The following is a 72089-nucleotide window of genomic DNA, read 5'->3' on the forward strand; positions in this document are numbered from 1 at the left end:
TCAGTTCTCAACATCTTATGACACTACTCATCCCTCATGATTATCCTATGTTCCCATCTTGGAATCCAACTTTATTAGTCCATCTGAGGGATCTAGCTTTCCATACCAGAAGACTGGGGGATCTAGCTTTTCATACCAGCAGACTGGGGGATCTAGTTTTCTAGATCCCACACATGCACCCTTATCCTTCATGCATCTTGGGGGATATATTTTTTGAAATTCCATATAGGTACCCTCATCCTTCATGCAGGGGGATCTAGCCTTCCATACCCTCATCATCCCACACACATACCCTCACCATCCATGTATCTTGGGGGATCCCGCACCCCACATCCCTCATACATACCCTCACCATCCATGTATCTTGGGGGATCCCGCACCTTACATCCTTCACACATACCCATATCATCCATGCATCTTGGGGATTCCGCACCTCACCAATCACACACATACCCTCATCATTCATGCATACTGGGGGATCCCACACCTCACGTACCACACATATACCTGCGCGTGAGGAGGATCACAAGGAGAAGGATGAGAAATATCATGAGAAGTAGGATGATGACGGTCATGAAGAGCATGATGACCCTACTTTAGAGAATCGCACTGCAAATTTGAATGAATATCAGATGATTGATGGAGGATATTATATTTGGCACAACGGAAAATCATAAGTTTCTAATTTATAAATTTTTATTTAAGTAAACATGTTACCATTTTTAAAATTTAATACTTATTCAAATTGTTGTTGTTTAGTTTCGAGTCGAGTCAGATTCCTGTCAAATGTATAAATTATGTTATTCAGCTAATGTATAAAAAAGCTTGGAAGAGATTTGAAGAACTTTCTTCGGATAAAAAAGATGGTTGATTTAAAAAATTTATGGTATAATGGATTTATTTGAAGTTATTGTTATTTTAATTACTTTTTTATTATAATTATCTAAATTTTTATTTGAATGTCATACAACATTATAGGAAAAATGTATGTGGGAAGTAATGAACGAGCATATGATTAAAAAAAATTAGGGCAGAACAATAATCTGACTTTTTGACATGCTGAGGCGTGCTAGATATGGTTGGGAAGAACAAAATGTTCGTCCTAACTGGATAGACAAAGAAGTATTTGATGAACTTATTGTCTATTGGGATTCAACTCGTTTTAAGGAAAAATCTGAAAAAGCAAAGAAACGAGAGTATTTGAAAAGAGGGGTGGCCTTAATGTAGTTGAAAGTATTAGTATCGTCGAACATGCTCGACGCATGATAATTATAACTACTTTTTTTTTTAATTTAATTTAATTTAATTCTTGTATATAACTAAATTATTTAAACTAGATTTAATTTAATTTTTTTCCTTGTATGTGCAGGAGGACTAACAGACATTAGTCACATAATTTCTAGTTCAAAATCCTCAATATATTTTTATAGATTCAAATCCGATTGATTCACGTGTGGATCTTTGTATTTGGAGTTTAGTAAATGGCGGAAATAGACCTAATGAATATTTTTTTGGTGTTGAATTTTTGGCTAACAACTACAGAATATGTGATATAACTTTATTTAAAGAGTTGCAAATGGGCAAGGAACGTCACGTCAACCATAATTGACACCCAAAATAATGGAAACTGTGAGATAACTAGCGCTAACTGAGTTGAGACGCGATGCGGCATATAGCAAGGCGGCGATAAATGCTAGAATGGAGGCAATAAAGAAGAAACAATTTGAGATAGAAGAGCAAATATGACAATTGCTCTCACAAAGGAACTAAACAAATAGTTCAATGGGTGACCAAGGATCAGAAAATAATGAAGATGATGATATGGATGAAGATTTCATTGAAGGTGGTGATTGATTTTTTATTTATTGTTATTTTATTTTTAAATATATATTTTTGTAAAATATTTCTATTTATTTTTAATTTAGTTATTTTAATTGAAATTTTATAAAACAAAATTCATATTTCTAATTATCATTTGAAAATATTTATATTATTTATTAATTTTTATATTTTTATTAACGACTAAATATATATTTTTTAATGAAAAATAATCTACATAATAGAAATCATGTGGGAAATATATGACATGTTTTCATTTTTGTAGTGGGGTAAATCCGACGCAAATCTGACACATTTTTTTTTTTGGCGTGAAATTTATGTGAGAAATTTGTCAACCTATCATACGCTACTGCCTCATAGCTGAGTATTGTGACTTTCAAATGCTCTTGCAGCATAATTTTCTACATTATTAAATAATAGTTTTGACATAAAATGACTTGATTAATGACTTTTTTTAGGGATAGTTGTACACACAATCATATATAAATTGACACATAAATTGAATATTTACCTAAACTGTGAATACTGCTTTTTAAATGTAATTAAAAAATATTTCCTTTTATATGGATTAAGAAAGTTAATTAAATACAATTAATTTTCTTTATTTAATATAAAACATAAACTTTATTTACTAAATTAATTTTTTAATAGTTAATTGATCAACTATGTATAAAACCTTTTTGAAAATAAAAGATATATAATGAATACTAGCATTAAATAATTCAAAAGTTATTGATTTTTATTATATTTTATTTATCATAGTGATTAAAATTGTATTGAATTATTAATTATAGCTGTGTTCGGCTAACTTGTTTCTTAAGAATTACACAAATATAGAGTTTGTGTTAAAAAAACAATTAAAATATAAATTATAAGACTAACTTGTATCCTAAAAATACGCAAATAAATAGTTTAAGTTAAAAAAACAATATAAAAAATAAATTATAAAGCTAACTTATTCCTTAAGAAATATACAAATGAAAAATTTGTCTTAGAGCATAATAAAAAGAATAAAATTTAAAAAAATCAATGCAAAATTTTAAAATAATTTTTTAAAATTTTAACTTTAATTCGCTATAAGAGCACATATTAGCTTTATCTATTATAATTTTGTTAAATTATCCTTCACTAAGAGAAACAATATCAAATGAAATGATAAATAGTTAATATTTATTAAAAAAAATTATTTGAAAAGTAATTAAATTTATTTATTTTCTTAACAAAGGTTGTATACAAAAAGTCTTTCTTAACAAAGGTTGTATAAAAAAAGACTTTCTTAATAAAGGTAAAATAAGTCAAAAAATAATTGTTAAAAAGGAATAAAGTAATTTTTTTTTTGACTTTTTACAAAAAAAATACAGTTAATAAATATAAGTATTTTGGATACTATTATTTCTCATTTTCTTAAAACACCCTGAACCATTCATTATTTTATAAAATTATTATTTTTATAATAAATAATTAAAAATATCATAGACAAATTTATAGTGCATTTCAAAAATAATAAATAAATAAATAAATTCAACATAAAAATGAGAAACAATAAAAAACAAAATAAATATATATTTTTATCATATAAAGCTCAATATTTATATCTATTAATTGAAGTAATTAACAAATTCATTAAAAAATTATATATAAAATCTCCAATATTATGTATAAATAAATATATTTTTTATCGTATAAAGATCATGAATGATTTAGAAATCTAATAGTAGAAATATATCATACACACAAAAAAATAGTCAATTTAATACCCCTAAATCATTAATCGCTAATTAATTAACAAAACAATATAAAACCAAAATTAAATTATTTTTTTACTAATAACAGCAAACGTGACAAGTGCTTACTAAGTCGTCACCGACTTACCGTCAATTTTCTGTTTCGCAAGCTTTCTCTCTCTATATTTTATTTTATAATTATTTGATACAAATTTGCAAGGCCCAATATCTATAATTGGACCCAATGACAGTGGGCCTTAGGGAAAAGAGTTAGAAAAGAGCTTAAATGGTTGGAAGAATACTCTAGGAAATGAATTGATGACAACTCATGAAGTTAGCTAGGAATATTCTAGAGAATTGTAGCTCATAGTATTATTCTTAGCTGTAGCCACCTTGCCTTATCCTTTTATTTTGTTTTTTTCTAAATTAAAGGATCTGTTACCTGTAGCAAGATCCACTATTGTAGCAAATCAAGGCTCCTTAAATAGCCATCTTGAATGAAATGAAAAGGCAATGAATTACAACCTTACAAAATTATTCTTTTTTCCTCTGGAGTTTTGTTATACTCGAAATAACAACTTTATTTGATACCTAGGACCCTATCATTGGTACTACAAAAATTTCAAGCCCCCATTGATCCTGCATCAAAATTCAGTGTTCAGAATGGATTAGTCTACTATCAAGGTCGTCTTTTTATTCATGCAGAATGTGACCTTAGAGAAAAGCTACTCACTGAATTTCACTCTTCTCCAATTGGCGGCCATTCCGGCGGTAGAGCGACTCTAGCTAGGTTAACAACATCATTTTCATGGCCACTCATGGCTCAAGAAGTGAAAGAATGGATAAAAAATTGTCGAGTTTGTCAGCAGCACAAATACTCAACTCAGAAACCCTTTGGCTTGTTACAACCACTGCCCGTACCCAATCAAGTGTGGGAAGACATAACCATGGACTTCGTCACTCACCTACCTTCCTCTCATGGCAAAACAGTAATCTGGGTCGTTGTTGATAGATTCTCCAAGTATGCCCATTTCCTTCCACTGCCCCCAAAATTCACTGCTGCAAGCATAGCTCCAATTTTCATTGCTGAGATCTACAAGTTACATGGAATGCCAAAATCAATTGTGAGTGATAGAGATAAGGTGTTTACAAGTCGGTTCTGGAAAGAATTGTTCAAAATTAGTGGTACTACCTTATCATTCTCGAGCGCCTATCACCCTCAAACTGACGGATAAAGCGAAGTCACCAATCGCATCCTGGAAACGTTTCTACGTTGTTTTACGAGTGATTCCCCCCAAAAATGGGTGAATTTTCTACCACCAGCTGAATTTTGGTATAATTCATCATACCAATCCTCCATCAAATGCACGCCCTTTAAAGCTCTATATGGGCGCCCCCCATCGAACATTCATTCATATATTACAGGAACATCTCATGTTACAGGGGTGGATGAACTCGTTTCGCAGAGACAGAGCATGCTGAATATCATCAAAGAAAATCTTACCAAAGCACAGCTTCGCTTGCGTTCCCAAGCTGACTCGCATAGGCAGGAGCGCATATTTATGGAAGGAGAGTGGGTGTGGCTGAAGCTACAACCTTATCGCCAATCGTCACCCCGGGATCAGACTTCTCCCAAATTGGCTAAACGATTTTTTGGCCCATACCAAATCAAAAGAGTAATTGGTACAATTACTTATGAATTGATGTTGCCACCGGAATCTCGCGTACACCCCGTTTTCCATGTTTCCAAACTGAAGCCGTTTCATGGTTCCCCTCCTCTCAACACACCACCGCTGGATACTACTGTTACGGAAACGATGGTTCAATTACAACCATCTCAGGTTTTGGGACGTCGTACCATTCACTCTCTAATCGGTCATATTACTCAACTTCTGGCTCAGTGGGTCGGATTACCCGCTCTAGAGGCAACATGGGAAGATTACACCACTTTGGTCCAAAACTACCCAAACCTGAACCTTGAGGACAAGGTTCTCTCTGATGGGGTTGGCAATGATACAAATATGCAAGGCCCAATATCTACAATTGGACCCAATGATAGTGAGCCTCAGTCCACTAGGGGGAAAAGAGTTAGAAAAGAGCCCAAATGGTTGGAAGAATACTCTAGGAAATGAATTGATGACAACTCATGAAGTTAGCTAGGAATATTCTAGAGAATTGTAGCTCATAGTACTATTCTTAGCTGTAGCCACCTTGCCTTATCCTTTTATTTTATTTTTTTCTAAATTAAAGGATATGTGTACACCTGTAGCAAGATCCACTATTGTAGCAAATCAAGGCTCCTTAAATAGCCATCTTGAATGAAATGAAAAGGTAATGAATTACAACCTTACAAAATTATTCTTTTTCCCTCTGGAGTTTTGTTATACTCGAAATAACAACTTTATTTGATACCTAGGACCCTATCATTATTTTATTTCTACTAATAATTATTATAAATATAAATAAAAAGTGTATAAAAACTCTCAAATTCTGTTACAGATGGAGAGAAAACGTTCTTTTTCTACTATCAACAACAACAACTTCAAAAAGACGTTGCCTTGGCTCTAATAATTATTGATGGCACTTGGTTATATGGAAAATACAAGGGTACTTTGCTCATGGAGGTTGCACAAGACCACAACAACAATGTCTTTCCCATTGCCTTTGCTCTGGTTGAAGGTGAAACGGCTGGTGGATGGGGTTTCTTTCTTCGACATCTCAGAACGCATGTGGCTTCACAAGTCAATCTCTGTTTGGTTTCTGATAGACATGTTGCCATTGAGAGTGCCTACAACAACCATGACAACGGATGGCATGATCCTCCTTCTACCCATGTCTATTGCATCAGACACATTGCACAAAACTTCATGCGTGCTATAAAAGATAAGAATCTTCGCAAGAAGGTGGTGAATGCTGGGTATGCTCTAACTCAACCGTCATTTCAATATTATCGTGATGAAATTAGACTATCTAATAAAGATGCAGGGAGATGGCTAAATAACATATCAGTAAAGCAGTGGACAAGGGCATTTGACAGAGATTGTCGATGGGGCCACATGACAACAAACCTTGTGGAATGCATGAAGAGGGTATTCAAAGGAATTCGAAATCTGCCGATAACCGCCTTGGTAAGATCGACCTATTATAGGTTGACTTCTACGTTCGCAACCAGAGGTGAAAGATGGAGTACGGTGTTAATGTCTGGGCAAGTATTCAGTGAGTGTTGCATGAAGGTCATGAAAGAGGAGAGCATCAAAGCTAGCACACACGCTGTAACAGTATTTGACCGTCATAGGCAAAATTTCAGCGTCCAGGAAACAATGGATCACAACGAGGGGAGACCAAATTTAGCCTATGCTGTTAGACTAAACAGAAGTTGGTGTGATTGTGGAAAATTCCAGGCCTTCCACATTCCTTGCTCCCATGTCATTGCAGCATGCGCTTATACTCGTCAAGACACTTACAACCATTTATCTGATGTGTACAAGACCGTCACCGTCATGAATGTATATAATCAAAGCTTCTCGGTACTACCAATAGAGGAATACTGGCCTCCATATGAAGGTGATATAGTTTGGCACAACGACGAGATGCGTAGAAAGAAAAAAGGAAGGCCAAACAACACACGTATCAGGACAGAAATGGATTCCACAAATAAAATGATAAGATTATGTAGTATCTGTCGTCAACCAGGACACAACAAGAACAATTGTCCCAATCGAGGAGCATCATCTGGGTCTTAAGCTTTTTGTAACATTGTATTTCTGTAACCTTCAAACATTATATATCATTAAGTTTTTGTTACAACGAGGTTCACAACAAACATCAGTACAAAATAAGCTATATGAAAACAGAAATATTTCTAACTGATTATAACAATCAAATTGATGTCATCTCGGTCGAACATTATTTCCCTAGCATCCTTATCAGTCTTCATTCGCACCCAACCAAAGATATTGTCAAACGTAGTGATGTTCCAGAACAACATCAACATCTGAGGTTTGTCTCTCGCATAAATCACCTTTCCGTATCGGCGACGAACACCAAACATGATTGTCAAATGATTAATTAAGATGTGGAATAATGACTCACACAACACATCTATTTATAACATAAAAAATGCATTTTACACTGAGGCGCCAATCCAATTGGCACCTCCTCTCAAGCTATACACAGGGGCGCCAATCCAATTGGTTAGGGCACCTGCCCTAGCCAATCCAATTGACGCATGCATTCAATTTTTAAGAGGAGTCACCAATTGAATTGGCGCCTCCTCCTAAAAGTGGGGTAGTTTGAATTTTTTTTTGAAACCAGAGATATTTTGAAAATTTCCTTAAAAAGTGGATTATTTTTGTAAAAATTTCATAAATTATAAAGTTAACTTGTTGCTTAAGAAATATATACAAATAAATTTTTTATCTTAGAGCATAATTAAAAGAATAAATTTTAAAAAATCAATGCAAAATTTTAAAATAAATTTTTAAAATTTTAACTTTAATTTGCTATAAAAGCACATGTTAGCTTTATCTATTATAATTTTGTTAAATTATCCTTCACTAAGAGAAATAATGGGCCAGTTTGTTTTAGCTTTAAAAAAATGGATTTTTTCTTTGTATTTTTCACAAAATTATTTTACAAAAATGTTTTTCAAAATGTTACAAGTTTTTCTAAATTTATTTTTTACAAATTAAAAGATTGAATTGTTCATTGTATAACATAAATATACATTATTGAAGATCAAAACATAGTCAAAATCACAATTTTTAAAAAAAATTGTATCTCAAAAATGATTTTAAAAAAAAGCTATTTGAAATAGCTTCAAAATTAAGTGATTTTTTGAAATTTTGATATTCAAAAAAAGTTTCGATAAAATGATAAAATACCTAAAATAACATTTTAAGAATAACTATTCAAACAAAATTTTCATTTGAAACTTTTATGAAAAGTTTCTTTGTAAATATTTTTTACACTAAAATATATAACACTATAAAAATCATTTTTAAAAAATACCAAAACAAACGGGCCCAATATCAAATGAAATGATAGATAGTTAAAATATTTATTAAAAAGAATTATTTGAAAAGTAATTAAATTTATTTATTTTCTTAACAAAGGTTGTATAAAAATAGTCTTTCTTAACAAAGGTTGTATAAAAAAAGACTTTCTTAATAAAGGTAAAAAAAGTCAAAATAATAGTTAAAAAGGAATAGAGTAATATTTTTTTTGACTTTTTAAAAAAAAAAAAAATACAGTTAATAAATATAAGTATTTTGGATACTATTATTTCTCATTTTCTTAAAACACCCTGAACCATTCATTATTTTATTAAATATATTATTTTTATAATAAATAATTAAAAATATCATAGACAAACTTATAATTAATGTTGTAGTGAATTTCAAAAATAATAAATAAATAAATAAGTTCAACATAAAAATGAGAAACAATAAAAAACAAAATAAACATATATTTTTATCATATAAAGCTCAATATTTACATCTATTAATTGAAGTAATTAACAAATTCATAAAAAAATTATATATAAAATCTCCAATATTATTTATAAATAAATATATTTTTATCTTATAAAGATCAGGAATGATTTAGAAATCTAATAGTAGAAATATATCATACACAAAAAAAAATAGTCAATTTAATACCCCTAAATCATTAATCACTAATTAATTAACAAAACAATATAAAACCAATATTAAATTATTTTCTACAAATAACAGCAAACGTGGCAACTGCTTACTAAGTCGTCACCTACTTACCGTCAATTTTCGGTTTCCCAATCTTTCTCTCTCTATATTTTATTTTATAATTATTTTATTTCTACTAATAATTATTATAAATATAAATAAAAAGTGCATCAAAACTCTCAAATTCTGTTACAGATGGAGAGAAAACGTTCTTTTTCTACTATCAACAACAACAGCTTCAAAAAGACGTTACAAATAAGAAACAATCAAAACAAGAACAAGCCTTCTTTCACCAAAGAAGATTCTGCAATTCTCTTGAAAAGGTCTCTATCTCTCTTTCTCTTTTTGTGTGCGTTTTGGTGTTTCTGTTGTCGTTTTCTCTTACGAACGGTGGTTTTGTAGGTACGACGCAAGGACGGTGTTGATGCTGTTGCAGGAAGTGGCGAGTAATGCAGGATGGAAGATTAATTGGAAGGAGATGGTGAAGAAAACTTCCACCGGTATTTCGAGTGTGAAAGAGTATCGAATTCTGTGGCGGCATTTGGCGTATGGCCATTCCTTGATTGATGATGATTTTCAAGATCTGGTTTGTTTATATTCCTCTTCTAGCTGTTAATTGCTTTTCAATTTTCCAAATCCTTATTTTCTTTATTCGTTTCAGTGGAGATTCATACTCTATGTATAACGATTTTAGAATTTATTGTTATTATTAAGACTATTTTGTAACTGAAATTTTACAATAATTTTTTTTATAAGCAATTTGCACCAAACAGAATTGTAACTAAAATTGGTTGCAGGATGATGATAGTGATTTGGAGTGTGAGCGGAAATCATTCCCACCTATATCCAAGGAAAATGAATCGCAAGCTGCAGCATGTGTCCAGGTATATATATATATATATATATATATATATATATATATATATATATATATATATATATATATATATATATATATATATATAACTAAAATTGATCTATTAATACGAAGAGAATGATTATCTCAAAAGTTATATGATTTGTTTATTGAATAGGTAATGATTGAATCTGTTACAATGAGTGAATCAGCACCAAGTAGTTCAATAATTGAAGCTCCATTGCCTATAAAAGTTGCTTCATCTAATTTAGCAGAAGAGACAGAAATTAGTTTTCCAGTTATTGTGGATAGACAAACAAGGATAAATAGTAGTAATGCATTATCAAATGTAAGAAAAGGAGGATGGTCAAAGGAAGAGGACATGGAATTACAAGCTGCTGTTGAGAAATGGGGTGAAGGGAATTGGACAGAAATGGCTGCAAGAGATGATTTTCCTCTTAATAGAACTGCTGCACAGTTGTCTAAGGTCAGTTTTTATAACTCTAAACTATTTTTGTTCAAATGTAGTACTTTTCATTTTATATATTGCATCGGTTTAATTTATCTAAAATGTTGTTTACAGAGGTGGAGAATTTTAAGAAATAAATTTTGGCAGCAATAACTGAGAAACCATTGCAAGAAGCTGATAGCCGATAACAGTTTGAGATTGATGGATCGAACGGTCACTGATGCATCGACTGCGTGAATGTGTGCACCAGTTAGTGGAAATCTGCATTAGTCACATGATAAACCAGTCAAAAAGTTTAAAATCTCAACTATTTTTTTTTAGTATTTTCTCTTATTTCTATTATAAAAGAATATATTTATTTTTCAGATTTATATAATAAATTAGAGTACATTTTAATGTAATGTTAGTCAGATATACTTGTTTTTTAATAATTTTTTAATAGAAATTAGAGTACATCTTTAAGTAATGATATATTTTTGTATAAAACCATCTAGTTTAATTACCTACTCAAGTTTTAGATTTAAGTTGATAATTTTATTTTCTTAATGTGTCTTATGGATGTATGAGGAAATGCTTTGCTACTTAGAGCCCATTTGCTTAAGATTTTTTTTTTTTTATATTTTAGTTTTTATTTGTGTAATATTTTTCACAAATTATTTTATTAGAAAATGATAATTTTTTTTGTTGAAAATAAAATAATGTTTTGATTAGTTTATGGAAAACAAGTGAAAAATATATTATTTATAGTGTTGATAAGTTTTCAATCATATTAATTATTCTTATTAAAAAAACAAATAAATGATTGACTTCTCCGATATGAGTCAGAGAAAATCTCAAATGATTGGTTAAGTATTTGTATCTTCGATCCACTTATCTTTAGGAGACAGACTCCTTTTATATCCCCTCCTCCATGAATGACTATTTAAAGAAATGCTTATTTGAATTCCTCATCAACGGAAGTTGAAATAACGTCAGCCGTCTCCCATAATCACCAAATTCGATTATTAAAAATCGATTAATTATTAATTTGGTTTTAACCAAATCTATATTTTGGATATGTTGTTAATATGGTTTTAACAAAATCCATAATTTGGACATCCATATTCAAAATAAAAATCAAATTAGTCAATTATTTTTTTAAATTTCTTTTCTTTCTGAAAAATAAAAAAAATAGTTTTTTAATTTGAAAAAAAAATTAAAATTTTATTTTTTTCAATAAATAAAATCAACTGAAAAAAACATTTTTTTTTTTCAAAAAACAAAATAAAGGATTTTTGAAAAAAAAGTTTTTTTCTTAATTCCAAAAAAAAAAATGATTTTTTATTTTTGAAAATAAATATTTTTTTAAAAAATAAAAAAAATCATGCAAAAGATGATTTAAAAAAATATATCAAAACTAATTATTAAATTTGTTAGGGATATAACCGATTAATAACTGATTTATAACCATTTTCCAAAAATGAAAACCGGTTATCACAATTGGTTTTAATAACCAGTTATAATATATTGATTATTTATGGTTATGGAATGGTGATGAAAATTAACCGTCCATGAGCATCCCTAGTAGCACCCACGTAGGATCCGACTTTTGCCTTCAGAGATAGCACGAGATCGGCTCCGACATACTTATCGTGTGCCTAATTGAACCCTAATCGGATTCTGATTTGTGTAAGACTATGACTACTCAACCTTCTTGCCTCTTCGTACTCGATTCATAAATGTTTGGCCTCAAGAGATTTCTAGGATGTACATAAGCCTCCCGATCACGAGGTCTTATTGGATTGTAGTGTTCGGCCAAGACAATCTCAGAATTCCCTCTTCCTAGATCGACCTCTTACTCGAAGAATCACTAAAATGTTAGTCATCTTAATGTTGAAAAATATTTTCTCTTTCCTCATCACGATTGTATGTGTTAGAATATAGGTTGTTCTTTTGAAAATTAGCAAACTGAACCTCCTAACTTGTTTCTTCCAACGAACACCTTTCGTTCGCATGTTCTCCTCCACAGAAATCACACCTAAGTGCTTGTATCTAGCTCATGTTAGCTCTACCTAAGCTGCCTTCATCTAGCCTTTTATTCAACAATTCAATTTGAACTAAAAGAGCAGTATGAGTATCAAGAGGTAACATACCTTTAGGCGTGCCCACAGTTTCAAGCTTGACAGACCTTTCCCGTTTTGAATGGTATTTACTCATACACATCTTCTCAATGAGGTCTTTTACTTGTGGCTCAGTCATTTGACGGGTAGTACCTCCCACGGAAGCATCCAATAACATGTGAGTTTGACTCTTGAGACCTTTAATAAAAAATTTCATCTGCTCCATATTATTCATGTTGTGATTTGGGCATCTGCGCAGCAAAAGCTTATATGTTTCCCAAGCATCATAAAATGACTCAATTTCCTGCTGCTCAAAATTAACAATTTTTGCTCGGCGCTTGGTAAACTGAGTAGTAGTAAAAAATATTTCAAGGAATTTATCCTCCAATTTCTTCTAAGTCCGGATTGTTCCATTCGGAAGGCAAAGTAACCAATCTTTCGCCTTTCCAATCAATGAGAACCCAAACAACCTCAATTTTACCTAGTCTTTAATGACATCAGTTGGTTTGCATATTGAAGTTGTTTCATAGAAGCATGCAAGGCGCGCCCATGGGTCTCTAATTGCATTCTTGTCAAACAAATTTTCTCTTAAACCAGAAAGTACATAATTTTAAATATCAAAGTTAGCAGGACCTGCCAGTATAAACCCCCTAGAAATTTGTCCTTCATCACTTCGTTTACAGTAGTCCCCATAGTGAGGGGTTGTGCAATTGTCATGACTTCTTCTTTAGATTGACAAGAACTTGATAGTTTCTCTACTTCTGATCTTCTTCCGTCCATAGCTGCTTCTCTAACTACTTTTCTGAGAGCACGTGCGGTTCTCTCAATTTCTAGATCATATGGAATTAATGGTGATCTTGAACTTCACATACACAAAAAGAAAATACCTCAGTAGTACTATGATAAATAAGAAATTAAAACAAAAATTAAAAAGACTAAAAATAAAGATAAAAACAATTGCACAAACAACGCCTTGTTGAAAATTCAACCGTCCCCGACAACAACGCCAAAAACTTGATGACTTATCAACAAGTGTACCGATAATATCGATGTAATAAAAAAGATCGAATCCACGGGGACTTCCTCCAAGTAAAACAAAATGTGTGCAATTTTATAAAAACTAATAAAAGGGGGCAATTTTGATTTTCAGTGTGAAAAGTAAATAAACGAGAAAACAATGTCACGAATGCGGTCATGTTATGTTGTAGAATCCCCTATTCTTCTCTTGTTTATGTTTGATGCCCTGTATGAATTATCTAATCACTATAATCTCATGGAGAATTAACAAAACCGTTATAGCCGATCCCTCACAAAATAACTCACTAACCATTACTCGAAGCTTTCTATTCCTAGTCAGCCAACATAAGCATGGTTAGGTGACGTATAGAATGTTAATTCTCTATGCCACTAGTCGAGGTTTCCTATCCCTATTCAACTAGCGTAAGTACAACAATTACCCTAGGTCTAACACATAGACTAATGGTCAGTATTCCCTATGTGCCCAAAATAAAATTAAAAGAGTATCTCACAAAAAAAACATTACGAACAAGAAGCAATTGAATAAGATTATAGATTAATAGGTTCATACAGTGGTCAAATCAACATAGAATCCAACAATTGAGAAACATGTTCATAATAACACAATCTAACCTAGAAGCATTTAGCTACTCATAGTGTAATTAAAAATACCACAATTGATAGACAAAGATAACATAAGAAGTCCCTTGAAGATATGACCTCAAATGGTTTCAAATGCTCTTAAAATCACCACCTGTGCTCTCTAATTCTTGCTTCAATCTCTCAAAATTCTAGCCCTTGTGAAAGTGCATAAAATCCCCCTTTAAAGGCATCATAATAAACCAGAACACGTCAGAAAAAGACCCAGAAAAGTGACCGTTGCGCGCGTGATATCCTGCATCTCGTGCGATGCAACTTTTAATGCAATATCGCGTATGCGATGTTGCACGGTGGTGGGTGTAATTATTTTCGAAGCTTCACTCTTTTTTGCATACTTAGCTATTTTTCCTTCATTTTTTGGTCATTCTTCCTCATATTTGCTCAACTTTCACTTATTTTGCTCTGATTCTTCGACTAAATATATGCAATGACAGACTCTCATCACAACCCCAAACTTAAATTGTTGCTTGTCCTCAAGTAACTCACCTGCAACTGTATATTTCAACAGAAAACAATTCACACAATAACAATCGAACATCACCAAATTAAATATTTCTTTTACCTGACCATTGTTCTAGCTCCCAACTTCTCTCCGGCAAATTTGGAAAACATCCTCAACATTGACGAGTACTCAACCTATATCTCAGCTCACTATAACTCACTCAATGGATAGGGTGATCTCTCAATCAATATGCAAAATCAATTAAACTTAGCTTGATCATGTTCTAATAAAGTCAATCATAGAAATCACAACACATACATTAGATGACTTTTCATGTTGTAATTTGGCTTATATTAGGGTAGAATATTTTTAGAAAAGTAGGATTAAACCTTTGGAGTTGGGTTCTTAGTTCTCCTTCTACCATTATACCTCTTTGTTCCTTTTTGCTAGTACTAGAGAGTTTTTATCCTTCTTATAATATCATTCTTTTCTTTTCTCATTCATTTTTTTAAGAAGTGTCTTTTTCTACTTCTTTTTTCACAATAATTTTTTTTGGTTGAAATTTTGGATCATATTCTCTAGTACCCCAATCCCAAACTTAAAACTTTGCTCACTTCCAAGAGCAACCCCAAACTTAATCTTTTTCATATACTTTAAGACTATACTTCTACCTAAATCCAAAGAGAGGGTGGAAAGAAAACATCTTTTAAGTAATATGACTAAGAATTTTAGGCTACATCACCGAAAGAAAGACTTAGGCTTAAAGTGTTTATAAATGGATATACCTATTACTAAAGGGTGGTTTACAAAGGCTCAAAGTTATTAAACAAAAAATTACCTCAATGCGTGTTGGTCAAATCAGACAACTTCATGAAAAATAGATCAAACCAAATAAGATAGTAATGCATGGATACATTCACAAAGAAAGAAAAGTGAATAATGGAAATATTTGGCTCAAACCTTATTAAATGAGGTATCGGTAGGTTACATATAAGTTCGTTGATTATTTTCTCATCCTTCGCCTTCAAGTTGCTAGTTTCTATTGTAATTATCAAGTTTCTTTTGGATCATTTGTTCAATGCTAAAATGCTAAACTTGCAATCTGAAAAAAAACATAAACAACCACAAACTTGTTTATTAAAATATAATTGATATCTTCATGGAAAATTTATGCTTGAGTAGCTACTTCCTTTTGGTAAGGTTTTGAATAAAATAAAATAAATTATGCAAAATAAAAAATAATTAAAAATAATGGGTTGCCTCCCATCCAACACTTCTTTTCCGTCAATAACTTTACGTCTCATTCTCAAAACACGCCAGGCACAAGAGATACCCTCACGTCGGTGAAAAATCCTCTTGTTGTTCTCTTGTGAACTTTGATATCTTTCTATTTCAATTGATAGAATGTCTCAAGATCCTCCACATATGGTGTCCATTGATATGCATTAAATACTATCTTCTCCTTATTAAACTTTAAAATCAATTCACATATCTCCACATCTATTTTTGCCTTCCCGGTTGCCAAGAATAGGCACTCAAGAATCACTGACCCTTCTGAATCATTTTTCATGTCAATCACCACAAAGTTTGTGGGGAAGGTCAAACCATCGGCGTGAAATAGAATATATTGTAGAATACCACGCATACGAGTCACCGATGAATCGACCAATGTGAGTGTCATGTTGCTCGGTATGATCTCTCCTATTTCCAATTCCTTAAATCTTCTCAGTTGACATGACATTGATGCTCGATCCTAAGTTACATAAAGCATGTGGTATATTTAACCTAACAATGGTGCAAGTGATGTTGAACTTCCATGCATCCTTCATCTTTGGTGGAATCTCCGACGGTTTTACCGTATCCTCTTTCTCTGTCATGTTGACCTATTATTGAATCAACTTTTGCTTTCCACCTTTTAGAAATACCTGTATAAACTTACTTACTTGAAGTTGTCTCAACACTTTCTTAAGATTTTAAAACATTCCATCCTCATCCTCATTTACCAACTTCTTCTTAATAATGGGATATGGTAGTTTTATATAATCTGGTAAAGGTGGGTTTGGTTCATTCAAAATTCGCTCCTTTGTTCTCTTCCAAGGATAATTTTTATCAATGAGTTGATCAATGGTGACTCCCCTCTCCTCTTGGTCACCTTGATTTCCACTTTCTTACTTTTCAATCTCCCCTTCCTTTTCTTCAATTTTATCCTCTTTAACTTTTTCAGCTTCCTCCTTTCTAGTAACCACCCCAAAATCCGTTTCCACAACCTTGCATGTTTCATTCTTAGGATTATATACAGTGTTATTAGTGAATCCTCCACTTGATCTTGATAAAATAGCTATTTGTCTGGATAATTGACCAATCAAAGTCTCCAAATTCTTGATTGACTCATCATGGTTTCTGCTCAAAATCTCATGATTCCTAGTTACTTGCTCAAAGCTACTTTGAGTAACTTTAATGAAATTCTGCAAAGTCTATTCCAACTTTGATGGCTTCCTTTTACATGGAGCTTGTTGGCTTCGTTACATCCCTTGGTTGGCATTTGAATTTTGATTATTGCTCCAACGAAAATTGGGATGATCTTTCCAACCTGGATTGTATGTGTTGGAATACAAGTTGTTATTTTGAAAATTAGAAAACTGGACCTCTTCACTTGTTCCTTCCAATGAACACCTTCCTTTTGCATGTTCTCCTCCACAGAAATCACACCTAAGTTCTTGTACCTAGCTCACGTTAGCTCTACCTAAGCTTCCTTCAGCTAGCTTTTTATTCAACAATTCTATTTAAACTAAAAGAGCAATATGGGTATCAAGAGATAACATACTAATAGGCATTCCCGCAGTTTCAAGCTTGACCGACCTTTCAATTTTTGAACGGTATTCATTCATACACATCTTCTCAATGAGGTCTTTTACTTGTGGCTCAGTCATTTGACGGGTAGTACCTCCCGCGGAAGCATCCAATAACATGCGAGTTTGACACTTGAGACCTTTGATGAAGTTTTGCATCTGCTCCATATTATTCATATTGTGATTTGGGCGATTATGACTTAATTTCCTACTGCTCAAAATTAACAATTTTTGATCGGTGCTCGGTAAACTGAGTAGTAATAAAAAATCTTTCAAGGAATTTATTCTCCAATTCCTTCCAAGTCCAGATTGTTCCATTCGGAAGGAAAAGTAACCAATATTTCTCCCTTCCAAACAGTGAGAACCCAAACAACCTCAATTTAAACTGGTCATCAGTGACATCAATTGGTTTGCACATTGGAGTTGTTTCATAGAAGCGTGCAAGATGCACCCATTGGTCTCTAATCGCGTTCCCGTCGAACAAATTTTCTCTTAAACCTGAAAGTACATAATTTTTAATATCAAAGTTAGCAGGGTCTGCCGGTACAAATCCCCTAGAAACCTGTCATTCATCAGTTCATTTATAGTAGTCCCCCATAGTGAAGGGTTATGCGGTTTCCGTGACTTCTTCTTTAGAGTCAGAATAACTTGATAGTTCTTCTTCTTCTGACCTTCCTCCGTCTAGAGCTGCTTCTCTAACTGCTTTTCTGAGAGCACGTGCGGTTCTTTCAATTTATGGATCCAATGGAATTAATGGTGATCCTGAACTACACATACACAAATATTAAATACCTCAGTAACACTATGATAAACAAGAAATTAAAAAGACTAAAATTAAAAATAAAAACAATTGCAAAAGCGTCGCCTTGTTGAAAAACCAACAGTCACAAATAATGGTGTCAGAAACTGGATGACTTCTTGGCAAGTGTACCGACAATGTAGAAGTAATTAAAAAGATAAAATCCACAGGGACTTCCTCCAAGCATGAAAAAATGTGTTCAATTTTATAAAAACTAGTAAAAAAGGGGGGTTTTCGAGTTTTTGTGTGAAAAGTAAATAAACGAGAAAAAAATGTCATGAAAGCGGTCAGGTTGTGTTATAGAATCCCATGTTCCTCTCTTTGTTGATGTTTGATTCCCTGTATGAATTATCTAATCACTATAACCTCACGACGAATTACCAAAATCATTATAGCTAATCCCTTACGAAATAACTCACTAACCACTACTCGAAACTTTCTATTCCTAGTCCGCCAACATAAGTAAGGTTAGGCGATGTATTGAACATTAATTCTCTATGCCACTACTCAGGGTCTCCTATCCCTATTCAATAAGCGTAAGTACAATAATTGCCATATGCTTAACACATAGACTAATGGTCAGTATTCCCTATGTGCCCAAAATAAAATTAAAAGAGCATCACACATGAAAAGCATTATGAACAAGAAGCAATTGAATAAGATTATAGATCAATAGGTTCATACAATGGTCAATCAACATAGAAATAACAATTGAGAATCAGGTTCATGGTAACATAACCTAACCTAGAATAATTTAGCTACTCATAGTGTAATTAAAAATACCATAATTGATAGACAAAGATAACATAAGAAGTCGCTTGAAGAGGTGGCCTTCAATGGATTCAAATGCTAAAAAAAATTACCACTTGTGCTCTCTAATTTGTGCTTCAATCTCCCAAAACTGTAACCCTTGTGAAAGTGCATAAAATCCCTTTTTAAAGGCGTCAAAATGGACCAGAACGCGTCAGAAAAGACCCAGAAAAGTGACCATCGCGCGTGATACTCTGCATCGCACGTGCGATGCAGCTTTTAATGCCCTATCACATGCGCGATTTTGTGCGATTGTGGATGTAATTATTTCCGAAGCTTCAGTCTTTTTTGCTCCTTTTTTCACTCAAATTTTCATTAAGTCCACAATTTGCATACTTAGCTATTTTCCCTCCATTCTTTGGTCATTCTTCCTCATATTTTCTCGACTTTAACTTGTTTTTCTCCGATTCTTCGACTAAATATATGCAATGACAGACCGTTCTCAATAAGGTTATGACTACTTGACCTTATTGCCTCTTTGTACTCGATTTCACAAAATCTCGGCCTCAAGGGATTTCTGGATGTACATAAGCCCCTCGGTCACGATTTCTTATTGGATTGAAGTGTTAGGCCAAGACAATCTCAAAATTTCTTCTTCCCAAATCGACCTCATACTCAGCGAATCGCTGAAGTATCAATCATCTTAATAATGACAAATCGTTTCTCTTTCCTCACCATGATGGTTTTTATGGGAACTTTCACTTGTCATCATTTCCCTTTTTTTGGTGTGTATTCTTGACAGTTACAAACATTGTTTTTTAAAAGGACCTTGTTTGTTACCAAAACTTGTATTTGCGTACAAATTTCTTCTTCATCCTTCACTCGACTCATTTGCCTTCTCAAGTTTGGACTTCTATTAGGCCAGAGGTTTCATTTAACTTAGCTCGATCACAACCGGTTATGCCAGAGGCTTCAAGTATCTTGGACTTTGATTAGGCCAGAGGTTTCATTTAACTTATCTCGATCACAATCGATTAAGCCATAGGCTTAAAGTAGCTCGAACTTTGATTAGGCTAGAAGTTTAATTTAACTTAATTTGGTCACAACCGATCCTAAGTTTACCCAAACTTTTTCAATTTTGTCTGGTTTATTGCTCATTGCATATGCATATCCCCATGCCCTAATCATCCATCATAACACACTCATCCACATTAGCATTTTCAAAACAAGCACCATGGATTCTAAGGTTTTTGTATGACTGACATGAAGTCAAACCTATGCATTTTTGTGGTGTACTCAAGTTGAGAGGTTTATCTTTTGGACCAAGTTTCATGAAGCCCTATTCTTTTACTATTGATTTTGATTATTATGAATTGCATTTTGGGCATTGGATTATTTGCAAGAGGTTGGCTATTGTTGACCTAATTTATTTATGGGCCTATTCATTACACCAGTCCTTTAGATGCTTAAGCTTAATACAAGATAAGGCATTGAGATGCATACAAGGTTCAAGGTTCATGATCACTTTTCAAGGGCTAAGATTTTGGCAAAGATCAACACAAGGTAAAGTATTCAAGTGAAAATTGGAAGGAAAGAAAATTCAAATTTGAATTGAGAAAAGGAGGGAATTTTCACTTTGTCATTACTTAAAATGAAAGTCATCTTCACAGTCATTACACAATACATTCAAGGGTGAGATTACAAAGGATTACACAAGAGATGAAGATTACAAAGTTTTTGACATAGTTGACTTTTTTGGCCAAAATGTTGACTTTTAGTCAACAATTGACCATTAACCATTAACCTTGACCTCCTAAATCTATCCTACGGGCCTGCATCTCTTCACACTCTTCAAGCAATTTACTTCATCATGATATTTACCATTCTTCATGTCCAAGGCACCATGATCTTGATCATTCTTCAAATGCCACACAAACATGTCATGCTATAAAACCTGCAAAAGGGACAGACAACCATTTCAGTCCAGTACACATCAGTTCTTCAATATGCCATGCTATGTCAACCTAAACTATTCATACTGTTGGTGTAAGCCCTAAAGGCCAATACTTTTGGTACTTGTATCGAATTATTTATTAATAATTAAAAGGCTTTTTCTTTATTATGTTTGATTAATAAAGTCCCTAGAATAGCTAGTCCGTTTAATGTATCAAGTATGACTTAATCATGAGATCACATTAAACATAAGGACACTATTCTTAAAGTATCCGTAGTCGAGCTTTATTGTGAAGTGGGATAACATTAAAGCATTAAGACTATTATGTTTGTAGAATGATGATCACATCTCATGGATCATGGATAAAGAGTTATCAAGTCTTAAACATAGGTATGAATATTAAGAGTAATATTTATACCGGATTGACCCGCTATGAGAATACTATATAGAAAGTTATGCAAAGTGTCATAAGTTATTCTCATGGTGATAATGGTGTATACCACTCTTCGACCTGAAACCACTATGGATCATAGATGTAGAGTCGAGTGCTTTATTACTGATCCAACGTTGTCCGTAACTGGATAACCATAAAGACAGTTGATGGGTACTCCACGAAGCATGCTGAGGGACATGAGTGACCTAGATGGAATTTGCCCATCCTGCGTAACAGGATAAATGTCTATGGGCCCAATATTGAACTAGACAAGGATGACACGGTCTATACCTTGTGTTCAATATAGACATAAGGGCAAAGGGGTAATTATACACATAATTATTATCACAGAAGGACTTGTCAGATCACATGACATTTTCGTGACTTGGGTAGCAGTGATGTGTTGCTAGATACCGCTCACTGTTTATTATGTTAAATGCGTGATTTAATATAATTGCCAACGTCGCGAAAACCTACAAGGTCACACACAAAGGACGGATTGATGAGAGATAGAGTAACTAAGGAACATCGTAAGGTACGGTGCACTTAAGTGGAATATGAAATATGGTAAGGTACCAAATACTTAAGTGATTTTGGGCATATTATAAGATATGGGCCAAAATACACTTAAGTGGGCTTTTTAGCTTGAAGCCCACACAAGTGGTTCTATAAATAGAACCCCTTGGGTAGAAGCATTGTCACTCAACTCAAGTGAAGACTTGGAATTTCGTTTCCCTCTCTCTCACTCACTCAAAGCCTTCATTCGTACCAGCTAGCACTGAGATTGAAGGAACCCGTTCGTGTGGACTGAGTAGAGACGTTGTCATCGTTCAACGTTCGTGATCGCTCCGTGGATTTGTATCCAAGGTTTTGATCGTTACAAGAAATCTGCACCAAAGGTTTGAATCGCCATAAGAGGTAACGATTCTATCACTGATCATGCCCATTCGTAAGGATCACTAAATGGAGAAATTTTTAAATTCCGCTGCGCCTTGGATGGCAATTCTCCTTCACATACAACATGCATCATTACAGTCTAAGAACAAACATACATTCAATCTAAGAAATTAGCAGCCTTCATGTTTTCCTTTTAACAACTTAACAACCTTAACATCAATTCAAACACATAAACATAGAAATGCTAACCATTAACTCACTATCAATTTCAAATACATAACATAACCACTACTATCGACATGCATCAAAATAATGCCACAATTTAAACAACCATTAGCTTCCAATTCTAACAAGCACGCATTCAATCTAAGCTCATGCTACCATTCACTAACAGTTCAAGATTCATTAGATAACTAGTCAACTAACCTTGCTTCAGATCGAGTCCATAACATTCCATTTTCATAGCTGACCTATCCATCACCTAACAATTCCAACAGCAATGCGTTGCAACTCCGGTGAGAGGTTGTGTAGGTAATCGATTAACCAAAGTGGTTAACCAGTTACACCTGCAAGGTCACCATAATATCGGGGCAACTGTAAGAAAATTCCATAGTTAAACAATCAGTCCATAACATTCCATTTTCAACCAAATTCAAGTTAGCTTTCAATTATCTTCATCACAATGACAAATAAAAAAAAGTTGCAGTGTAGTGTATTTTTCAGTAGAAAGCTTTTTTTTCACAATAAACAAACTAATCACAACATTAGATCAATTAACTTCATTCATACTTCAAGTTCTTTCATTAACTATTTTCAGCTAACATTCACTAACCAAATTTACTCTAGACTAACCTATAACCTTTAACAAAGTTTTGACAGATCCTATACTACTCACTCTAGTTGTTTTTAACATAACATAAATTCAATCTAAGATTTAACTACCTGGACGTAAAGCAACTTAATAGATTTTAACAAACTCACACAACTAACTTAACTAAATTCTAACAGAGTTATTCACCCGTAACTACCTTACTCACTGAAAGTTTAACAATGATTTTCCCTAATGCCCCTGACCTGACTGCCCTATTATGTTACAAACTCAACCTCTATATAACTCATTATTGAGATCAACCACCTTCAATAATCACATTCCACAAAATCTGGAGAATTTTCATTCTCTCACTCAGAGAATTCTCTCTAAATTATCTCAACTCCCTACTCATCATCACCAACCATTCACTATCCTCACTACAGAATCACAATCCTTTTCTCACGCACACACAAGAACAAGACAACAACAATTATCAGTTTCAAGCCTACAAACTATAGACGAAGAAGAAGAAGGTAGCAAAATGGGAATAAGGGAAACGAGTACCTCTCTGAAGATTTCTCTATTTTTTTCTATGATTTCATCTTCTTCAGCGTAACAATCACTGGACCAAGCCGTCGCTCCAAAGGTAGGCTCATTATCTTCTTTCTCGTAATCGCCTTCAAATTTGTTATAAGTTGGTAGTATTAACAATAGGAACTCATAATCCTATGCTTGTGAAGCCAGGTTTCTCATAATCGTTGTTTAATTTTGGTTATAGATACCTAGGGTTCATAGCGATTTAGGTTTTGATTCAGACGAAAGGTGAGGGATTAGGACCAATTGAGATAGGATTATGAGAGGGGGAGTAGAAATAGAAATTTTGGTGAGTGTTTAAGGTCAATTGAAGCTCCGTCGCCGATAACGTGAAAATACATCGTATATTTGCCTTGATTTACATTCAAAAATCGTACCATTTTCATTTATATTCCGATTATTCCGCAAGTGTTCGAGTTATTTTTGTAGGTATTTCAATTCACATGCTTAAATGAGCAAAGTATAGAAAAGGAAGGAAAAGAAGAAGAAACAAAAGAGAAACAACAGAAGAACCATAAAGTATAAATTCTATGCAGGTGACAATCGTCACAAGCCTCGTCACGACCGTCACGCCCTGGTTGTGACGAACGTCACAGGCCCACCACGACCGACACAAGGCCAAAAGCAGCGTAATGAATTGTTCAACAGAAGTGATCCACACGCCCCATTTTTCGCTCCTCAACCCACTTTCCCGTGAATCTCTCACTGAACTAGGTCACCCTTATTTCTCTCAACTATGAAGACCAAATGGAGACTATAAAAGGATGGAAGTTGGAAACCTACGGACACGCTTGATTTTCCTCCCTGAAGCCAACTTTCAAGATCTTTCTCTGCATTTATTTTCCACAACTATTTTGTTTTCTATTTTTTTCTTCAACAACACTATTTTCTTTTACCGTAATTTGTTTACCGTTCCGTTCAGAGCTTTGATTTTTTCCCTTCCCTTTCCGTTTTTCATTTATCCAAAAGTAGTAGTTTCCTACACTAGGGAACTACTGCAATTTATTTAATTTAGTTTAAGCAATTGTTTCGAAGAAGCAGAATCCTACCAACCCGTGGAGGACTGCTCAAGTACTTCAAGATTCAGCATATTCGATTAATCAAAGTTCCAGGTTTTTATTCAATTATTATTATTATTGCTTTATTATTAAATAATCATGTTTGCCTTATTGTTAAGTTGTTTATGTTCGTGTGTGTTTGCATTAATTAATATGTCTGGCTAAACTACCGGTATCGGTATGTAAACAATTTAATTAGACGGGATTTAATAATAACCGGTGTAAACTTCTTTTCTCAAATAATCTTTTTGGCTATGGTTTTTAATTTAAATTTAATTAACTTTGTCACGAGAGTGAGAAGCTATTTAATACGGTTTTGCCACGAGAGTGGGAAATTAACTAAGGTTAGAACCGACAATCACGAGAGTGTGAGGGTCGAACTGTATAGTAAAAACTAGACATTGATTTTAAAAATAACGAGAGCACTTTAAAAGCAATTAGAACTTATTTATTTTCAAAAAGTATTTTTAACTTCAAATGGAACAGCGAGAGCGTACATTCTGACTTAAAAGTATAGTCCGAGTCAACAATCACGAGAGTGTGAGATAAAACCTTTTAAATGAGTATTTTCTACTAAAAGATATTTGGTAATTAAAATATACACCGATGACTTATCGAAACCCTGACGATTAATGCGTTGCATACTGATATCCCTCAATTAATATTCTCTTAAAAACTTAATTTCCTTTAGATTTAATTTTTGTTCAACCAAACCTCTAAAAATCATCTCCTTAGCTAAACATAGTAATATCGATAACATTAGTTTGACCATCGGTCCCGATGGGTTCGATATCTTTTAAAACTAAAACGACTGGACTGTGCACTTGCAGTCAAGTACCCAATAGACTATATTTTATATACAGTCACGAGACATATCAAGTTTTTGGCACCGTTGTCGGGGACCTGATTTAGTCAAATAGTGCGATTCTTTTGTTGTGCAGTATAGACTAAGGTAAAAACTAATCTCCTTTCCCTTATTTCCCGATTGTATACCAAGTACTCGCTCACAAGGCAAAAACTTAGCACAACCAATCAAAGAATTAGAGTGTTTCTTATATTTAAGACGCCGAATACTAGAGTACCAACGAAGGTACGATATTACCGGTATCTTCTTTCCTACTACTGAACCAGTTGAAAAACTAACCATGGTTGCAGTAGGACCACAAAATCGTCCTCTTAAGTTCTACACTACCCCGTCCCAACAAGAACCTCACAATAACAATGCTGCCCCTGCTATCGATCGAAACAATTTCGAGTTGAAACCCTCACTATTATTAGTTGTCCAACAACATCAATTTGCTGGAAATCTTATGGACGACCCTAATGAACATTTGACCAAGTTTTTGCAGAACGCAAACACTGTGAAGGCGAATGGTGTATCTCAGGATGCGATAAGACTACACCTTTTTCCTTTCTCTCTAAGAGACAGAGCTTGGGCTTGGTTGCAATCCTTGCCATCCAACTCAGCTACTACATGGGAAGAACTGAAGAACGTTTTCTTAGCCCGATATTTTCCGCCAAGCAAAACTGCTATGCTGAGAGCTCAAATCAACGGATTTTGACAAAAAGATGCATAATCTCTCTACGAAACGTGGGAGAGATACAAAGACATGATGATGATATGTCCTCATCACTGTCTCGAAGACTGGGTGATCATTCACACATTTTACAATGAGCTTCTGTATAACACAAGACTGACAGTAGACGCTGCCCCAGGCGGTGCACTTATGGACAAGCCATACAACGAAGCCTATCAACTCATTGAAAACATGGCCCAAAACCATTGCCAATGGGGAGGTGAAAGAAATCCAGTAGAAAAGTCCCAACCAAAAGGTGGAATGTATAAAAATTAGTAGCCTTGACCATGTCCATGCAAAGGTAGATGCCCTTGTTCCAAAGTTAGACAACTTGACCATACCACCCGCAGCCACCGTGGCTGCCGTAACTCCAAACGGCGAGTTATGTGGAATTCCTGGACACACTGCACCAGAATGTCAAATATTAGCAGGAGTCCCCACTGATCAAGTAAATTATGCACAAGGAAATCCTTATTCTAATACCTATAACCCAAGTTGGAAAAAGCATCCCAACTTTTCGTACAAGAACAACAACGCCTTGTATGCACCTGGCCAAGCACCCGCTGTTCCACCTGGATATCAAAAGCCAACTACTAATGCTCCTAACATGCCTAGGAAGTCCAACCTTGAACTAATGATGGAAAGCTTCATAGCTACCCAAGCTCAAACAAACAAAGACTTCTTGAACCAAAACATACATACTAGTGAGAAACTTAAACAATTAGAGAGCAAAGTAGATGCCTTAGCCACCCACAACAAAATGCTTGAAACACATATTTCACAAGTGGCTCAACAACAAGCAACTACTGCTGCTCCCGCTGGCACATTTCCCGGACAACCACAACCTAATCCAAAAGGACATGCAAATACCGTTATATTGAGAAGTGGAAAAGAACTAGACGAACCCGTGGATCCAAGACTCCAAAATCCTTCCATGTACCAAAAACCTGACAAAACAACAACTGAGAAGGTAAGTGAACCGAAGGAGAAGGAAGATAATACCCAAGAGGCCGAAGAGAAAGAAAAACCTTATGTGCCTCCACCACCTTATAAACCACCCATTCCATATCCTCAAAGACTCGCAAATTCTAAAACTGCATGGGCAATTTAGGAAATTTGTTGAACTTCTGAAGCAACTGAATATTACAATTCCCTTTATAGAAGCCATCACACAAATGCCCTCATATGCCAAATTTCTTAAAGAGATCCTATCCAATAAGAAAAAGATCAAGGATAATGAAACAGTTACACTTACTGCTGAGTGTAGCGCAATAATCCAAAACAACATGCCTCCCAAACTAAAAGACCCAGGTAGTTTCTCCATACCCTGTGTCATTGGAAAGTTCGTCATAGACAAAGCTCTATGCGACTTAGGAGCCAACATTAGTGTAATGCCCTTAACCATCTGTAAAAGGCTCAACATGGGAGAACTAAGACCAACCAAGATGTTTGTCCAACTAGCTGACCGCTCAATCAAATATCCTGTTGGTATACTAGAGAATGTCCCAGTACGTGTAAGACAATTCTACATTCCTACAACCTTCATAATCATGGACATCAAAGAAGATGCCACTACACCTATTATATTAGGAAGGCCATCCTTAGCTACCGTCGGAGCCATAATAGACGTGAAAAGAGGTGAGCTAACATTCGAAGTTGGAGAAGAAAAGGTTGAATTCATCTTGACACAATTCTTACAAGCGTCAGCTATAGACGATACATGTTATCTACTTGATGTCATAGACAAGTGTAATACCCCAAAATTTATCCTTCATTTTTCCTAAAAAAAAATAAAAAATAAAAAATAAAAAAAAAATTAATTAATTAATTAATTAATTAATTAATTAATTAATTAATTAAATAATTAAAATAAATAAATAAAATATAACAAATTATTTTGGACTTGGGTCTCCCTCATTTAAGCCCATTACCCACGAAAATCAGTCTATAAATACTGAGGTTTCAGTAGAGGAAAAAACACTTGGAGTTACACTGGGAGATTCACTTGAGAAAAAGGGAGAGAAGCAAAATGCTCTGAGGTTTCCTTGGAACAAAACACTGGACAAAACCTGAAGGGAAACCTACAAGCTACTCTGCAGCAACCTCCAGGCAACTCTGAAAGGTTCATTCTGACTCACAGACTTTCAGCTCAAGCAAACCCTGCCATTTGATTTTTCTTCTCCAATCAGGTTTGCCCTATATCCATCATCTTTATGCCTTTAATTTGAATGCTCTAAATATATGAGGTATTATGGGTGAATTTGATACCCTTTTGATGCATGTGTTTGACAAGAGGTTTAGGCCTCCTACCTTTGGTTGCTTTTTATGAGCTTTTAGTGAATTGAAAGGGCATGATTTATGTGATTACATTTTGATTTGAGGGCAACTCTTGGTTACCCTATTTTGCTTCACTAACCCTTTTGTTGAGTTTTTGTGAAGGCACCTAACTTTTGCAGGGATAACTTGCGTGGTTTCCCACTTTATTTGTGGGATACCCCCTGGAGGTTTCATTCCGATTACCTGTACTGACTCACTTTCTTTGATGGTGTTTAGCTTGGAAGGATCCCTGGGTTTCCCATTCCTTTAATTGCTGTAACTTCGGATCTTTATCCGTGTGGTAATTTTTTCCCTTTCTCATACTTTATCGCTTTCTTAGCTGGAAGACCTCGATAGGAGGCAATGTTTGAGCCCCTTGGTGGCATTTTACTTTGAGATACATGTTTTGTGTTTTGTATTCATATCCCTGCAGGTAGCGCGGTTCCTTCGTCAAGGACTGCCTTTTGCCCTTGAGCATCCCAAACCCATACCCTTTATTGATTGTTCTTCTCCATAACACACGTTTACTCTTTCTACTACAGGCGAGTAAGTCTCCAAAGGTCGAGCATCCGGTAGATTGCGTAGTGACGTCGTTCGTCCAAAACCCAATCCATAACCCCGTAGTTAGCCGAACTACGGCTTGCTCTGATTCTCATTCCAGATGAGATACGTAGGCATAAGACGCGATGTCTTAGCGAGCACACATCCCCCAACCCATAGGTCAGCCGAGCTACGAAGACTCTGATTCTCATATTCAGATGAGATACGTATGCAGTGGATGCGACATCCGCGCGAGTCATTTTCATTTAACCCTTTTTTTTGGATAAACAGCACAAGATAAACTCACACCCTTTAGACGAAAACTACAAAAGTGGATCTCGTAGAGTACTACAGATGCGTAGGGGTGCTAATACCTTCCCTTCGCATAACCGACTCCCGAACCCAAGATTTGGTTGCGAGACCCCGTCTTGTCCTTTCCTTTTTCAGGTTTACTTCGAGCGTTTCCTTTCCCTCCCTTGGGAAAAATAACGCACGGTGGCGACTCTTCTGTCATTTTCTTTCGCCGTTGTTTTTTCGCACACTGTATTTTTCAGGTTGCGACAGCTGGCGACTCTGCTGGGGACTTTAAGAAGTTGACCTCTTGCTGGTCCATCTTCCCTAAGCGAGTCCCTCCTAGCTTTTGTGGTTTTTTTGTGTATTAGGTGTTCATGCTTTTGTACAGTTATTTATTTACCTGCTTTACCTTATTGCATTGTGTACATATCATTGTTGTATCTGTTGGTTGGCTATGGCTGCTTGGTGATCTTTGTGAGATGAGTTCTATACCCGAACTCGAGTGCACTTAAGATAGGAGAATGGCATAGTCCTGTCAACTTGTGTGGAGTATTCCTTAGCGAGTTGACTTGCAAGCCCATTCACTTGGTGGAGGTCATGTTGAGATCAATAATGTCACATAAGTAAGTTGTGGTTAGACATTACTTGTTCCAATATAGACCTAAGAAGCCAAGGACCTTAGTTTACCTAACCCATCTTAGCCTATTCATAGGACGTAGTGCGAAAGTCGTTCAAGTGTAAGATTTGATACGATTGTTACGCGATACTACACTCATAAGAGTCTCTCTTGAGAATATTGTTGGAATACGAGTAGTCGTTCCTCTAATAATATCCGAAAGATGGGATTATGACTATGGGAACCTTTTGTAGAACATGTTTGGCAGGTTTAAACCTTAGTACACTCCTTTTGGGTGGTTCTTAACCTAAACTCCATGCTCGTGACTTGCGACAAACCCTTGATTCATGGTTGATCCGATCAGGTATCCTTAATATCAATGAAACTCGGGTGTTGATAAGGTGTAAACCATAATCCGCCGAAATGGGTGGGTGATATTAAGGATAACATGATCCATCCCATGACCTTTGTTTGGTGTGCTCTTAATTTCTCTCCAGACAGTGCAACCTGACAGATGTTCAAGCAGATACAGCAATCCTGATTGACATGCCACTGCATTGCATTCACATCATCACATCATTTGCATTCATATCATTTAACACATGTTTATCCATTTCTGTGGGGTTTATATCTTCCACTTGATTCTAGTCGGAATTTTCTTGGTTCTCATCAACGGCTTAGTCTTTTTTCTTACACTGTTTATCAAATGTGAGACTGGAATCAAGGGGGTAGAATACTTTTGGAATTGATAAACATGTCATTGCATTTGCATATTCATTAGCATGTCTTGCATAACAGGTACTGCCGCAGGGGTGACCATTCCAGCTGCAGCACCACTACAACAACAACAATCACAACGTCAACCAGCTCAGTATCAACAGCAGCAACAACCGGGTAACATACCCGCTTGTCAACAGAGGCAAAGGATGATGGACCGGCGTTTCGACACTCTTCCTATGTCGTACGCTCAGTTGCTTTCTAGTCTTCAACAGCTACAACTTGTGCAACTGCGCACTCTGGCTCCTCTTGTTGGTAGACTTCCGGTGGGTTACGACGCCAACGCTAGGTGTAGCTTCCACTCTGGGGCACCTGGCCATGACATTGAGAACTGCAAAGCTTTTAAGCACGTAGTTCAGGACCTCATAGATTCAAAGGCCATCGACCTTGCACCAGCTCCGAATGTCGTCAACAATCCCATGCCCCAGCATGGTGGTGCGAACGTTAATTTGGTAGAGGGAGAAGCCAAGTCCATTAAGGATGTGTTGAAGCTGAAGACTCCATTATCGGATGTCAAAGGATGCTTGCTGAAGGCCGATGTTTTCCTCGGTTGTGGGAAGGGTTGTTTGGATTGTGCTACTCAGAGTGGAGGTTGTTTGAAACTACAGCAGGGTATTCAGGCCTTGCTCGACAAAGGTATCCTCCAGGTTGAAGATTTGTCTGTCCAAAAGTCTGTGGAAGGGGTTGAGGAAGAAGTGTTTGAAGATGCTACTGATGAATTCGCAGATGTTGTTCCTGTTAATTTTGTGATTCCTAGTCAAGTCTCTGCAGTCAACGAAGAAGATGGGGATAGTGATTGTGACATTGACAACTGGGTGCGTCCGAGGATCCCGGGTGAAGTCATCAACAATTGGTCTTCTGAAGAGATTATCCAAGTCACTCTGTTTGAAGAGTAATTTTCTTTGTTTATTCATGCATATCCAAGTCTTACGTTCCGCCCAGGGCGTAATGACTCATTGTAGGGCCCGTCTATGTGACACTTGCATTTTTTATCATAAATAAAGGACGTATTTTTGCATTCAAATATTTCGTTCCCTGTCTTTCTATTTTTGCAGTTTTTCAAAATAAAAAAATGGCAATGTTTTGTTTAGTTTTCACTTCTTGTTCACACTCATAAGCACATACCATCACTCATGCAGATGCACGTCACCGGATCCTATTGATAACGGTTCTGCTATGGCTCGCTTCGACTTTGAAAATCCAATCTTTCAAGCTGAAAAAGAGGGTGATGAAGACTGTGAACTCCCTGAAGAGCTTACCAGGTTATTAAAACAAGAGGAAAGGGTTATTCAACCGCATCAAGAGTCTGTTGAAGTGATTAATCTCGGCACCGAGGACGCCAAGAGAAAAATCAAGATAGGGGCTGTTTTGAGAGATGATGTGAAGAAAGGGCTGATTGAATTGCTGCAAGAATACGTTGACATCTTCGCCTGGTCTTATCAGGACATGCCTGGGCTGGACACCGACATCGTGGTACACCGCTTGCCTCTCAAAGAAGGTTGTCCTCCGGTCAAGCAGAAGCTCAGAAGAACAAGACCAGAGATGGCTGTCAAGATAAAGGAAGAAGTGCAAAAGCAGTTGGATGCAGGGTTTCTAGCAGTCACCAATTATCCGCCATGGGTTGCGAACATCGTCCCAGTACCTAAGAAGGACGGAAAGGTACGGATGTGTGTCGACTACCGGGATCTGAACAGAGCTAGCCCTAAAGATGATTTCCCATTACCTCACATCGACGTTTTGGTGGATAATACAGCTCAGTTCTCGGTATTCTCCTTCATGGATGGCTTTTCTGGCTATAACCAAATCAAGATGGCACCAGAGGACATGGAAAAGACAACTTTCATAACCCCATGGGGCACCTTCTGCTACAAGGTGATGCCGTTTGGTCTGAAAAATGCCGGAGCAACATATCAACGAGCTATGGTAACTCCAGGAGGAATTAATCGATGACATCGACCTAGACTACTTTTGGGGTAGTTTAACTGGAGACCACCACCCTGACCCACACGAGATGCACTCCCAAATGATACATAACCCTGCTATCCGCTACTTCCACAAAATACTAGCCCACACCCTATTTGGAAAAGAAGCGAACAACACCTTAGTGTCAAGGGATAGATTTTTCATCTTACTCTGTGTCGACCAAGGTCGACATGTCAATGCTATAACATTTATGATGGAAAGATTCGTTTACCTTGCAAAGAATAATCGCGCTCCAATCATAATAGGTGGCCTAGTAACCATGATAGCTGATGCCATTGGACTTAGACGCCCACTTAACGAGCGTACACCTTTTGGACACATCCGACCCATGGATATTGACTTTAGCTTTGACCGAAGAATTATAGGAAACCTTGGGCCGGACACTTTTGACTACCTAATTAATAATGAAGTTGTCCAACTATTTACCTTACCAAACCATGAGAGAACAAGTGTTCATAACCAAAATAACTGGCTATATGATTTAGATGAACACCACATTGCTCCACCATCACCTCCTGAGACACCACCTATTTATGAGTATTTAGATGACCCTGTCTCTGTTGATGAATCTGACCCTAAAACCCCTCCAAACTACTATAATCTGGATGAACTAGAAATTCCATCCTATGCCAAAAATCTGACCATAATCCTTACCCGTTTGGATGGTTTCCATACTGACATTACTAATGTGAAAGATGAAATAAAAAGCATGCGCCTTGATGTCTTAGGCTTAATGGATGTCGCCGTTGAACAATTTGATCACTTGAACCAGGCTGTAGCTGCGTTGGGGCAGCACCGTGGCTAATTACATCGATCGTTGAATTTTCCTACTCACATTAAAGCAATGAGGACACTGCTATGTTTTAGTGTGGGAAGGGAGCACTTTATTGCTATTATTCTTTTAATGCTTAATGTCACATTTAACTTTAGTCTTTACATTTAATATAAATGACATTGTTATTTCTTTTGCTTCTATGATCAATTTAATTTACCTCCGTCAGTTTAATTTTGTTACTGTTGTTAATTCCATACTGCTTTTATTTTATTTTGTATTGCTGTTGCAATTATTTTATTACTGTATTTCTATACTGTTACTGTCTTTACCTTCTTCTAGTTATAATAATCTATATTTTTTCTATGGTATTGACAGTATAATTCACTCATAACATGCAAACAGTTAGAAATTAAGCATGCAGTAAATTTTTTATTCGTTTTATTTTAATTTTTATATTTTTTGGCGTTTTTGAAAAATTGTGACCGTAACAACCTTGTGACGCTCATCAAGGATCCAGAACGCGTGCTCTGTTTCCCTATTTAAACAGGCGCACTTCTCTTCTTCTTCCTCATCTAATTCTTCTATTTTCCTTAACATCCCACTCACACCACTTATTTTTCCATTAACCCTTCCATCACATCCTATTTTAAGTAAGAAACAAGTGAGTTCCCTATAACTCACGAAATCCATCTCTTCCACCAAAACCTAAATTTGCAATTCGCACACTCAATGGCCCGTCAAGAGAAACCTGCTCCTGACCTTTCAAATATCACATTCAGAGAGGGAGAAGCCGGCGAACGACAAAGAGACAACTACCTCAGGTTCTATCGAAGTTCAGTCCAACCTAAGAGGTACGTTGGTAATGACTGTCTGACAGAGTTGGGGCTATCAGATGGCTTGGAATGAATGCTGAACACCTCTGGTTTGACGCATCTCTACACCAACCCACAACCAATTTATGAGGCGCTGAACCTGGAATTCCTGAGTTCGTTCTCCTATATAACATATCCCGGTGCAACTCGGTTCCTCACCGGAGCCGCCATATTTAGAATGTTCGCTACCGAGTATTCCTTGAACCAAACTCAAATAGCACGAATACTTGGTTTTCGACATGGAGATGGAGCTCACTACTGTATCCATGACGGATGGTGGGAAATAGCATTTGGAGTGTGGCACAACCTTACCAACGTGAACGTCACAAGCTGGGATGCGCTCAACGCAATGTACATCCACAATTCGGCTATTAAGATATTTCCACTGAGTCTTAGGATACATGGTCTTCGGAAGAGTCAACAACCATAAGGTAAACTCTAAGGAACTTTTCTTCCTTCACTGTGTGTTAACTCCAGTGACGTTCAATACCACCTCGTTCTTGTTAGCCAACATCCATACTTCCTGTATGAGAGGCAACATGGCGTTCTGTTTTGGAGGAATCACAACCTCTATAGCATTAGGCCTGAATCTAGGGGATATGCTCTCCAACTTACCTGCCTTGCTAGCCGAGTTCCTAAACATCGACTATTGCCGTTCCTCACACCTCATCAAGATCAGAGACGACAGGAAGTACCTACCAGTGGTTCGGAACAAGATAGTTCGCTGCATCATTATGCCCAACAGGAACCGTACAGATCCGCATAATATGGAAAATTGGATTTTTGATCTGAATGCTCCTGAGCCCAATGAAGAAGATCCAAATGATAATGGAGCCGATGAAATTGAAGAAGAGATGGATCGACAGGTGCCACAGCCACCTCCTAAGCATGCTGCAGAGACATCTTCGAGATGTCAACAAAGAAATGAGCGTCGACCCGCCACCATGGAAGACATCTATGCTGAGATGTTGCAACATAACCGGAGGATGGAAGTGCGCCAGACGAAAATGATGTAAGCGATCCAGCAAATCCAGAGGGATCAACATGACTATGCAAACTGGCATGACCAAGGGATGGCGGAACTTTCCTAAGAGATGAGTGCCTTGGCACATCCTGTTGATGCCATCCAGGAGTACACTCAACATGTGAGGTTGGATCCTACCCAGCGTGGTAGAAGTGAACGTGCACGAGTAAGAGTTAGAGCACGCAGGGCCCAACGTCGTGGCGAAGAGTAGCCATCCTCCTGTTTCTTCCCTTTTCCCACTTTATTTTATCGCATTGAGGACAATGCTTTGTTTAAGTGTGGGAGAGAATCCTTGTCTTTCCTTTATTTGTTTCTATTTTTAGCCATAACAAAAATTTTGTCTTTCGTTTATTTGTTCGTATCTAATCGTTCATTTATTTCTATCTAATTTTCCATAACAATTTTTTTTTGTTTTTATGTTAAATGCATACCCTACAAGTATATAGGCTGTCTTACATAGGTTCTGTTAGGAAGCTGAGAAAAATCTAACAAGATTGATACCGTCCTGACACCTTAGATCTCTCACTTTTACGAGATCAGTTTGAATAGCCATTATACCGATACCTTAAGTCTCCGTTCTATATTAACCCCTAGTAGTTTATACTAGCAGTCAACACCGTCTTAAACATAAACCATGTGAAGAGCCGATGAATATAAGTGATTGATGCCTACAAATTAAGAAGACCCTTCATACTTTTTCTATCGAGAAATTGAAAATGCACCATACAAACGGTTGCAAGATATATAAAAGGAAAGAAAAAAACCTGTTGCCGGTTGGTTCAGAGGTACCTGGTACTGGACTCGGTAGGGCGAACTACGGTTCGATCCCCCATAACCTTCAAATGGGATATATAAAGGGTTACCACACTAGTGTACCAGACCCCGTGCTAAAAAAGGATCAAAGCCACTAACCGACTACTTCACTAAGTGCATGTAAAGGCAAAGGGCTTAATGTGATTGCGCTAGAATGAAACCGGGTGAAATAGGAACGAGAGGCATTAGGGTGAGCTATAATAGCATGTTTCGAACTGGTTTGTACAAAAGAGAGATCTATGTTAATGCTTATTGCTTGTGTCGTCACTGTATATTTAGTGTTTTACTTGAGTATCTGTTATTCTAACGGAATACCTAACAATCACGTACGAATTGGAAATTTGTCATGTATTCGCATTTAACTAGTGTTTCGAATTTCATACTGACTATTTGCTTGAGGACAAGCAAAAATTCAAGTATAAGGGAGTTTGATAACGCGAAAATACATCGTATATTTACCTTGATTTATATTCCGATTATTTCGCAAGTGTTCGAGTTATTTTTGCAGGTATTTCAATTCACATGCTTAAATGAGCAAAGTATAGAAAAGGAAGGAAAAGAAGAAGAAATAGAAGAGAAACAGCAGAAAAACCATAAAAACCAGAAAGTATAAATTCTGTGCAGGTGACGACCGTCACAAGCCTCGTCACGACCGTCACAGGCCCACCACGACCGTCACAAGGCCAAAAGTAGCATAGTGAACTGTTCAATAGAAGTGATCCACACGCCCCATTTTTCGCTCCTCAACCCACTTTCCCGTGAATCTCTCACTCAACCAAGTCACCCTTATTTCTCGCAATTATGAAGACTAAATGAAGACTATAAAAGGATGGAAGTTGGAAACCTACGGACACACTTGATTTTCCTCCCTGAATCCAACTTTCAAGATCTTTCTCTGCATTTATTTTCCACAGCAATTTTGTTTTATATTATTTTTTCTTCAGCAACACTGTTTTCTTTTACTGCAATTTGTTTACCGTTCCATTCAAAGCTTTGATTTTTTCCCTTCCCTTTCCGTTTTTCATTTAGCCAAAACTAGTAGTTTCCTACACTGGGGAACTACTGCAATTTATTTAACTTAGTTTAAGCAATTGTTTCGAAGAAGCAGAATCCTACCGACCTGTGGAGGACTGCTCAAGTACTTCAAGATTAAGCATATTCGATTAATCAAAGTTCTAGGTTTTTATTCAATTATTATTATTATTGCTTTATTATTAAATAATCATGTTTGCCTTATTGTTAAGTTGTTTATGTTCGTCTATGTTTGCATTAATTAATATGTCTGGCTAAACTACCCGTATCGGTATGTAAACAATTTAATTAGACGGGATTTAATAATAATCGGTGTAAACTTCTTTTCTCAAATAATATTTTTGACTGTGGTTTTTAATTTAAATTTAATCAACTTTGTCACGAGAGTGAGAAGCTATTTAATACGGTTTTGCCACGAGAGTGGGAAATTAACTAAGGTTAGAACCGACAATTGCGAGAAGGTGAGGATCGAACTGGATAGTAAAAACTAGGCATTGATTTTAAAAACAGCGAGAGCACTTTAAAAGCAATTAGAACTTATTTATTTTTAAAAAGTATTTTTAACTTCAAATGGGACAGCGAGAGCGTACATTCTGACTTAAAAGTATAGTCCGAGTCAACAATCACGAGAGTGTGAGATAAAGCCTTTTAAATGAGTATTTTCTACTAAAAGATATTTGGTAATTAAAATATACACCGGTGACTTATCGAAACCCTGACGATTAATGCGTTGCATACTGATATCTGATCACACTGAAATTTACCGTATTTTCGACTCCGATTTCACGTGCATTCTAGTTGTTTTATTATCATTTTGTTGTGTTATTGCTATGTTTTTCTTTGTTTTCAGGTTTTTATTTTAATCGGAGCCCCGATCGAGAAAAGGAGCGAAAAAGAGTCAAAAACCCTAAAATTCAGCATTCTGTTCTTATGGACTACCCAATGGTGGGCGCCACAGACCAAGCCATAACGTGTCCAAGCTCAACTTCCCTCAACTCCCACGTTCTCCACTACATCCACTAAGGCGCCTCACTCTGGCCTTATGGCGGGCGCCATGGCCTTGTGGCGGGCGCCACAAGAGGAAAACAGTTTCCCTCCATTTTCAAGTTGAAGGGCATCCAAGTCATTTCCATCTTTTTACTTGCTTATAAATAGAAACTCGAATTCACTTTTACAATCATCCAAACTTAGAGCAGAGGCAAACTCAGAGCAACTTTGTTTCACTTAGGCATATATTCAGTTTTATAAAGTGGTAATCGCTTCGCATTGGAGTGTTACCACAATTGTGTAATCAAGTCTGTGATAGAGTCTGTAATCGAGTTTGGAGCACTTTGGAAGGAAGTTAATCCTGCCGCCATTTTCATTTCCGCATTGCAGTTTATTCAACCCTCCGATTGGAGCAGGTTTTTATTACTTGCCTTTACTTTATTTATTTCCCGCACTTGCTTTACTTTATTTATTTCCCGCACTCGCTTTACTTTATTTATTTCCCGCACTCGCTTTACTTTATTTATTTCCCGCACTCGCTTTACTTTATTTATTTCCTCGCACTCGCTTTAAATTATTTATTTCCTCGCACTCGCTTTAAATTATTTATTTCCTCGCACTCGTACTACTTTTATTTACTTTAATGCACTTTTACTTTACCATGTCTAGCTAAATTTATAAGGTTAGAATGTAAGGATCGTAATTGAACCAGTAATCCGTACAATTGTTCGTAGAAACACTTAAGGGCTATTTTAACTTTCAACTTAAGTTTTCCCGCACTTCAATTCCGTTGGGTAAGATCGAAAGCCGTCCAACGTCTTTTTAAACTTAATTGTTTTTAACTATTTCAAAAACAGCGAAAGCGCTTTGTCTAGTTCATTAGGAGTTTTTAACATAAAGAAGAAAAGAGATTTTAAAACTATTTTCGGATGCGTTTATAAGTTTAGAGTCTGGTTCGTGCGAACCTCTTTTGGTTAAGAAATCCAAGTTATAATACTTTTCAACTTAGTCAAGATACTATATTTCTTAAAAATAGGTTTACTACTCTAACGCAATGCGCGCCTTTTTATAAGTGACAATAAGAGGGTTTGATTAGGGAGTACAACTCGGTTCTGAATACGCGAAAGCGACAGTTCCTGTTAAATTAGTTCTTTTCAAAGTAGGAAACATTGCCCATAAGTAGCTCTATTAGCAAGTACTTGGATTATTAATTGATTACGTGAATTACATTCGACCCTGTCTTTGTTAATTAATCTTTATTTCGACACTTTAATTTTCATTGCACACTCCAAAAACACTTATTTTGATTGCCTTTGATAAACACCATAACGACAGATAACGATAGATTGACACTTGGTATCTGTGGATTCGATAATCTTTTATATTACTCTGACACGTTCGTATACTTGCGAAAAGTACGCATCAAGTTTTTGGCGCCGTTGCCGGGGACCAATTTCGTCAAATTTCATTTTCCTGTTGTTATGTCGTTTAGACTTGGGCTATTTCCCGCCGGTCAATGCGAAGAACTCGCAGCACCGGAAGTTTAAGCTTAGTATACCCTCTGGCGGAACCTGAACGTTACGCTCACGCACGTTTATTCTTTCATAGAATTAAGAGAGCTATGGCCGAAGATTACGCTCACGCACGTTTATTCTTTCATAGAATTAAGAGAGCTATGGCCGAAGATCAAAACCAAAGACCTCTTAAGGATTTCGCTCAACCATCTAATGAAGAACCTAGTTCTAGTATAGTAAACCCAACCATCCCAGCTAATAATGTTGAACTTAAACCATCTCTGTTACAACTAGTGCAACAGAGACAATTCGCGGGTCTCGCTACTGAGAACCCAAACCAACATTTAAAAATATTTCTTCAATTAGCAGACACTTTTAAAACTAATGGAGCTTCTCCTGAGGCAATACGCTTAAGACTATTTCCTTTTTCCCTCAGAGATAAAGCCTTATCATGGTTAGATTCCCTTCCACCCAATTCCATTACGACTTGGGATAACCTTAGAAGAGTTTTTCTTGCTAGATATTTTCCCCCGAGTAAAACCACCATTCTTCGAAACCACATAACTAGATTTACCCAAAACCAAGGAGAATCGCTGTTCGAAGCTTGGGAGAGATATAAAGAGTTGTTACGAGCATGCCCACATCATGGCTTAGAAAATTGGTTAATCATCCAAACCTTCTATAATGGACTTCATTACAACACAAAGATGACCATCGATGCTGCCGCAGGCGGTGCTCTGATGAACAAATCTTATCCTGAAGCTAGTGCCCTCATCGAAGATATGGCTCAAAACCATCAATCATGGGGAGTCGAACGAGCGACAATTGAGAATAAGGAAGCCCAAGGAGGAGTGCATGAACTAAGCTCTATAGACATGATGCAAGCTAAAATGGACGCATTAGCCCTCAAAGTCGAGCATATGTGTATAAACTCGAATACTGTAGCCGCAGTTTCGTCAGATTGTGAGATATATGGAACCAAAGGACACCAATCTGCAGAATGCAGTCTATTAAACGAAACCCACTATGAGCAAGTGAACTACACCCAAGGGAACCCATACTCGAATACCTATAACCCTGGATGGAGGAATCACCCCAACTTCTCCTATAAAAACAATAACCCTATTCAAAATAATGCACCTCCGAGACCTAGTTATCAAGCCCCTAGATCAAATCAACCTATGCAACCTATACCACCAAAGCCGAGCCTTGAGAAAATTATGGAAAATTTTATCACCGCTCAAACCCAACAAAACAAGGAGTTCATGAACCAAAACATTCATGTTAACGAATTGATTACTCAGTTAGGAACCAAGGTTGACCAAATAGTTACTCATACTAAGATGCTTGAAACCCAAATCTCTCAGGTAGCTTTAAACCAAGCCCCTCAGACTACACCCGGAGGACAATTCCCTGGACAACCTCAACAAAATCCGAGAGGACAAGCCAATGCCATTACCCTACGAACTGGCAACGCTTATGATGAACCACCAAACCCTAGATTGAGTGAACCTGAAACTTCTAAGGAATGTACCAAACTCACGGACGAAGTAAAGGGACCAGAGGAATCTGAAAACCAGGAAGGTCGAGAAAAAGAAGAAGAACCTAAAGATAAAACTTACGTACCACCCCCGTCATATAAACCACCTATACCATATCCGCAAAGACTCAAACAAACCCAGATCAATAAACAATATCAAAAATTTATTAAAGTTATAGAAAAACTTCATGTAGAAATCCCTTTCACAGAAGCCATCACCCAAATAACTTCTTATGCAAAGTTTCTCAAAGACATCCTTACCAACAAACGTAGACTTGACGATCCGAAGCCTCTGGAATGTAATGCTATTTCCGAGGACAAATTAGCAAATAAAGATAAAGATCCTGGAAATTTCTCCATTCCTTGCCTTTTGGGTAATCATGTCATCGAAAAAGCTTTTCTAGACTTAGGAGCTAGTGTGATCCTAATGCCTTTAGCGGTTTGTGAGAGGTTAAACTTAGGAGAATTACAACCCACTAAGATGTCACTTCAGTTAGCCGATAGATCTGTTAAATATCCGATAGGTATTTTAGAAGATGTTCCTGTTAGGATAAGTCAGTTATTTATCCCTACTGATTTTGTTGTCATGGACATTAAAGAGGACAATGATATACCAATCCTTCTAGGTAGACCATTCTTATCGACTGCAGGAGCCATAATAGATGTCAAGAAAGGAAAGTTGACATTTGAGGTAGGTGACGAGAAAATAGAATTTATACTTTCAAAATTTCTTATGGCACCTGTGATGGGAGACTCGTGTTATGCCTTAGATATCATTGATGAATGCGTTAGAGAATTAGAACAAAAAGAAATTATAAAAACAATTAAGTTACCATCAACTCTCATAAGGGAAGATGATGACTTTAAGAAACCCTACATCTATGATAACCTTTACGAATGTTTATCCCTTACCCTAGATCCTATGCCATGCCCTAAGAAACCAACCTTAGAACTTAAGGAACTACCTAAGAACCTGAGATATGAGTTCCTCGATGAAAAGATGAACCGTCCAGTTATAGTTAGTGCTACCTTGAGCCAAGAGGAAACAAACCAACTTTTAGACGTTTTACGAAGATATCCCTCAGCCTTAGGATACAATATCTCTGACCTGAAAGGTATAAGCCCATCTGTATGCATGCATCGGATTTCGCTCGAAGAAGATTCAAAACCCTCAAGGGAGCATCAGAGAAGAATAAACCCTATAATGAGTGATGTTGTTAAAAAGGAAGTTCTTAAGTTACTTGAGACAGGTATCATCTATCAGATCTCGGACAGTAAGTGGGTGAGCCCTGTGCATGTAGTACCTAAAAAGGGAGGCATCACAGTCGTGCAAAACGATAAAGGCGAACATGTAGCAAAACATTTAGAAGGAGGATGGCGGATGTGTATATATTATAGAAAATTAAATAAATCAACTAGGAGGGATCATTTCCCTTTACCATTTATAGACCAGATGTTGGAGCGTCTAGCCAGACACTCTTACTTCTGCTATCTAGATGGATACTCTGGATTCTTCCAAATACCTATCCACCCCGAAGATCAAGAAAAAACTACCTTTACATGCCCTTATGGAACTTTTGCCTACAGACGGATGCCGTTCGGCCTCTGTAATGCCCCAGCTACTTTCCAACGCTGCATGATGTCAATCTTTGCAGATTACCTAGATGGTATCATGGAAGTGTTTATGGATGATTTCTCGGTCTGCGGATTTGATTTCCACAATTGTCCTGCTAACCTTGAGAAAATCCTGGAGAGATGCGTGGAGGTGAACCTCGTGCTAAATTGGGAAAAATGTCATTTCATGGTAACCGAAGGAATAGTTTTAGGACATATAGTTTCCGAAAAAGGTATAGAGGTAGATAAAGCTAAAATAGAAGTTATAGAAAACCTAAAACCCCCAAAAACCATCAGAGAAGTCCGAAGCTTTCTTGGACACGCTGGATTCTACCGGCGTTTTATTAAGGACTTCTCCAAAATAACTAAAACTTTAACCGGACTTTTAATGAAAGATGCTGAATTCATTTTTGATGAAAAATGTAATGATGCATTTAATCTTTTAAAGCAAGCGTTAGTATCTGCACCCATTATGAGACCGCCTGATTGGTCGGAGCCTTTCGAGATAATGTGCGATGCTAGTGATTATGCAGTTGGAGCCGTTCTAGGACAAAGGAAAGATAAAAAATTACATGCCATTTATTATGCCAGTAGAACCCTAGATGCTGCCCAACTTAATTATACAACAACTGGAAACGAATTACTCGCTGTAGTTTTCGCTATAGACAAATTTAGATCTTATCTAGTAGGAGCAAAAATTATAGTTTACACTGATCATGCTGCCATTCGTTACCTATTAAGTAAAAAAGATGCCAAGCCCAGGTTACTCCTATGGATTCTATTACTACAAGAGTTTGATTTGGATATAAGAGATAAAAAAGGCACTGAAAATGTAGTAGTCGATCACCTTTCTAGGCTAGAACATCTAAAACCAGAACTAGTACCCATAAATGATGATTTTGCCTATGATAGACTGATCGCTAGAGTAGAAACCATCGAAGATAATAACCTAGATCCTTTTGAGCACTCCCAAAATTCCTTAGCAATAAGTAACGTACCCTGGTATGCAGATTTCGTTAATTACCTAGCTGCTGATATAGTACCCCCTGATCTTGACTACCACCGCAAAAAGAAATTCTTCCACGATGTGAGAAACTTCTATTGGGACGAACCGCTCATTTTCAAAAGGGGTAAAGATGACATTTTTCGCCGTTGCGTTCCAGAAGAAGAGGTAAATAATATTATCAAGCATTGTCATTCTGCACCCTATGGTGGACATGCGAGCACCTCTAAGACATACACCAAGATTCTTCAAGCTGGCCTATTCTGGCCTACCATGTGGCGTGATGTCTATGCTTGCATTGTCAAATGTGACAGATGCCAACGCACTGGAAACATTTCAATACATGATGAAATGCCCTTAAGAAACATTCAGGAAGTAGAACTCTTTGACGTATGGGGTATAGATTTCATGGGACCTTTTCCACCATCCTTAGGAAACAGGTATATCTTAGTAGCTGTAGACTATGTGTCTAAGTGGATTGAAGCTATAACTGCACCCACAAACGACACTAGGGTAGTAATCAAACTATTTAAAAACTATATATTCCCTAGATTTGGAACACCACGTTTAGTCATAAGCGATGGAGGATCACACTTTATATCGAGAATATTTGACAAACTTTTAAGAAAATATGGAGTTAGGCATAGAGTAGCAACACCGTACCACCCTCAGACTAGTGGCCAAGTAGAAGTATCTAATAGGGAGATAAAACAAATCCTAGAGAAAACTGTTTCTATTTCTAGGAGAGACTGGTCTCAGAAGCTTCAAGAAGCATTATGGGCCTATAGAACCGCTTTCAAAACCCCTATAGGAACTACTCCTTATCAACTAGTTTATGGAAAATCATGTCACTTACCATTCGAGTTAGAGCATAAGGCCTATTGGGCCATTAAAACTTTGAATTTAGACTACCTAGCCGCTGGAGAAAAGCGTACCCTAGACATTCATAAATTAGAAGAGCTTAGGCAATCTGCCTACGAGAATGCAAAAATATATAAAGAGAGGACAAAAGCCTATCACGACAAAAGAATAGTAAAGAAAAACTTCAATATAGGCGATCCTGTTCTCCTTTTTAACTCTAGGTTACGACTCTTCCCTGGAAAGCTACGTTCAAGTTGGACTGGTCCTTTCGAAGTATCCAAGATTCTGAGATCCGGAGCCGTAGAAATCAAGAACGATACCTGTAGTCCATTCATTGTAAATGGACAAAGACTGAAGCTCTACGAAGGAGGAGACATTCCAGCATACTACTCGAGCCACACCCTGATTGATCCACCAATCCCTACTACTACAGGTGTATAAATTCTAATCGTCAAGCTAATGACGTTAAACAAGCTCTGCGTGGGAGGCAACCCATGGTTTTTATTTCATTTTACTTTTGCGCATTTATTTAATTTTAATTTTTTTATTTTATTTTATTTTATCATATTTTGCATTAAGACTAAGATTTGAATGGTTTGTATTTTCAGGATCACTTTCTTAACTTTTACCAGGATGCAGGATTTTGATGACATGCATGTGGCCTATAGAGATAATGCTCAGAGGGAGCGTTACATCGCTTTGTATCAGCGCCCTATGGCACCCACACGTTATCCTGACCAGCATTGTATGGAGGCACTGGGTATCGAGCCTAGTATCCGATTCCTTAGCCACCAGCTTCACTGGGATGAGTTTGCTGATGATTTGAGTAACACATATAGGAACTTGACTTTGGAGTTCCTGAGTTCATTCGACTATGACCCATACTCTGGACCAGATGGGTATGCTGCTTTCAGGCTTTTCGGGGTTGAGTACTCCTTCAGCCAGAAAGAGTTCGGCGACTTATTGGGTTTCCAGACTACTCCTGATGCTATCCCGGAGACACCTATGGGATATTTTCTGGGTAAAGAGGTTGAGAAGTTTTGGAGTGACATATCAGGTGGCGGAAGCCAGGATCCATCTATGCAGCTGTCTCATGTCATACATAACCCCGCCTTCAGATACTTTCAGATGATATTAGCATATTCCTTTTTGGGAAGGCCGGATGCAGAGACACTACTGAGTGAAGAGGAGATCTTCCTACTATTTTGTGCATCCCAGTCTCGCCCAATAACATGTGGGAATTTCTTGTTATACAGTCTCAGCGGTATCTCTAGATCTACCGAAGGAGTCATCCATGTTGGCGGAATCATCACACAGATTGCTGTCGCTTTGGGTCTGTCTCGCAAGCTGTTGCATCTTCGGACCTACTGTGGGTACACGACCATGGACATCGACTTCTGTTTGACCAGAGGATTGATGAGGAGAGCCTCTTTCCACCCATGTCAGTTCCGATTGCTAGTCGACAACGAGGCCATCCATTACTTCACACTGCCAGACCCTATGATGACCAGTGTGCATGATCCAGCGAATTGGAGTTATGCTCTAGAGGGCCAGGGAAAGACCGTTGAGGAGCCGAGATCGCCACCCATTGCTGAATACACACCTACACCACCATCTCCCAGAATCACTATTTTCTCTAATAATATTTCATTGCAGACATCCGACATCCGCACTCAGATTGCTGAGTGTCGTAGAGAGATCGCAGCGCTTAGACAAGAGGTGGCTGACCTTACTTTACAGATGGGAGTGTCTGATCTCACCCATGCTACTGAAGCCGACTGTCTATATTAGGAGATCACAGAACTCAAGCAAGAAGTAGCCATGCTCTGTGGTTCCTCTCAGGAAGATGACATCCCCACTACATGATCTCACCATTTAATCTTATTTTATCTCTTTTTTTTTACATTTCTCTTATTTATATAACTCACCTTATATTATCCCATTTGGAATATTATATAAACTACATTTATACATTAGTATTTCTATTTTTTATCTATATATGTTTTATATTTATTTTAGTTGCATTTTGATTTTTCAGTTATTTATTTATTTTATATTTAATTTCTGTTTTTGTTTTTGTTTCAGTTTCACTTTTTTATTTTTGTTTTTACTTTTATAAAAATTATGCAAGTCAAAGATACTAGGAGAATCACAAGACAAATGCTATCCAGACCCCTCAAAACCAAAAGACAAGAGAAGCCCAAACCAAAGGACCAAAATTTGGCCCAGCCAGATTTTTCCTTGTGGCGCCCGCCATAGACCCTGTGGCGCCCGCCATAGTGTCTATAAATGGTCGGGGCAGAACCCCTTTCTTCACCATTTTTGCAACTTACAACCTCCCAAACCCATTTTTTAACCTTGGAAAAACATCCTTGAACCCACAAAAGGCTCATACTTTTCTAACCACCATACCACACAAATCATTATTCCACTTTCCATTTTCGATTTCATCCGTCGGATTTTATAAAAATCCAACCTTTTTCACAAACCACTTCATCTTCTTCATCACTTTTCAAGAGCATTCAAATGGAGTTTAACGGATTCATTCTTCGAGGAGGGAAACCGGGGGATCGACAAAGAAAAATTATTGAACGGTTGCAAAATCGGGAAATCCTCCCGACAAGGTATGTTGACGAAGACTGTCTCTACACTTTAGGTATCTATCATAGCATATTTCATTTATTAGATAATTTAGGTTTGCATAATTTATTTTCCAATAAAGAACCTACCTATGAGCGGTTGACAATTGAATTTTTGAGTTCCTTAATTTATATTGTCAACCCTAACACTGCTAGCACAGTTGGTACTGTCAAATTTAGAATGTTTGCTGTTGAATACCAATTCAGTACCGACGAACTAGCCAGCTTGTTAGGGATCCCTCATGGGGAAGGTGCTATTTGTGAGGCCCCTTTGGATTCCGAATGGTCTGTTGAGGTATTTTCCTTCTGGGAGCGTTTATCAAACACTTCCATAAACTCTTTTGAAGGAGTTCTTGCCTCAACTATCCATAACCCGGCCATCAGAGTTTTTAGATATCTGTTGGCATGCACTATTTTTGGCCGGGAGAATCCAAATAAGGTTAATGCTAGAGAGCTTCTATTTTTACAAGGAAGCCTCACAAATAGACGTATTAATTCGGTCCCGTTCATGCTTGCTCATATGATTTTAACTGTGAATAAAGCGGGACCGATTTCTTTCGGTGGATTGATTACATCTATTGCTCGGGCGCTTAACCTGAACGATGAGATGGCTACCCTAGAACCCCTACCTCCTCGCACAATTAACCTAAAATTTCTAAGAGACATGAAATTGTGTCGCTCGAGGAGAGAAGGAGGCTATATGCTTATGGTTCATGGTGTAGCCATTCCATCTGTTGTTTTACCGTGCGCTAGACGTACAAATGTACGAGATGAAAGGAATTGGACCTACGATTTAGACGCTCCACCTATTTTAGGTCCTCTTCCTCCTAACTTTCCTGATGAGGCGGAACATGACACTGATGATGAATATGATCGGAGAGAGAGATCTCCCATACCACATGTGTCCCCCATCATCCTTCACCACCACACACCACACCATCTTCTTCTTCTGCAGGTACCACTCATGGCTTCTATATTACATAGGAGATGTGGCGTGACCACATGGCTAGAGAGCAAAGGCGTGACGACCTACTCTCTACCATCCAACAACAAATGGCGGATAACATGAGCTTCATGCAAGAGTCGCAGCGGAGGACAGACAGGTCCTACGACACTGTTCTACAGTCCCTGCAAACGATCACAAATTCACAAGCCCGTCAACAACACTACCACCAGAGACACATGGCATTCATTGAAGCCACTCAAGGTTCCATTATGGGTAACCTTCGAGAGGTGAGGACCGCTCAGGATGCCCTGCAGGCGAGGATGGATCAGAGAGACCGTCGTCGTACCCGATCCCGTCGTCCATCTCAGGATGGCGAGGGCACTAGTGGTCAGCAATAGGTTGTCAGGTAACTCTTCCCTTATCTTATTTCGAAACATTGGGGACAATGTTCGATTTAAGTGTGGGAGGAGACTCTATCGTCTTTTCTTTATTGTCTTTTCTCGTTTTCCCTTTATCGTTTTTCTTTGCTATTTTTAGATAGTTTATTTCCTTTTAGTTGTTTATTTTGCTTTTTAGTATAATGCATGAGTTTGACGAGTCACCAAATATAGTATATCTTTAGTACAATCCTACCTCCCCATACCTTTAGCCCCACAGAAAAAAAAATTGCAAAAGAAAATAGTGTTATTCAGAAAGTTTTCAGGTTTTAAAGACATGTTTTGAGTAAGGATGCGGTGACTTGGGAGAACTTTGCGAAACATCAGTATCTGTTTTAGCACCATAGACTTCGTAAATATAGGAACCATTCCCGAAACCCCATATACCATGGCCTTAATCATCATTTCCGTATAAGTCCTTAGTAGTTTATCTCAGCAATCAGCTCCGGCCTACGCATCCTCTACGTAGGGGACCGATGCAAATAAGTGAATGATCCAGAAAAACAAAAAAATAAAAGAAAGCAAAAAGGCAACTCTGGTATAGGTGACCCTCACAAAGTCATTTAAACCAAAGAATTGTAAAAAATTGCTACAAAAACAAAAAGAAAAAGAAAAAGAAAAAGAAAAAAACTTAACCACTGTTAGTTGGTTCAGAGGTATCTGGCACTGAACTCGGTAGGACGGATTACGATCCGATCCCCCACAACTACAGTTGGGTCCAAAAAAAGGGTTTACACATATTTATGTGCCAGAAACCCCATTCTCAGATCATAATCACTAACAGGCCACTCTACTATGAAGCATGTACGGATAACGGGCTTAATTTGATTGCGCCTGAATGAAAAGGACACAAAAAGAGATGAAGAGGCAGGCCTAGGTATTGTGGGATAATATGGGTTGGTTAATATAGGAATGAAGTTTATGTCCGTATTTGCGGATTAGTGTCATCATGATACCCTTAGTTCACTCAGTTAGTACCTATCACTGCATCCCGACTTGAACTTAGAATTTTCTACCTGAAGCACTCGTTTACACATATTTTCTTTTATGAGCTTTTCAATGTTTTGCTTGAGGACAAGCAAAGGTTTAAGTGTGGGAGAGTTTTATCACACTGAAATTTACCGTATTTTCGACTCCGATTTCACGTGCATTCTAGTTGTTTTATTATCATTTTGTTGTGTTACTGCTATGTTTTTCTTTGTTTTCAGGTTTTTACTTTAATCGGAGCCCCGATCGAGAAAAGGAGCGAAAAAGAGTCAAAAACCCTAAAATTCAGCATTCTGTTCTTATGGACTACCCAATGGTGGGCGCCACAGACCAAGCCATAGCGTGTCCAAGCTTAACTTCCCTCAACTCCCACGTTCTCCACTACATCCACTAAGGCGCCTCACTCTGGCCTTATGGCGGGCGCCATGGCCTTGTGGCGGGCGCCACAAGAGGAAAACAGTTTCCCTCCATTTTCAAGTTGAAGGGCATCCAAGTCATTTCCATCTTTTTACTTGCTTATAAATAGAAACTCGAATTCACTTTTACAATCATCCAAACTTAGAGCAGAGGCAAACTCAGAGCAACTTTGTTTCACTTAGGCATATATTCAGTTTTATAAAGTGGTAATCGCTTCGCATTGGAGTGTTACCACAATTGTGTAATCAAGTCTGTGATAGAGTCTGTAATCGAGTTTGGAGCACTTTGGAAGGAAGTTAATCCTGCCGCCATTTTCATTTCCGCATTGCAGTTTATTCAACCCTCCGATTGGAGCAGGTTTTTATTACTTGCTTTTACTTTATTTATTTCCCGCACTCGCTTCACTTTATTTATTTCCCGCACTCGCTTTACTTTATTTATTTCCCGCACTCGCTTTACTTTATTTATTTCCCGCACTCGCTTTACTTTATTTATTTCCCGCACTCGCTTTACTTTATTTATTTCCTCGCACTCGCTTTAAATTATTTATTTTCTCGCACTCGGTTTAAATTATTTATTTCCTCGCACTCGCTTTAAATTATTTATTTCCTCGCACTCGCACTACTTTTATTTACTTTAATGCACTTTTACTTTACCATGTCTAGCTAAATTTATAAGGTTAGAATGTAAGGATCGTAATTGAACCAGTAATCCGTACAATTGTTCGTAGAAACACTTAAGGGCTATTTTAACTTTCAACTTAAGTTTTCCCGCACTTCAATTCCGTTGGGTAAGATCGAAAGCCGTCCAACGTCTTTTTAAACTTAATTGTTTTTAACTATTTCAAAAACAGCGAAAGCGCTTTGTCTAGTTCATTAGGAGTTTTTAACATAAAGAAGAAAAGAGATTTTAAAACTATTTTCGGACGCGTTTATAAGTTTAGAGTCTGGTTCATGCGAACCTCTTTTGGTTAAGAAATCCAAGTTATAATACTTTTCAACTTAGTCAAGATACTATATTTCTTAAAAATAGGTTTACTACTCTAACTCAATGCGTGCCTTTTTATAAGTGACAATAAGAGGGTTTGATTAGGGAGTACAACTCGGTTCTGAATACGCGAAAGCGACAGTTCCTGTTAAATTAGTTCTTTTCAAAGTAGGAAACATTGCCCATAAGTAGCTCTATTAGCAAGTACTTGGATTATTAATTGATTATGTGAATTACATTCGACCCTGTCTTTGTTAATTAATCTTTATTTCGACACTTTACTTTTCATTGCACACTCCAAAAACACCTATTTTGATTGCCTTTGATAAACACCATAACGACAGATAACGATAGATTGACACTTGGTCTCTGTGGATTCGATAATCTTTTATATTACTCTGACGCGTTCGTATACTTGCAAGTACGCATCAATATCCCTCCATTAATATTCTCTTAAAAACTTAATTTCCTTTAGATTTAATTTTTGTTCAACCAAACCTCTAAAAATCATTTCCTTAGCTAAACATAGTAACATCGATAGCATTAGTTTGACCATCGGTCCCTGTGGGTTCGATATCTTTTAAAACTAAAATGACTGGATTGTGCACTTGCAGTCAAGTACTCGATAGACTATGTTTTATATACAGTCACGAGACGTATCAGTTACCACCGAAGGAGATTTCCAACGCGACAGAGGAAGTGAAAACTTTTGTGACTGAGTGAAACATTTGAGTTGAATGTGAGGCTTGCTAAACTTCGTTCTCTCATCTTTTGGTTGTGCGTAATGGTCTTAAAAGCCCTTGGCCCATTCAACTTGCATACTACACCCATGTTTTACATTGCACACCTTCCATTGGGCTTGTGAGAGAAGGATCTTGGGCTTGCCTCAATAAGCCCAACATTTTTTTCTTGCATACCCCCCAAAAACAATACACCCCCCTATGAACAACCAACAATCTTTAGGCTTGGCTTAACAAAACACGTCATTCTTATTTGATCAACTAATCCTTTGACATATGTCTAATCCCTTTCCCAATCAAGTGATCAAAATCCCCCTGATCACTTAATAACATTAGTATGCAGATTAGACCTCAACTCAAGTCATGTACTTTACATTCAAGTCAACTCAAGATTGCACAATCAAGACCCTGAAGACCTTAGACATCAAGATTGGATCACTGTTCGAGCATAACAAAAAGATTCATCTTCAACACTTGTCAGTTACAATTCAAATTGTGTGCCACGAGCCTTAAGTAGTAGAGAAGGGATGGGAGGGAACATTCCTATCCTTATTTCAAATATCTTTGGATACGATACGAATGACCCAGTTGTTCAAAGTATTCACCTCTTCTCATAGAATTTAGTGTGATTCAAGTCGAATAATTGTCAAGTCTTCTTCTTCCCCATATTCAACGTCTCCCCATAGACACTGCAACAATTAACATCAACAATACTCTTCTCTTTGGACCAAACACAATCTTCTTTGGCATCCATACATTCTTTAGGTTGATCACCTCATGGTTAATCACCCAACTCTAAATTAATACCCCTCATGCATGTCTATCTTGTTAGTCCCATGCTTAGACAAATCATTTTTGCTTTCCTTGTTAGTCCCATGCTTAGACAAATTATTTTTGATTACCTTGTTAGTCCCATGCTTCGGAAAGCCTCCTTCATGCAAGTTTTCCATGTTAGGCCCATGCTTTGGCAAAGCTATCTCCTTCTTTGCTTAGATTGTTAGTCTTATGATTTGGAAAACCTATCTCCTTCATTTCTTGCCTTATTAGTCTCATGCTTTGGCAAACCTCTTTCCTTTCATGGCTGTCTCGTTAGTCCCATGCTTAGACATACCTCTTCGCGCATACTTGCCTTGTTAGTCACATGCTTAAGCAAGCAACACTATTTCATTACAACCAACACTTTCAATTCTAGCAACCCTCTCTCTGTTAATCCAGTCAAGCAACTCTTTCTTTTCTTTTAGCACTTAAATCTGTTTCAATACAACTCTTCTTTTCATAAAAGAATTGTTATAATCCATTTCTTAGCAGTCAAACTAAAAGCTCGGAGTATCCGAACTAGGATCAAAATCAACTAACGTCTACACACTTCTAGGATACGATTATAACACTGTTCCCTAAAAACAACCAACAAATTTGTATTTTCTACAATGAACTACGAAGCTCTGATTTCCTTATTGTACTATGAGGATACGTAGGCACGAGGGTTTGAATCCTTGACGAGCACACTAATTTAAAACCTTTTTTTTCCCTTTTCGCAAGTAATCTTTAGATAATAACACCTATTTGAGCAAAGAACAATCAAAATGGTTCCTGTTGAGTAAAACAGATATAAGGGGCACTAATACCTTCCCCTTGCATAACCGACTCCCTTACCCTTTTTCTTTTCACTTGGATTTTATCAATATTTTCTCTATCCTTCATGAATAAATAAAGTTCGATGGAGACTCTGTTGTATCTTAGAGCGTGCGATACGCTTAGATATTTTCATGACACGACACCGATTATGCCAAAGGCTTTAATTAGCTTGGACTTTGATTAGGTTATAGGTTTCATTTAACTTAGCTCATTCACAACCGATCATGCCATATGCTTCAAGTAGCTTGGACTTTGATTAGGCCAGAGGTTTCATTTAACTTAGCTCGTTCGTAGCCGATTACATGGAAAGTTCTCGGCATTTGAATGATTACTAACCGACTCTGAGCTTAACCCCGAATTTTATCCTAGGACCATTTTGCCTTCTTTATAAATTTATAATACAATCGTTTAACTATGGGTGCCTCATTAAAAACCCTTGCATTTGCAAGGGAAAATGGTGCATCCCCACAATTTTATTCATGATGTCTATCACATAATTTAACTAAAATAAAACTTAAGGTTGGTTATATTCCAAGGCCGAGGTATTTGAAAATCCTCTAAACTTTCTAACTTATAAGCTCCATTATTTAACTTCTCACGGATACGAGAAGGTCCTTCCCACTTCGGAGTTAGGTCTCCCTTTTTCTTAGGATCAATGACCCTCTTCAACACCATATTTCCTTTGGGAAATCCTTTTTGCCTTACTTATTTATTAAATCCCATGGAAACTCTTTGTTTGGTCGTAAAATCCTTTATGTGGGCCGTTTCCCTAGCTTCACCCAATAGATATGCAGAATTATCCAGACCGTCTGAGTTGGCATATTCATTAAAAGCAATACACCTCCAAGTCAAAACATTGATTTCTACTAGTACCTTTGCTTCAGCTCCATAAACCATCCCCTCAGCTTCATCTGACATCTTTTTTCATCCCGGACAGAATAATCTTACTTATTGTCTCTGCTTCTTCTTCTGACAACTCGTTATGGGTCAAATATCGAACAATAGGTATCATCCAACCCCTGATTTTATTCAATGACATAACTTCCCCAACCTCTGTGCTTGGTGCTTCAGTGGTCTCTTGAACTACCATATTCTCCACATATACCTCCATGTTTTGCCCTATCAGTAAAGCGAATGCCATACCCATTTGCCTTTGGTATGTAGCTCATACATTTTTAGATCTAAAAGGTATCACCTTATAATACCAATTATTCATGTTCATCATGAATGTCACCTCAGGAGCATCCAACAGATCCAATTGTAGCTGCTTATAACCAAAGTAAACATCCATGAGGCTAAGATAACAGACATCGAAAGCCTCGTCTATGAGTTAATCAATATGAGGAAGCGAATAAGGCTCTTTGGGATATGCTTTACTCGAGTAAGTGAAATTTACACCCATTCACCACTTCCCTAATTTCTTTTTGATCGTGATTATATTAGTCTGCCAAGTCGGGTACTTAATCTCCTGAATGAAACCCTCCTTCAAAAGCTTTTCGACTTCATCCTCTATAGCTCTTCCCCGAGATATTGGCTTGATGGTTAGGTCCAGCGTCTGGTGATGGTAAATTGTGTTTGGATCGATACTAGGCATGTTAATCGATTTCCATGCGAACATACCTACATTCCCTTTCAATATTCTTATGATCTCCGCTTCCTCCTCCAAAGACAAATTAGAAATAACCCGAGTTATCTGGGATAGTCGGGCACTAATCTGCACCTTTTCACATCTTCGAGAGGTGTCAGACTATATTTCACCGGGTCTTCTCTTGGCTCAATACCCACTAGATTCACCTTTAAATGATCACCTTTTATTGGCTCATCAGCTTGAATTTTATTTTTGAGTTTCAGTCCGTCTTTATAACATTTCCTTGCTAATTCTTGATCACCTTTTATTACTCCTACGTGGCCATCTTCGAGAGGATACTTCAACGTAAGGTACAAAGTGGATAATGTCGCATCCAAAGAATTGAATGATGGTCTTCCAATAACAATGTTATAAGGAGATGCAACATTGACAATCAAGTACCTAACCTTGACGCTTTTCGCGTAATCTCCACTACCAAAAGTTGTTATCATGGGAAAATGTCCTAGAACTTGCACCTGCTCTTTGGAGAAACCGACCAAGGTACCTTTAAAAGGTAGCATCTCGGTGATATCCAAATTCATACCCTTAAATGCATCCCAGTATAAATTTTTTGTTGAACTTCCCAGATCTACCAAGACTCGCTTCACACTCCAGTCGTGAATTTGTACTTTGATTACTATTGGGTCGTTCTCGTGAGCAAATATTCCTTCGACATCCTTTCTGGAGAAGTTTATTTCGGTCGGGTTTTCATGTTCTTTTGAAATAGGCTTCTGTCTGACATGCATCACTGCCTGGGCGTACCTTTTCCTAGACTATCTGGTTTCTCCTCCTCCTGTGAATCCTCCAGCAATGGTATTCAAAGTATGACGGGTCATCTGGGCTTCACAGACCTCATTCGTGCTTTTTCCCTTCTTTTTCCTATCCGACCTCCGACATCTTTCACATAATACAACAAACGACCTCTCTGATGACAATTTTCTGTATGATGGACGTGAAGTCTGTGGTTTGCACACCATGAACTCTCGTCTTTTCCCATCACTTCATGGACTCCTTTTGGACATCCCAGGATGGGGAGTAATTTGAGATGATAAAAATTTTCTGTATGATGGACGTGAAGTCTGTGGTTTGCGGTGGCGACTCTATCTTTGTATGCTTTGCTTTTGATTTAGTCAATAAATCTAAAAGTGACGAATACACCACTACACATACCTACATTCCCTTTCAATATTCTTATGATCTCCGCTTCCTCCTCCAAAGACAAATTAGAAATAACCCGAGTTATCTGGGATAGTCGGGCACTAATCTGCACCTTTTCACATCTTCGAGAGGTGTCAGACTATATTTCACCGGGTCTTCTCTTGGCTCAAGACCCACTAGATTCACCTTTAAGTGATCACCTTTTATTGGCTCATCAGCTTGAATTTTCTTTTTGAGTTTCAGTCTGTCTTTATAACATTTCCTTGCTAATTCTTGATCACCTTTTATTACTCCTACGTGGCCATCTTCGAGAGGATACTTCAACGTAAGGTACAAAGTGGATAATGTCGCATCCAAAGAATTGAATGATGGTCTTCCAATAACAATGTTATAAGGAGATGCAACATTGACAATCAAGTACCTAACCTTGACGCTTTTCGCGTAATCTCCACTACCAAAAGTTGTTATCATGGGAAAATGTCCTAGAACTTGCACCTGCTCTTTGGAGAAACCGACCAAGGTACCTTTAAAAGGTAGCAGCTCGGTGATATCCAAATTCATACCCTTAAATGCATCCCAGTATAAAATTTTTGTTGAACTTCCCAGATCTACCAAGACTCGCTTCACACTCTAGTCGTGAATTTGTACTTTGATTACTATTGGGTCGTTCTCGTGAGCCAATATTCCTTCGACATCCTTTCTGGAGAAGTTTATTTCGGTCGGGTTTTCATGTTCTTTTGAAATAGGCTTCTGTCTGACATGCATCACTGCTTGGGCGTACCTTTTCCTAGACTATCTGGTTTCTCCTCCTCCTGTGAATCCTCCAGCAATGGTATTCAAAGTATGATGGGTCATCTGGGCTTCACGGACCTCATTCGTGCTTTTTCCCTTCTTTTTCCTATCCGACCTCCGACATCTTTCACATAATACAACAAACGACCTCTCTGAATTAAGATCTTAATTTCTTTTTTAAGCTGATGACAATTTTCTGTATGATGGACGTGAAGTCTGTGGTTTGCACACCATGAACTCTCGTCTTTTCCCATCACTTCATGGACTCCTTTTGGACATCCCAGGATGGGGAGTAATTTGAGATGATAAAAATTTTTCAAAATATTGTCACGTCTGACATTTATAGCCTATATCCGACATCTTTATTAAAGAGGCGTCTGGACAGTATCATCGTGGTCCGATCTCTAGGTCCGGGATTAGGTTACTCCTTCATTTTCCTGGATCCTTCCTCCTTGGCTCGTATGTTTTCCTTGGCGTCTTGAGACCTCTTTTCCATATTTCTATCCTCTCCTTTGATGTAACATTTTGCTCTAGTAATAACTCCATCCATGCTAGCTGTCGACTTCTGTGCCAAGGATTCAATGAACTGTCCGGCTTTAAGACCGTGTTGAAATTCCCCCACCAACATATCCTGGTTTGGGTGATACACATTAATGGTCTCTTCGTTGAACCGTTCCAGATACTCTCTAAGAGATTCTGAGTACCCTTGTCAGACGTTAAATAAATTGGTAGTCGACACCTTTCTATGTTTGCTTGCTGAAAAGTGTTGTACCATATTTTTGATCATGTCATGGTAGCTAATGACCAACAATATGAGTAATCTCATATACCAGAGCAAGGCCAATTTTTAACGGTTCCTGTCATGATTTTACATTTAAGAGAGTCTAAAGCCCCTACTATTTACATCTGATTATTGATCGCAATAATGTGCTCCTACGGATCGATTTTACTATCAAAAGATACCAACGGTGGTGGTTTGAAGTTCTCTGGAACTTGATCATCCCAGATTGCCTCGAACAATGGTTGGAAATCCAGAAGCTCCTCTTTCGTATCCCCATCCTATTGACTCTGTATTTGCAAAACTTGGGCACCGTCTTGCAATGTTTCATTCTGTTGATAGAGGGACTCCACCACTACAATCATTTGGGTTAAATCTGGTGGTGGAGGTGGATCACTTCGACTGGGAGACGATCCAGACATCGCACAACTGGGTTGGGTGATGATTTTTGTGTCTCCTAGGAAAATATTACCAAGGTCCCACGGTGGGCGCCAAGTGTGCTTGCTAAAAACACATTAAAAGGCTGACTTTCTAGAAGCGAGTCAAGGAAAACCTCAAATGATTTGTTAAGTGTCTGTAAGGTGTTTTTCTCCGGTCCCTTTATCTCCTGGAGGAAGTCTTCTTTTATACCCCCTCATCCATCAATGACCCTTTAAAGAAATGCTTCTTGACATTCCTCGTTAAGGGAACTTGGAATAACGTCCGCCGTTTCCCGTAATCATCATATAACGCTTTTTCCTCACATTCTGTAACCCCTGACGTTATGGATACATTTCATAACCGACCATTATGACTATTCGTATGATTTCCTAACATCCACTCAAGCCCGACTTTGGCCTTCAGTGATAGCAAGAGATCGGCTCCAACATACTTATTGTGTGCCTAATTGAATCTAATCAGATTCTTGCTTGTGTAAGGCTATGACTACTCGACCTTCTTGCATCTTCGTACTCGATTCACAAAAGTTCGACATCAAGGAATTTTGAGAATGCACATTAATGAAAAACTATTATTCCCTTTTTAAAAGTATCTAAATTATTTATATCAAAATCACTTTTATTTTAATTTATAAAGAATGGATAGTTAGTTTTAATTTTTGCATCTTAATAAGGATCCACTCTTTATTCTCTATTTTTAAATTTATTCACATTAATTTTTTATTCAAGGTACATTGTCAAATTATTCAATCACTTGATAAATCAACAATATAAACTTTAAATTCAAAGGTGATGACGACGACATCTTATATAGAAATTGAGCTACTAAAAATGTGAATAAACAACCCGATCTCAGGTGTAGAGATGTGTGTTAAAACTCTAAAATCTCACTTGTTCACTTATGAGAGCCCCACTTTTTGGAACAAAAACTAATAATAAAATGAAAAATTATTTTTAAGAACCAAAGTCAACATTAAAATTAAAAAACATGATAACAATTTCCATGTTGTATATAATATCACAATCATGCTACTACAATACATCAAATAAAGTAAATGAAATTCAAACTCTATATTGGAGCTGGTGCTTCATCATTGATACTATTTTGTTTAGACAGTGTAGGATTGACACATGCAAACAATGATTGATGATGTTTTTGTCTCTTCAACTTGACACCAAACAGAAAAGACCTCAAAGGTATTCTATTCCCTCTTGTGTTTCTCTTTGTCTCACTATGAACACTACTCACCCCAATTTGTTGATCAAGTTCATCAAGTGTTTTCTCAACATCATTCTTCATTCCTTTCACAAGACTTAGCCCAGCTTGCAATTCACTTGCAACTTTGCTATTCTCTTGTTTCATGTTAAGAATCTCACCTTGAAATTTTGCAGCTTGATAACCACTTATTATCTCCGTTTTTTCGCTGTTTTTAGACTCTGCGTTATTACCGGCTTTTGCTATTTCGTCTTGAATGTTGCATAATGATGAGTATCTACCTTGTAGTTCATCTTGCAGTACTGCATTGTGTTCAAGCCAAAGTGATAGTTCAGTTCTGATTTCTCTCAAGTGTCGGAAAATCGGCCTAAGTTGAGATTGCGTATATTGATGTTGTTTCGAATGAGAATGTCCTTCGGATTTGCTGTTGTTTTCCTTTATTGTCTTTAGTTCGGCCTTTAAGTCCTGTATTGAGTTTTGGAACTTTTGAATCTGGTGAACTGAGGTGCTGAATCTTAGCCAAAACTCGAGGTTTTCTTCGAGGAGGTCGTCGATGTCCGAACGGAATTTTTTTTCTAAATCCGAAAGGTCTTGCCGTTTGTCTTGGTGAGCCATGAGCTTCTCAAGGGTCATTTTCAGGCCAAGGTTTGTTGAGTTTTGATCATGTTGTTGGTCTGCTACATTAGGTGTTGTCATTGTGTTTGTCTCCATGTTTAGAGATGCGATATCGATTTCTTGCATGTTGGATCCTTGACCTGATTTTCGAATAAGTGCTTCATGTGGTGTGTATTTGTATTCTGTTGTTGTTGTTGTGTATGGACTTTCATCAGGATTTGAGTCTGGAAAGTTTAGCTTTTGATGTAGAAATTGTATCTCGTTGTCCCTTGTTACAAGAGCATTCTTCATTTCTCTTAACTGCATAGAACATAACATATTAGTTGGAGGGAGTGGAGGCCATTTTATAATGTATACCGAATGGAACACCGACACTTCCTATTAAAGAAGTCTCAGGCGTCCGAGATTAAAAGAGTCTCTGATGTTCGACACATGCCAGAGATTAATTACATGTCAGATTGAAGAAGTCTCTCATGTCCAATACATGTTAGTGATTAATTACAACTGAGATTAAAGAAGCGTCTGATGTCAAACTCATGTCAGTGATTGGTTACATTGATTACATGTTAGATTGAAAGTGTCTGGTGTCTGACACATTTCAGTGATTGATTACATGTTAGATTAAAGAAGTGTCTAGTGTCTGATATGATACATATCACTGAATGAAACCAGCACATGATTACATTCAATCACTTTCGTTTTTTTAAATTATTACTGATGTTCACAAGTCAGTGTTAATCATGAATTATAAAACATTGACACGGACACGGATACTAAACATAACACATTTCTTTTGTCATTTGTTACGAGTTGAATTTTGAGATTCATACAAGATATATCAGATTCAAAATAATGAATAGATTGATGATAATAATATCATACCTGAAGTGCCAACTCAAAAATGCTGTCTCTATTTTTCTGTTCAACATCATTAAGCTTCGTTCTAACATCTTTATAGTTTCTCAAAACAGATGTATACTCTTCCAACAGAATTTTCTCTCTATCATCCAATCCACTCACAAACATGTTCCTCCAATTAGGCTGAGCACCCTCACCAGTTTCCAAATCTTGTGATTCAGTATCAACATTGCTCATTACATCAGTCATACCATCCTTATCATGTTCTCTCATTTTTTCAATCCTTTCACTCATAAAATTTGTATTTTGACTCATAATCGTCGTTTTAACATCCGAATTTCCATCACCATCATGTTTTTCCTCTACTGTACTAACATCTTTCGTAACAGAATCGTCGATATCAGAAGCACTTTTCATCTTCTTGTAAAGTACTAAACTCTCATCTTCAATATCATGCTTCATATTATTCAACTTTCCTGATAAATGCTCGATGTTGCAACTAGCTTCCGTAAAATGTGTTCTTAAGCTGTTATCTTGTTTTCTAACACTTTTGTTGAGAATTTTAACTCTCAACAGTTCCTCTTCGATTTCTTTTAGCTTCTTGTTAGTAGCTTCTGATCCTGCTATCAGCATTTCTTTGTCCTCTTCCAATGTCTTTACATTTGTTTGAAGTTCGTCGGTTTCTGATCTCAACCGATTAACCATAACGGTTTGAGAAGACACTGCAGTCTCCAATGTAACCACCTTATTCACGAGCTCGTCGATGCACTCGGCCATTTCAGTCACGGTAAGAGCGTTTCCAGAATCTTGTTCCAGTTTTTCCTTAATCTTTTCTCGTAACGAAACAACATCGTCCTCTTGTTGTTCCAAATTAGCTATCTCTTCATCAATGTTTTTCTGTTCTTCACTTATTCCGCTCTTGCATTTTTTGTCGTGTTCATGTTCGTGTTCGTGTTCGTGTCCGTGTTCTTTCATGAATTTAGTAATGAATTGGTCTCTAAGATTCTCAAACATCTCATGAGCCTTTCTAACCCTTTCATATTCAACTTTAGCCTCTATTGATGATTGTGCTTGTATCTTTTGAAGCTTCGAAAGTGTCTGTTGACACGATTTCAACGCAGTTGCTGCCATTAAAGCTCTTGCATCGTCGTCTTCGATGACAGTACCAATACCAAACTCATCTTGCAGGCTGCAAACATTTTTCTGCATACCAGTTATCTCATCTTCGATTTCCCAATACTTTTCGTACGCGCGTTCATACACGCTTCTCACGAACTCTTTCTCGGTCTGCAACACTAAAATCTCTTTCTGAAGTTTGTCGATTTCACCTAACGCCGCATCTTTTGTGAGACCTGATCTTGGAATTGTATGAACATATTTTGGCGAACTTGAAGTTTTCTTCATTGTACTTTTCCGCGATAGCAACATTGAAGGATTTCGAAATTCATTCTTTGGAATCTTTGGAACTTTCGGAATGGTGGGTGATTTTTGCATTTGGTTGTGGAGGTCAGGAGACGGAAAGGTTGATGTTCCTGCGTCACTTTCGTCGTATTCGTCATCGTCCATTTGGCATGGAACTTGATCAGGAAAAACACTTGCAATTGTTCTATTTGCACTTTGAAGTTCTCTTGATAAATGATCATATCTTTCTGCTAAAGCTCTATATGCTCTAAAGGCTTCTTCTACAAATTCAACAAGCTCCGGCCTCTTCCTATAATACATTTCGGCTCTTTGAGAAAATGAGTCTCCATCATTTTGTAAGATTCTTAGTGTATCAGTCACCTTCTCTTCCATATCTGTTTAGTTTTCGTGTCATTTCGCAATGAGTTTTGTTTCAATGGGTTAGAGTAGAATGAATGATGCAAATGAGAGTTTCAGTGCAAATGAGAGTTTCAGTAATAAGAAACACAGACACCAAACACGACATCGATAAAACTCCATACGAAACTAATAAAAAATTATTAAGTAATGACGCAACACATGACACTGAGACTCATGATAAATGAATTGACGGAGAATACGTACGCCTTTAATTTGAAATTTTGGTGCTACAAATTCGGAGTAAGAGAAATAGTGGTTGATTTATTTTTAACTAGGGACTTATTACTTCTGTGTCACCGACAATATTGATTAACTAAGGATCTATTATTTCTATGTCACCAACAATATTGATGGAATGTTTCTTTGATGGCTGATGAGTGTCAGTAGTGTTTCAAAACGATACATCTATTATATATAATTAATTTCTTTTTTTCAAATTATTTATAATGTCAACATTTTAGATAGTCGTAGTCTAGGATGATCTATCAACTTTCGGAGATAGAATGCTTTCATTATGACACTACACTAAAAAAAAAAGTGTGTGTATTTTGAGATCATTGTGATTGTGAGACATTATCCATTTTCATGCATTCATATTTTGCTTTACTTCTCTAAAATCTTCAAATTTATTCTACACTATCAATTAGTTTGAATTAGTTTGTAGATTGTGTGCCATCTTTGAATAGATCAACAATTTTCCACAATTTCTAAATAATTTAGTTTGAGACCTAGATTCCTAGATTCATGTTTGATGGAAATGATGATGTTGGAAAAAAAACCTAGATTCATGTTTGATGGAATTAATGATGTTGGAAAAAGAACCTAGATTCATAATCAAGGAGCAAATATACTAAGAAACATACCTTGTAGGCATTGATCCAACCATTTTGATTGCTTTGTTCTAATGTGGCTAGCCCACCACCAAGAATATGCATTACTTGCTGCCCTTTGCAACATTTTAAATTTTTTATATTAGGTAGCAATCAAATAAAAATGAAATATTCATTTCATTGAGGTAAAGATTAAGATTGCAATGTCAAATCAATGTGACAAACAGATAAAAAATGTGACAAACAAAAAACAAAAATTGATCAAAGAACACCTTTGATGTTGATTGACATGGGGATTAATGAAAATTATGGTGAAAAGAAAAACTTGTTGACCAAAATGCCCTTTTGATTTTAAAGATTACACATGGAGAGGAGAATACTTCGCCATATGACAACGTGTAAGGTGTTGGATCCTTTGAAATGCTCAAAAGTTGGAGTGATTTTGTAGGAAATGTTGTCTCACTTTGGATGTTTTTGGTTTGGTCTTGCTGGCAACCTAAGAAAAGAAAAACAAGTTTAACAAATTGCCTCACTTACGAAAAATACTCAAAAATTAGTTTTCATAACAAAAAAACAACTATGGCAAAGTTGTTGGTTGTTGTAGTAAGAACTAACAAGTTAGTTATTACTAAATTTCTAGATAAAAATGGAGAATCAATTTGGTTGCAACTTCATGGTAGAAAAATAGTATCATCAATATAAAATATTTATATATAGTGTTAGAAAAAAAATATGAAAAGATGGTCGATGTTCAATACGAAAAAAATTATATGATAAAAAAGAGATTATATAATGACACATTTAAGCATATACCATAAGACCATACTTCTTCTCATTGATAACATCGGTTATCTTTTAGATCAATTTATTTAGTGGAAGTCTTTGCTGACCTTCTTCATTTTTGTTGTTGTCACACTTTAGATTTCTTTTTGCATTTCACGTTTCTTAAGTTGATATGTTTAAACATGTATTTCTCTTTTGAGATTTTCCTCATCTTTATCTTCTAAGATGTTTTCTCTTATAATATTTGCACACACAAATAATTCTACCTCTACAACAGATATAAAGTTAGTTAATCAAAAATAACATGTATGAATTCTTCTATAGTCACGATCCTTTATGCTCTTGAAAATGTTTTACTAAAAAAATTTGTCTCAAGATTTTAGAGACCTTGCATATAGAAGAATTTAGACAATACACCATTAATTTTGTCACACGATTTACTTAATACTAAGTAAATTGTGTTATAAGCATTCAACAATTAATATAACTCAAAGACAGAATTAGGACTATTATCAATAGTCCCAGATCCAATAAATTTATCTTTTTAGTTACCCCAAGAAGAAGATTTTCATATATTTGAAGTAAAGTAAGAGAGAATATTTATATCTTTGGTCAAATATTATGATGAAAAATTCTCATTTTATTTTGATGATATTGTTCATAGAAGTGAGATGAAGAATAATCATGTTTTACTTTTGTAAATTTTTCTAATAAAGCAGAATAAAACAACATGAACATTTTTATTTAAGTAATTACATCTAAACATATTACATTTTGAGGTTCTATTACCATGAAAAATATTACTAAAATTCTTAACGTAGTTTTTAGGCTCATAACCTAGTCTGATTTTAATATAAGTCGCTCTTAGATTACCTAGAATGAGATTCAAGTTATCTCTTTCTTTGGTAAACTTATCAAGTGGGTCATGCAAGTCATTAATTATATCTTCTTAAAGGTTGCATTTTCCACACTTGATAGATTGCCATAATTTTCATAAGGATGGAAAGAGAGTTTTGAATCAAAATACTTTGTTTTTTTTCTAAGACAATGATATTTCTTTGTTTTCTTTTTCAATAGAAGAAATAGTAGACTTAGAGACATAAACAAGGTTAATTAATTCACTTGACTCACTATCTAACTTTTTACAAATGTCAAATAACTCATTATAAGAAATTAAGAAGTTATGTTATTTACCTCATTTTTTTTTGTGGTTTGTCATGAGATATATGTGAGTTTCTTTCTCTTTTTCAGATTCATTGGAGGAGTCCACACTGTTTATGTTCCAAGCAATGTAAGATCTCTAAGAATCTTTTTGTGGTCTTTTGTATCTTTTAGATTCCCTTTGATTATGCTAACATTCTAACTTCATGTGATTTTTTTCCGCACTAGAAGCAAGTTGGAATGAATATTGATCTTCCTTTACTTTGCTTTTGAAATTTTGTATTTTATTTTCTGTACCTTAGGAATTCCTTTAATTTTTAAATTATGAGATTCATATTTTCGTCACTTTCACTTTGGCATTATTCATATTATGACTCAATGTCTTTGGTCTCAATAACTTTTTGAAGGTGAGAAAAACAAGAAAGGGGGGGTTTGAATTGTTTGAAAAATAAGCGCTTTTCCAAAATGAAAATCACACAATGATTTTATACTGGTTCGCTTATAACACAAAGCTACTCCAGTCCACCCGGCCAAGGTGATTTCGCCTTCAACAAGGACTTAATCCACTAATCTTGAAAGATTACAAACAATCCCTAAGAGAGAAGAAAATCTCTTAGTCCTCTCAAGTGTACAGACTACAAAGAGTCACTTGAGGAAATCAAATAAATAAATGATACAAGATATGTAATCTAGAGTGCTTCTAAGAAAGCAAATATTACAAACTTAAGAACAGATTTTTCACTTGATAAGCAAAAGCTTAGTGAAATTCTTTGAGAACAAGGATGTTTTCTTTGAGCGTGAAACAATTCAGTATAGTTTTGGCTAGTTGATTTCTTGCTTACTGAATGTTGATTTCTTCTCTATTTATATAGGAGTTGAAGTAGTGTTGAAATAGAGTTGAAGTAGAGTTGAATCTAGTGGATAATGAGATGTAATTACGTCATTCCATAAATAGCTTCTGCAGGAGACTTTTTCTCTTAGAAGTGACTACTTATCACAAGTAGTATCTTCTCTCTTGGAAGTGGAGATTAACGTCTCTTTCTAATTGAGGAAATCCATTTGCAGAACTTTAACTTGGCTTAAACGTTACTTCATCATGATTAACAAATCTGATTAGAGTCTTCGTGTATCTGGAGAATCTTGGGATCTGGCTTCTGATGTTATTTCTTGAGAGTTCAGATAGCGCTGATAAATTCCAGAGTTTACAGAAGGCATTTGTTCAGAGTCAGAGCTTCTAGACTTTACTTCATGTTCAGATGCTTCTGATACTTTGTAGTTTTGTCCAGAGTCAGAGCTTCTTGAAACGAGATTCCACTTTAGATGCTTCTGATACTTGAGAATTTGTATCTGATCTTGTTATGCATCTGATGACATCATCAGATATATTACTTCTTTCTTTAGAACCCTGCACACTTAGAAACTTTTCGTTAGGGTGCCATTTTTGGTTTCATCCTTTGTTATCATCAAAATCAAGGAATCTGTTGTAGAACAATTTTTGTTCTTACAATCTCCCCCTTTTTGATGATGACAAAACAACTTAAAATAGCAGATGAAACATGAATAAAATAAGATCAGATAGACAAAAGCTCCCCCTGAGTTAGTGCTAGGGAGTTCAGAAGTTCTTACCAGAGCTTTCCAAGTAATGAGATTTCTGAAAACTTTCTGCAATTTCTTAAATTTAATGTTAGAGTTATTTAATCAGAGCTATTATTATTAGATCTATTTCTATAATTGTTGCATAGTGCTTAAGGTTTTAGACAATTTTCATCAGAGCTATTTAATGATTTCTCCCCCTTTTTGTCAGTATCAAAAAGGCATAAAAAAAAACAAAATAATAAAGAGAAAAACAATTTCATTAATCAGAAGCACAAAGGCAAAAACAGTCAAAAACTCAGATTCAAAGGAATATCAGAGCTAAAGAAAACAGAAGCAAAAACACTAGGAAAGTAAACAAAATAAATCCTAAGTGCCTAAGGGTTTGGAGGAGGAGGAAGTCTCTGAAGCAACATGGCAAACATGTTCTGGATGTTTTCATTCAAAGCATCTTGCTTGTCCATCCTGGCACGGAGCTCATTCTGATCTTGCTTGATCTCTTTCTGATCTTGCTTGATCTCTTTCAGAGTGTTAAGAATCAGAGGGATCGCAGAGGAAGACTCCCCCTGAGTCAGAGCCTGCTGAGCTTCAGCTTCAGCAGCAGCTTGGGCTTCTGCATCTGCCTGAGCCTTGGCTTCAGCTTCCTTAATCCTTAGAAGTTCTGCTTCCTTAGCAATTCTTTCCTCTTCCAATCTTCTTGCTTCTTCTGCTTCTCTGGCCAACCTTTCTTCCTCAAGCCTTCTGGCCTCAGCTTCTCTGGCCAATCTCTCCTGAAGCCTTTCCTCAGCATCTCTGATGTAGCCATTTCTGACTTGTTCAGAGATACTCTTCAGCCTATAAGACTCAGAGGTCATCCAACTAATAACTCTGTTCCAGTGTGTCCTAACAGATTTAGGATCATCACTGACTTCAGAATTTTTAGCCAGAGACTTGACCTTCTGGACTGAAGTTTCTGCAACCTGTATAATGGCCTCCTCAAGGGTAGGTATGGTAAGTTCAGGTTCAGGTTCAGGTGAATGAGGTGGAGAGTTTGGAGGGCTGAGATTTAGAGAGGGAGGTTCAGTTTCTGTTTCTGGTTGAGGTTCAGATTTTGCTTGAAGTTCAGAATCTGGGGATGAAGCATAGAGGGGATTTACATCTAAGGGTTCGGATTCTGGTTCTGGGACAGCGGGAAGGATTGGTGGGGTGATATAAGGATCAGATGGTCGAATTACAGATGGTTGAGTTTCAGAGGGTGTGGTGGTTGTTTGTTGTAGTGGTGAAGTTATTTCAGGTTCTGTGGTTTGTGTTTGTTGAGAAGCAAGCCTGTGGGCATAGAGTTGGGCTATGGTTGGGGAGTTTGGGTCAGAGTGTTCTTGGTCAGAGGACTCTTGGTCAGAGAACTCTTGGTCAGAAGAAGGGGAAAGGTAAGGAGGTGATTCATATTCAGAGGATGAGGAAGAAGAAGTGCTTTGGTGGGTTTGTATAGGTTGAGAGGGAGGAATGAAAGTTCTAGCTATGTTTAGAACTGGTGTTGGTTGGGAGGTTCTGGTGATTGAGGGTGGGATTTCAGAGGTAGTAAAAATTGGTTGAGAGGAGAGAGGGTTAGAGGAAGCCATTATAGATTCAGAGGAGACAGGAGGAACAGACTTACCGGAAGAGACATTCAGAGGTGCTGAAACTTTGCTGCCAGAAGTTTCTCCAAGTCTGGCTTTCTTTGCTCTCCTTGCCTCAGCAGCTATCTGTTTCTCAGAGACACCTCTCTTGTATCTGACAAGATCTTCTACAGAGTCCAGACAGTCTTCGAGGCGGAAATCAGAAACATCAACACCTTCTTCCAGCATACGATGAAGATAGATGGCAACAGCGTCTCTGGGCTCATCCTTGAAGAATCTGGCCAGGCCATGAGGCATCTTCCTCTGATCTTTTAGAGATTCCCAGGACACATCCATAGTGGGCTTGACTCTAATCTCTTTGATGATTCCCATGCTCTTCAGGTTTTTGGCATTCAGAGGCTTTCCCACATCAATTTGCCAGATCATCCATACATCTGGTCTTCTCCAGATCATCTACCAAGCCATGCTCAATGAAGACATCAGAGAGCAATCTTCCCAGAGGAATGTAGGATCTGGGCTTCATATTATTCCTCGTTTCTCTGACTGAATCTCTCAGATATCTGAAGAGGAGAACAGGGAGGTTGATCTGGATACCCTTCTGAATACAGTAAAGGATGCATTTCTGATCAGCATTTATGTAATCTGAAGAGTTGGAGGCTGGACGATGATGGATTGTTCCCAGAATAATCTTCAGCCAAACTCGGAGGTTCTGATGAAGCTCCTTGTTCTTAGAGGGGTTTCCTTCAACATTAGGTTTGAAGATTGTAGGGTTGATGACTTCAGTGATGCGCTTTGACCTTGGAGGAATGTTGTAAATCCTTTTACCTCCAGCTTTCTCCATGTTCAGCAAGGAGGCAATTGAAGCTTCAGTGATAACGATTTTTACTCCCAGAACAAATGAGACTATGAATTGATCATCTGCATCAGCATGTCTCCAGAACTCCTTTACCAGAAGAGGATAGATTGGACCATAAAGCCTGTTGAAGTAGTTTTCCCATCCTTGACGACGCAGTTCACCAGTAAGATCAACGCCGTTTCTTCTAAGGTTGTCAAAATCAACCAAAGACTCACACAAAACATCCAAACCTTCAAAGGGAGTTGAAAGGTTTATGTGGCGTTCTCTGTCAAGAATGTGGGGTTCTTGATAAACAGGGGTTATGGTGACGCCTGTTACAGTGGGTGTTTGAGTGTTTGAGGTTTGGGGATTAGAAGTAGATTCCATCTGTTGGGAGAAGTTAAAAACTTCCTGTTGTTGAGCATCCATGAAGAAGAAGATGAAGATTGAAGAAGAACTTGCAGAGAACTTGCAGAGAAGGGTTTAGGGTTTAAGAGTGAGTGAGAGTGATAAGTGTGTGAAATGTGAGAAAAGTGTTTATATACCTAAGTTCAAACACATGCAAAACGACACCTCAGAATGCGTTAGACACAATACTCAAGATAGCACGCTTGGGGGAAAAATGATTACAGCTAATAAATGAATGTCTAATCCCACAGTTTGCACACTGCTCGAGGAAAAACTCAAACGTCTGCCTTTTGAATTTCTTGACAGCTGTCTAGAAGTTCTAAGGTTTGACGCTCAGAGCTCCACGTGTTTAATGTATCTGATCTTCAGGAATACCAAGAGATTGGTTTCTGAAGATTTCTGATTCAGATATCTTCTTAACTTGTAGAAGTATCAGAGTCAGAGGCAGAAGTGTATTTGTTTTTATCAGATTCTCATTTTACATGTTCAGAGCCAAATTTTACTCAGGACAATTTTTAATGTTCAGATGTTCTAAGATAAACAGAAATCTATCTTCAGCTAGAGGCTTAGTAAAGATATCTGCCCATTGATGTTCTGTATCAATGAACTTCAGCGTTACTATCCCTTTCTGAACATAGTCTCTAATAAAATGATGTTTTATTTCTATGTGTTTGGCTCTGGAATGTAGAATGGGATTCTTACTTAAACAAATAGCAGCAGTATTATCACAAAAGATAGGAATGTTACTCTCAAATATCTGAAGATCTTCTAGCTGATGTTTCATCCAGAGCATCTGAGTCGTGCACAGTGACGCTGAGATGTATTCTGCTTCTGCAGTTGATAGAGCGATTGTTGACTGTCTTTTGCTAGCCCAGGAGATCAAGTTGTTTCCCAGAAGCTGGCAATTTCCAGAAGTACTTTTTCGTTCTATTCTATCTCCTGCATAATCTGCATCACAATAACCAGAAAGCCTATACTCTGATGTTTTCTCATACATCAGGCCCAGGTTAGGAGTTCCTTTCAGATACTTAAGAATTCTCTTAACAGCTGTTAAATGAGATTCTCTAGGATCTGATTGAAATCTGGCACAAAGACAGACGCTAAAGAGAATATCAGGACGAGTAGCAGTCAGATAGAGAAGAGAGCCTATCATACCTCGATAGAGCTTCTGACAAACCTTGTTGCTTACCTCTTCCTTCTCCAGAATGCAAGTTGGATGCATAGGAGTTTTTGCAGAGTTGCATTCAGCCATATCAAACTTCTTCAGAACGTCTTTAATGTACTTGCTTTGATGAATGTACGTGACTTCTGGAGTTTGATTAATTTGAATTCCCAGAAAGAACTTCAGTTCTTGCATTAAACTCATTTCAAATTCTGCCTGCATTAACTTTGAAAATTCTTGGCAAACAGAGATATTAGCAAAACCAAAAATAATGTCATCAACATAAATTTGGCATATCATGAGATCATTTTTATGGTTTTTACAGAAGAGTGTAGAATCAACTTTCCCTCTGATAAAATTTTGTTCCAGAAGAAAATTGCTCAGACGTTCATACCAAGCTCTGGGAGCTTGTTTTAGTCCATATAAAGATTTTTTCAGTTTGAAAACATGTTCTGGAAAGTTTGAATTTTCAAAACCCGGAGGTTGATTTACATACACTTCTTCTGAGATATAGCCATTAAGAAATGCACTCTTGACATCC

At 36.8% G+C, this 72089-nt stretch overlaps 3 protein-coding genes, 1 long non-coding RNA gene and 2 other non-coding genes across 6 annotated transcripts; 2 read left to right on the forward strand and 4 right to left on the reverse strand.

The window, feature by feature from the left end:
* The first annotated feature begins 4510 nt into the window (after positions 1–4510).
* LOC127122406 (uncharacterized) lies at positions 4511–5695 on the forward strand. The gene is made up of 2 exons (XM_051052746.1): positions 4511–4748; positions 4989–5695. The coding sequence occupies exons 1-2, from the start codon at positions 4511–4513 to the stop codon at positions 5693–5695; spliced, it is 945 nt and encodes a 314-aa protein (XP_050908703.1).
* Positions 5696–9425: 3730 nt separating this feature from the next.
* On the forward strand, positions 9426–11101 carry LOC127121262 (uncharacterized). The gene is made up of 5 exons (XM_051051816.1): positions 9426–9588; positions 9668–9851; positions 10063–10149; positions 10300–10608; positions 10705–11101. Exons 1-5 carry the CDS (start codon positions 9461–9463, stop codon positions 10741–10743), a joined length of 747 nt encoding a protein of 248 aa, XP_050907773.1. The 5' UTR covers positions 9426–9460; the 3' UTR covers positions 10744–11101.
* Positions 11102–20877: 9776 nt separating this feature from the next.
* Positions 20878–24834, reverse strand: LOC127121263 (uncharacterized). The gene is made up of 3 exons (XR_007803368.1): positions 23866–24834; positions 22917–23056; positions 20878–21160 (listed from the first exon to the last, which is right to left on the reverse strand). It is a non-coding gene; the product is annotated as an uncharacterized LOC127121263 (long non-coding RNA).
* A 1651-nt stretch (positions 24835–26485) lies between these two features.
* LOC127124259 (small nucleolar RNA R71) lies at positions 26486–26592 on the reverse strand. The gene has a single exon (XR_007803877.1). It is a non-coding gene; the product is annotated as a small nucleolar RNA R71 (small nucleolar RNA).
* A 14026-nt stretch (positions 26593–40618) lies between these two features.
* On the reverse strand, positions 40619–40725 carry LOC127125010 (small nucleolar RNA R71). The gene has a single exon (XR_007804477.1). It is a non-coding gene; the product is annotated as a small nucleolar RNA R71 (small nucleolar RNA).
* Positions 40726–59740: 19015 nt separating this feature from the next.
* Positions 59741–64175, reverse strand: LOC127121264 (protein NETWORKED 2A). The gene is made up of 3 exons (XM_051051817.1): positions 64045–64175; positions 61385–63156; positions 59741–60802 (listed from the first exon to the last, which is right to left on the reverse strand). The coding sequence occupies exons 1-3, from the start codon at positions 64136–64138 to the stop codon at positions 59741–59743; spliced, it is 2928 nt and encodes a 975-aa protein (XP_050907774.1). The 5' UTR covers positions 64139–64175.
* Positions 64176–72089: the final 7914 nt, after the last annotated feature.

This window comes from Lathyrus oleraceus, chromosome 2, assembly GCF_024323335.1.
Source record: "Lathyrus oleraceus cultivar Zhongwan6 chromosome 2, CAAS_Psat_ZW6_1.0, whole genome shotgun sequence".
Taxonomy (NCBI): Eukaryota; Viridiplantae; Streptophyta; class Magnoliopsida; order Fabales; family Fabaceae; genus Lathyrus; species Lathyrus oleraceus.

Coding starts and splice junctions, on each gene's coding strand:
- LOC127121262 (XM_051051816.1), top strand. CDS start 9,461: ATGGAGAGAAAACGTTCTTTTTCTACTATCAACAACAACAGCTTCAAA. Junction 9,852..10,062: donor ATGATGATTTTCAAGATCTG/GTTTGTTTATAT, acceptor AATTGGTTGCAG/GATGATGATAGTGATTTGGA. Junction 10,150..10,299: donor AAGCTGCAGCATGTGTCCAG/GTATATATATAT, acceptor TTTATTGAATAG/GTAATGATTGAATCTGTTAC.
- LOC127121264 (XM_051051817.1), bottom strand. CDS start 64,138: ATGTTGCAAAGGGCAGCAAGTAATGCATATTCTTGGTGGTGGGCTAGC. Junction 63,157..64,044: donor GTTGGATCAATGCCTACAAG/GTATGTTTCTTA, acceptor AAAACTAAACAG/ATATGGAAGAGAAGGTGACT. Junction 60,803..61,384: donor TTTTTGAGTTGGCACTTCAG/GTATGATATTAT, acceptor TGTTCTATGCAG/TTAAGAGAAATGAAGAATGC.
- LOC127122406 (XM_051052746.1), top strand. CDS start 4,511: ATGGACTTCGTCACTCACCTACCTTCCTCTCATGGCAAAACAGTAATC. Junction 4,749..4,988: donor AGAATTGTTCAAAATTAGTG/GTACTACCTTAT, acceptor CATATATTACAG/GAACATCTCATGTTACAGGG.